We start from the raw sequence: 72,089 nt of genomic DNA, 5'->3' as shown, positions 1-72,089 counted from the left end.
TATTAATTAAATGACGATTTTATATAAAAAGAAAAGAAAAGAACCTAAAAAAACCCTTGAAAGTATCGAATACACTGCCTAATATATATATATATATATATATATATATATATATATATATATATAGGGAGAGGTTCAAATAAGAACCACTAATAAAATAAGAACAGAGAACCATTTTAAGCCATTCGATCATCAAGATCTACGGTGGATGCATCATCTTGGTGGATGGATGCAGGTGCTGAGTTCGAATCCTGAAGGGAGCAAAAAAATTATTTTTTTCGGATGCATTAAATTTAATAACGGATGCATTAATTTGTATAACAGATGCAGTAATTTTATTGGTTCTTATGTTCTCACGATAATTGTGGTTCTCACTATAACCGCACCCTATATATATATATATATATATATATGAAGTATCGAATACGTGGCAGATTAATTGGTTTGACCAATGATCTTATATTAATGGGCTTTAGGGTTAAATAGGCCCAAGGGTTTAGGTTTAATCTTAAACTTATAAATAAGACCTTTGGTTATGAGTTAAGGGAGGCTTTTTTCACATTTTTTTCACCATGTAAAATGTAAGCTATCAAAATATAATGAAAAAATACTGATAACCTCCCGTGGACGTAGATCTTCATGATCGAACCACGTAAATTCTGCATCTTTCATTGTTTTACGTGTCTTTTATCATTTTATCTTAACTATGCTATTGAGATTAAAACCCAACTCAACATCTTGATTTTGCAATTAATTATAATGTTTGACGAAGTTGTAATAAAAACCAATGATATCACATTTCAATGTACATAAAAACAAGGATAGAAAGTGGCAAACTTGATGAACCATCAAGCATTTGCAATATGTCACAGCCCGCCCTAACTAAGGATAGTTAAGCCGAGTGATCTACGACTAGGGATGGGGTTAAAGAAGAAGGGGAAGAAAAGGGGCGTCATTTATAGCCGTAAAACTTACTCATCTTAATAAAACTCGTCATTTTTATTCATGAATACTCAATTGAAAATAGTCTATGAAAGACAGCATAAAACTTAATTAATATCATTAATCAAGTTATACATCATATGAAACCATTCTCTTAAGACTCAAAGTATGACATAACATACTATAACATCAACAACATCTTGCAGCGGAAAGTAGCTAGACATATGTATGAAGACATATTCTAGACAGGTTAACTATTTATTAACAACCCTGGAGACTCCGCTCATTGCAGCACCATCATCACATCAGCTCAACCTGCACATTTAGAAAACATATGCAGGGCTGAGTACAAAAGCACTCAGTGGGCACGTATGCCTAGGTATAAAAATACATGCTTCAAAACTGTAAATTGTCATGCCATCATAAACAGTACAGCAAGGGAGTTTTTCGCTAAAAAGACCCAAGCTTACTAAGTTCATTTGTGATTCTTAAAGTTCGTCTGCAGACTAAGTTCTCTTGTAATCTATCATATCTGGAACTGTGTGCCGGAGAGGTGGCCACCTCTCACGGTCACTTGACCGGCCAACCCGCTAGATGACTCACGGTCACTGGTGTACACTAGTCCTGGCAGGATAGCTATCAACTGCTCAGGACCCGAATTCGATTGCATCATTGGCAAAGCCAAAGCAGATAGATATCATACTAAAATTTAAACATTTATGGCAAGACAACAATTGAAATAATTTTCAGTTCAATGATTTTGTAATGAAATATCTTGTTTAAATGTAACATTAAATTCGTTTGATAGATATATAAAACTGAAATTAACAGTTAAATCATCTCATGCATTCATTCGTATAAGAGGCCTACGACACGCAGGGGATCTCTATATACGTATAGTAAAAGTAATGCCCACCTGATTGCAGTGTTTTGCTACTTAAGACAACGATTCTCTTTCCTTAGCGCGATAGGTTACTCAGACGCTTTTGTTTATTTGAACCTTTGATAACACGAAAACATGTGTTCGAGTGAATAATAGAAAAGATAACAACAAATGCAGTGAATCACTTATTCACTCATTTCTCTAACTACCCATATTTCCTTAAACGACTATATCTAACTCATATACAATCGTTCTTCCTTTATTAAAATACTTCATGTACCTTTGAGGATGTAGGAAATTCCATTTTATTCATTTATTTATCTATTATAAATAAAGAATAATTCTATAAACATAAAACGTTTTCCTTTTCCCCATTTAATAATGCCAATCTCCAATATATATACATACACATCAATAGCTCATTTATAAACTAAAAGTGATATTTTATCAACAATAAAACTTTAAAATCCTTAATAGGAATTATTTTGAATCATTTCCATCTCAACAAAACTGTATAGATTCAACTTCAACTAATAAACTGCTTTTACTCCGAACTCGTATGGAGTCGAATTTTATTTCAATAGAAACCTCTTTGAGTCTAGTTTAATTGAAAAAAAAGTGTGTTGAAAAACTCCAAGTAGTTTAAGAGATATAGCGATTTTCCCATCGCCTACCAGATTCGGCAGTTTCTGCCAACTGAAAGTCCAGATCTTTGAAAAATAGCAAACGTTTCCGGAATGACCCCAAATTTTATATGCAGATAGATAACGCATATAAATTTATACCATAAAAATTTGAGAGCTAAATATCAACATATGGTTACTGAAATAGTTAACTTAATCATCTGCCTCACGACAGTTTCAACAGATACGGGCAGTAGACTTCTCAAATTTTAAAAGGGTAGTAAACGAAGTTCAAATAACATGAAACTTTGTACAAATATTCACCACACTCCCATCTATACCCCAGAAATTTCACATAATATAATAGAAACGGGAATACCTTGAATAGGTGTATGGTATTAGTCTCTGCAGATTTTATATATGGCATAGATTAGAAGCCAATTGTGAAGAAGAATTGAATGAGATGAATAATCTTCACTCTATTACTTTATAAAACTTGCTGCAGAGGTGGGAATGGGTGAGTTGAGATAGTGGAATAGGTTTTAAAGAAGCAAAATTCTATTTGGAGATTGACTTCAGAGGTGAAGAAAATTATGAAGTAGTAGGTGAAGAAAATTGTGAACGTATTGGTGAAGAAAATTGTGAACGTATTGGTGAAGAAAATTGTGAAGTAGTAGGTGAAGAAAATTGTGAACGTATTGGTGATTGGTTTAATAGAAGAATGAGAGGGATGTGGATGAATGAGAACCATATGTGCTTAATCTCATATAAACACATTAAGATATATAAGTCTAATTCTCATTGAAGCATAAAATTCACTTGAGCTTGCCTCTAACATAAATTAAATTACTCATGGGCTTAAGTAAACAATCGATAAAAGATTCATATTTAACACTTCAGTGTTAAATTCTCCACAATAAATTAATGGACTCAAAATATATTTTGAGTGCATCATCTATTGAAAATAAAAAAAATAAATCATCACATATATAAATTATCAAATTCATATAAGTTCGTATTTTATTAATGGATGCTGATCCCTAATTACCATAATCAATCCTTAAATCAGTAATTTAAAAGTATATAATCCTTAATAAAAAGTCGGGTCATTACATACTATCCCCCTTAAAAGAAATTTCGTCCCGAAATTTGTACCGCAGAAAACAACTCTGAGTACTTCACTTTCTTGTTAGACCGTAGTCTATTCTTGATCATGTTATATTCATAGGTCCCTTACTATCGGTATCGACTTAGTCCTTAGTACCTGAACTTCCCGATCTAAGATAGATTTGGATCTTCCTTCGTGACTCAAATATTGACTAATAACAATGTTGTTCTTATGGATCATATGTTTTGAATCGTAAACATTTTTCTCTAATTGCGACACATGGGATACATTACGCACATTCTCAAAGCTTAGCGCTAACGCCAAACAGTAAGTTATTGGGCCTATCCTTTCTACAATCTCGTATGAGCCTATAAAACGGGGTTTAGGTTTACCCTTCACATTGAGTCCAATGATTTCTCTTGATGGAGAAACTTTTATGGAAATTATCTCTCCACTTTCACATCATAGGTCAATTTGTCATTTGTCAACATATGACTCTGTCAATCATGGCCCCTATTTTATTCACTATCAAATTTTGACGGATGATTTCAATCATCTAGTCATTTCATCCCAACAAAGTGGTGATCTATATTTTCTCACGTGTAACGCCTCATTTGCCAACCTATCGATAGTCGATTGATAACTGGTATTATATCTCTCACAATGAGTGGCAAAAACATGTTCTCAGCTTTCACCCCGGTTTAGCTCAGTCGTCCTTAACATACCTTATTAGTAATTTCTATGTCATTTAAGCGGAACTATAACGACTAATATCTCTAAAGTATTCCTAAAGAAACTTAAACAGTTTGTAAGGAGACCCACCATTTCGAGCATGTAAGCAGTTAGCTTAAAATGCCGTTATAAACTTTTATTCATTCATTGAAGGAATCTCGAGTCATGTGGGCATTGACTACCCCCTTTCGTGACAACCTTTGCTTAAGTCTTAAGGATTCGAAAAATCAATCTCGACAAATCCATTAGTTCGTTAAGGGTTCGGTTTGTCCCAAACACGATTTTAAGCTAGACTTTATGAGCTCAAATACTCAAAGTAACAATATGATATGTTATAAAACCTTCACTTGCTAGCACGCAAGACATATTTCAACAAATGAGGTTACATCTCGTTTCATTCCTCCTAACTAAATTTTTTTTCTAGATCTTAATACATCTTAGTACTTCCTGGTGATAGTATAAGGGTGTCGTGGCTTTATCTTATTCTTAAGTTCATTGTCATGGAGATGCATATCTTCCCTTCAAAGAAGATAGCATTATTTGATTCCTCGTGGTAATTCTTGAAACTTCTTATCCTTATTCTTACTCTTAACTTCTCATCCTTCCTTCGTGCTCCTACCACAATTTTCCTCAAGCTGGGTGGTTTAATCACTTCTATCATCATCTTATCACATCTTAGACGAGGCCTTCCGGCTCACTGTATCATCTACTACATTGGTCTTGTCCATGTGATGGTTAATACCAAAATCATAATCTTTTTCGGGTTCAACCCATCCTCTTTGTCTCATCAGCTACTACAAATTCCTTATCAGGTTTTAGAATTTCTAGCACTACAATTCAAAATCATCAAAACTCTTTATCAGTAAACTATCATTTATACTCGACACCAATTGTTCGAGTGTCAGATACCAACATTTATGTGCGTTATTCATAACTCTCACACTCACTCCATTTAGACACATAATCGATATCAAACTCAAATAATAATTTATATCTTAACAATTTATCATGCTCATAGTTCTCGATTAAATCTCGGACTTTGTAATTAAATACTAAATTCCAACTATAATTAATTAACATGCTTCTCTAATTTATTTACCTCATTTAAACTAATAAATCTAATCCATGCTAATTTCTCATACTTAGCCATTTTATATGCATTTCTCATGTAATTCAAAAAGCTCAATAACTTACTAATCATGCTCATCTCATAAATACTCAAATAATTCATATAGTCTTACTAACATAGCATTAACTCATATGCACTGCTAGTTCACTTACATGACTTCACATACTCCACATATCTCAACTTAATAAATCATCGAATAGTTAGAAAATTTGTATTTAATGGAAATAAATTCCAAAAATTTAAATACAAATATTTTTAACTAAACACATTGGCATGCTCAAAATAACTCAATTAAAATCGAGCATCGCTCGTCTCTGGCCTTATGACTCACGGCCTTCATCAAATCTGAACCTTGGTGTTTAAATTAATCTAAGTAAATTATACGTGCAATATTTAATAAATATAAACACATATATAAACTCAAATCATTCAATATGTTCCAGAAAATGCCACTTTCTTGAGCAAAACTCACACCTACTGATTTGGCATAAATTCGTTCACCCAATAGTACTTTTGTACATGGTCCCTAAATGTTCCTTATGTTCATCTTCATTCTTGGAGTCACTAAGACGAACTTATCCAGGTGAAGGTAGAATACTCTATCAATGATGCCCATGAATATATCTGGGCATTTGTTAGCCTGAATGGCACAACTACAAACTTGTAGTGGTCATAACCCGTTCTAAAAGTTGTCTTGGGTGATGACATCCGATCCTCAATCGATCTTGGAAAACACATTTGCACCTTTGAGTTGGTCAAACAATTCATCTACCCTCACTAAAGGATATTTATTCTTGAGTATTAATTTGTTCCACGCTATATTGTCTGTGCGCCTTTTTAAAGTACCATACTTCTTCATAACATACAAAATATGCGCTCCTGATGGGAATGCACTAGACATGATTAAACTTAGGTCTAGTCGTTTTCTGCAATTGGATCTCTAGGTTCTCCAACTCCCTTGGAGTAATCTTGTTCGATGCTTTTGATACACGTGTCGATCCTGGTACTAGGTCGATGGTAAATTCTACTTATCTATTGGGTGGCAGTCTTGGTAAGTTCTCCGGATAATCATAATGAAATTCACGTATAACTTCTACGTCCTCAACTGTCCTTTCTGTGCTAGCTCATCCGTTTAGGTATACAAGGAAAACTTGGTAATGTTTCTTATTTATCACCTTCATGGCTTGTATGTATGAAATAACTGATATTCTCTCCTTATACTTATCTCTTGAAAACTTAATGCGTCTATTCTTGAAGGTTTGAAGGAGATTTCTCATTTAATGCATAAATCGTAGCATATAATTCTCAGCTAACCAGTCCATTCCTAGGGTTACATCTACGTTCCATATTGGTATAACATCAAGTTATTCGCTACCATCTTAAGTGATCTTACATTCAATTACAGGTTCATATAACTACGCGTTACTACCGTTATCCCTTCTACGGGTGAAAAGTTTTTTTTTTTTTTTTTTTTTTTTTTTTTTTTCATGTCTTGACCACTTTGTTCAGTTTGAATTTGTGTCGGTTGATCCCCGAGCATAACTACCTTGGCGTCTAGAGTTTTGTTGAGTAATTCAAAGTACGTAAACTCACCGTGGTTGGCGAATGCCATTCTTATCTCATACTTTAGGCCAGGTCGAAACTTCTTCAGCATCTATTCATCGATGTCCACCTATTGTGGGGCATAACGGATATGTCGCAGCAAATCTGGTCGTACTTGGTCATAGACATCTTGTTTTGCTTGAGGTTGAACATTTTCGTTTCTTTCCACTTATCGCAGATATAAAAAAAAATATGTAATATGTGTCCGTCTTATAGTCTTACTAAGACAAGTTTGCTAACATTCTTGAGTCATTGCTTTTCTTTTGGCCTCCCACCAAAATCTGTAGATCTAGTCAACTGGAATGCAACATATGAAGTCGTTCTGGTGCGGTACAAAGAAAATCAAAGATTCTCTTCATCGTCTTAATCTAGAGTTTACCCTCAACTGGATTCTTAGTTTCATTGATAAAACAATCTTTACTCGAGAAAAAGTTCATCCATCTTTCGTGATGGTTCATTTCTGTCCCCACCTCGTTTCTAGCTTCTCATCTACCAGACATTCTATTTTTAACAAAAAAAAACGATCATCAATACATTCCTTTTCTCATATCACATGTGTAACACTTTTTCCATGATTCCATCGTGAAATCAGCATAGACAAAATAACTCAAGTCCTTATTCTCAACCTTACGGTTTGTACTATAAATTGTTAACAAAAGGAGTGGTCGATAATAATCAGAGGAGAAATACTAATCTCAACTAATTTAGACACAACTGAAAGTCAATTAACCATGCTATAGTTTGGGTGACTTACTAAGTCAATATACTAACACTTCTTAGTCGTATACCTCAAAAGAATCTACTAGAACAACTCAAAAGTTGCAAAGGCTCAAATCTCGAATGATATAAAGTGCTGCAGAAAATTTGTTCAAGAGACTCAAATAAATAACCAGAGGGTAGAAAGGAGTAACTACCAAGTCGAACAAAATGACCTAGAGTGAGAACCCATCTGATTTTTTTTTTTTTTTTTTTTTTTTTTTAAACTGAAGTTGAAATACAGGGGTTTATAAACCCAAAAGACGTCTACTGAGATTTGGATCATGTGGACTGGCCAGGTCCAACATAATCACTTCCCAGTTACACGGGAAACATCATCCCGAACTTGGTAATTCTGGGTCTTCTAAATTCTCATCATACTATACATAACAAAACTTAAGTTCACACCAGCAAGCTAAAAACTTAAACTCAGGGTCCTATGTTCTAGACTCTTGTTTCGAAAGTTCAATATTTTTCGACTCTCCTCTCATGTTGCGGTGGTGGTGGCGGAGAATTATCCCGCCTATCTTTCACATCACACTCTTGATGACATCTTTGAGGCATTTTTGAAATCACAAAAGGAAAACTCAACTCGACCAACGCTCTAAGCATCCTCAAAACTCAAGTTCAATTTACTAACTCAACTTTAAGGAAACCCTCACGGTCACCTTAACATTCATCTGTAAGGCAATAAGCACTCACGAAATGCTAACAAAAAGACCACTCTGGTCAACCTAATATATCCATCAGTAGAATGCCTCTTTTTAGAGGACTTACATAAAGGGGTTATATAAACCCTACAAAACCATAGTATCTATCGTAATGTCCCTTCTAAACCGACACCATTAATAGTACTATGTCTCGGTCTGGACCTCTTACAGTAATTGCTACCAGTTAACTCATCTAGTTGCTACTTTAGCACACTAGGAACATCCATCTATTTAACATCAGTAGGGTACTATATTCGCATGCTTATCTATCATCATGTCAAAATCTCAAGTACCAGTATCTCCTAAGTAAGTTATATACATCGCAATGTAATTGCAACTAATCAAAAACGAGGGTGTACCGCGCATACTCTCAAGATCATCCTTAGCTCTAGCCTACATCGACTTCTCTTCTCATCCTCATCAACTCTAGCCCTCCTCGGCTACTTCTCATCCTCATTATCGTTTATCATTTTATCATCTTTGGTAACTGATACTCAAGGATCGACTCGATATCTACTACACTCTTCTAGAGTCCCTGGTAGAAAACAAGCATCCGGTCAGTAGATCCGCATAGAAAATCTGGGTATCTGTAACAAATCCCATCTCCTGTGGGTCCAATGCTCAAGACGACATGTCCCATCATATTGAGTGGCTTTCTTCCTTGCTCAATCCTACCACTCGATTGGTAGCACGGGGACTAGGTGCACGATGCCATCCAGTCTAGTAACAACCATAAGGCTTTCATCCTTTCATAGTCTATGAACATGTGTTTGAAAATCTGCTAGGGTATCTCTGTACCACATACTGTACGCCTCGTCCTCGTATCCGATCTTTCCTGAGTTCGATCTCACAACAGTCCACTTTCGTGCAGTGCCAACAGTCCTGGCCAACCTATAAGGAGAACTTAAAGGTGACTCTAGGAACTAACTCTACTTGGCTCCAGCAACAAAAATAAACAAAACATAACTTAGCAAAACTCCTATTAAGTAGTACTGTTATCTTAAAACTCAAGCTCAAAACATCTAAATTCTCATCTCGTCCCGTCTTTACTTAGTAGGGAATCTCTCTAAACAATGATATTAGATCCCTTAATCTAAATCATCGTGACTCAGTAAGACAACTCAACAATTCTCTCTCAAAGCCATCTCCAAAGACTATGGCTCATGATACCTCCTCAAGTACCATTAAGGTTGCGTGAGCAAAACTCGCGTCACAAAATAACTCAACATATCGTACAATATCTCATTGCAGCATGCTAATAACTCATCATTAATCATGCTATTATACTCAAGCTCATAACTCAAACTCATAACTCAAACCAACAAGTACTTAAAGCAATTGCTAATTCTCTCAAACTTTAGCTCTAAGTTCTCATTTCATCCTTCTACTTAGTAAAAAAAAAATCTCTCTTAACAATGACATTAGATTCCTTCATCTAAATCATCGTGACTTATCACAACTGCTCAAACAATTCTCATCACAAAACATCTCAAATACATCACATCATAACTCATAATTATGCATCCTCAATCATATAACATCATATGATATAAACGCTCTCATGATTCATCATGTAACATCAACATATGCTCTTACAACATAATAACTCATTATTAATCATGTTGTCATCCTCAAACTCAAACTATGCACCTTTAAAGTGTAACATCATAACTCATCATATAACCTTAACATCATGCTCTTCAAAATTTAACGTCAAATAAACTTTGAAATTTTACATACCTCGTTGAGCCTGGTGTGATGGTGCGCTGAGCTCACGGTTGTTAATAACTATTAGTCTAGCGACTCATTCTAGACTAAACTCAAGACTTCTAATTCAGAGCTTTCCTTCGCTCTGATACCACTTTGTCACAGCCCGCCCTAACTAAGGATAGTTAAGCCGAGTGATCTACGACTAGGGATGGGGTTAAAGAAGAAGGGGAAGAAAAGGGGCGTCATTTATAGCCGTAAAACTTACTCATCTTAATAAAACTCGTCATTTTTATTCATGAATACTCAATTGAAAATAGTCTATGAAAGACAGCATAAAACTTAATTAATATCATTAATCAAGTTATACATCATATGAAACCATTCTCTTAAGACTCAAAGTATGACATAACATACTATAACATCAACAACATCTTGCAGCGGAAAGTAGCTAGACATATGTATGAAGACATATTCTAGACAGGTTAACTATTTATTAACAACCCTGGAGACTCCGCTCATTGCAGCACCATCATCACATCAGCTCAACCTGCACATTTAGAAAACATATGCAGGGCTGAGTACAAAAGCACTCAGTGGGCACGTATGCCTAGGTATAAAAATACATGCTTCAAAACTGTAAATTGTCATGCCATCATAAACAGTACAGCAAGGGAGTTTTTCGCTAAAAAGGCCCAAGCTTACTAAGTTCATTTGTGATTCTTAAAGTTCGTCTGCAGACTAAGTTCTCTTGTAATCTATCATATCTGGAACTGTGTGCCGGAGAGGTGGCCACCTCTCACGGTCACTTGACCGGCCAACCCGCTAGATGACTCACGGTCACTGGTGTACACTAGTCCTGGCAGGATAGCTATCAACTGCTCAGGACCCGAATTCGATTGCATCATTGGCAAAGCCAAAGCAGATAGATATCATACTAAAATTTAAACATTTATGGCAAGACAACAATTGAAATAATTTTCAGTTCAATGATTTTGTAATGAAATATCTTGTTTAAATGTAGCATTAAATTCGTTTGATAGATATATAAAACTGAAATTAACAGTTAAATCATCTCATGCATTCATTCGTATAAGAGGCCTACGACACGCAGGGGATCTCTATATACGTATAGTAAAAGTAATGCCCACTTGATTGCAGTGTTTTGCTACTTAAGACAACGATTCTCTTTCCTTAGCGCGATAGGTTACTCAGACGCTTTTGTTTATTTGAACCTTTGATAACACGAAAACATGTGTTCGAGTGAATAATAGAAAAGATAACAACAAATGCAGTGAATCACTTATTCACTCATTTCTCTAACTACCCATATTTCCTTAAACGACTATATCTAACTCATATACAATCGTTCTTCCTTTATTAAAATACTTCATGTACCTTTGAGGATGTAGGAAATTCCATTTTATTCATTTATTTATCTATTATAAATAAAGAATAATTCTATAAACATAAAACGTTTTCCTTTTCCCCATTTAATAATGCCAATCTCCAATATATATACATACACATCAATAGCTCATTTATAAACTAAAAGTGATATTTTATCAACAATAAAACTTTAAAATCCTTAATAGGAATTATTTTGAATCATTTCCATCTCAACAAAACTGTATAGATTCAACTTCAACTAATAAACTGCTTTTACTCCGAACTCGTATGGAGTCGAATTTTATTTCAATAGAAACCTCTTTGAGTCTAGTTTAATTGAAAAAAAAGTGTGTTGAAAAACTCCAAGTAGTTTAAGAGATATAGCGATTTTCCCATCGCCTACCAGATTCGGCAGTTTCTGCCAACTGAAAGTCCAGATCTTTGAAAAATAGCAAACGTTTCCGGAATGACCCCAAATTTTATATGCAGATAGATAACGCATATAAATTTATACCATAAAAATTTGAGAGCTAAATATCAACATATGGTTACTGAAATAGTTAACTTAATCATCTGCCTCACGACAGTTTCAACAGATACGGGCAGTAGACTTCTCAAATTTTAAAAGGGTAGTAAACGAAGTTCAAATAACATGAAACTTTGTACAAATATTCACCACACTCCCATCTATACCCCAGAAATTTCACATAATATAATAGAAACGGGAATACCTTGAATAGGTGTATGGTATTAGTCTCTGCAGATTTTATATATGGCATAGATTAGAAGCCAATTGTGAAGAAGAATTGAATGAGATGAATAATCTTCACTCTATTACTTTATAAAACTTGCTGCAGAGGTGGGAATGGGTGAGTTGAGATAGTGGAATAGGTTTTAAAGAAGCAAAATTCTATTTGGAGATTGACTTCAGAGGTGAAGAAAATTGTGAAGTAGTAGGTGAAGAAAATTGTGAACGTATTGGTGAAGAAAATTGTGAACGTATTGGTGAAGAAAATTGTGAAGTAGTAGGTGAAGAAAATTGTGAACGTATTGGTGATTGGTTTAATAGAAGAATGAGAGGGATGTGGATGAATGAGAACCATATGTGCTTAATCTCATATAAACACATTAAGATATATAAGTCTAATTCTCATTGAAGCATAAAATTCACTTGAGCTTGCCTCTAACATAAATTAAATTACTCATGGGCTTAAGTAAACAATCGATAAAAGATTCATATTTAACACTTCAGTGTTAAATTCTCCACAATAAATTAATGGACTCAAAATATATTTTGAGTGTATCATCTATTGAAAATAAAAAAAAATAAATCATCACATATATAAATTATCAAATTCATATAAGTTCGTATTTTATTAATGGATGCTGATCCCTAATTACCATAATCAATCCTTAAATCAGTAATTTAAAAGTATATAATCCTTAATAAAAAGTCGGGTCATTACACAATATCTATAAGATATTAAAGCATAGTTTTCGCCTGCCAAATTTTTTCGCTAAGTCACATATGTTTTTTTTTTTATGAATAATGTCTTTACAAATAATACAAACCACACACACACCCCACCTATGGTGGTTATTGTGGCCGAGAGTACTCGAACCTGTGACCTCTTGGACAACAGATAACCACCCCATCCACTAGGCTATTCCAAGGGGACAAGTCACACATGTTTTTATCTATTGAGTATGTGGTCGAAGAGTTGTCAATTGAGTAATGTTTTAGTATAATTATTCATTTCTGTATACAACTGGAACACCTGGACATATTAATTGGCTCTAAAGAATTGGGCCCAAACTAATATTTCGAATTTCAAATCTGCAAATTTTGGAACCAATTTTCTAGCTTCAAAAATATCATTTAAGACAACATTTTCACAATTCAGAGTTTCTCTCTTCATTATTGTTCTAATTCTTTTTTATGTTGATTTATTTTTATGGTTTTCACATATATATAATGATTAGTTTCTGGATATTTTCTCAATTACAACTCAAATACTAAGCAATTATTACAACACTTATTTTTATTTTTTACATGTCTAGATCTGCGATATTAATAGCTAATATTTTCGAATTTTCTCCAAAAACGAAGACTCTTGCTTTAAATGGAGCATTGAAGTGTTGCCCCTTGGATCTGCGGAAGCAAAAAAAAAATGGTGATAGTGTAATTTTGATATTAGCTAAACTGTTTTCTACCATATCCAATATATGAATTCAGATGAGATGATATTTGCAAAAGGAGAAGAGATTTCGTATTGTGTAGATTTTATATCATGTTATAGAATTTCTCAATCTCTATGGTTTGTATGATCGAAACACACCACAATTGAAAATTTATGATTGAAATAAGAAGTCAAAATATCCTCTTACTCTTTTGCCATAAATGAATAATAAATACAATATATTATTGCTCATAATGATTCTTTTATTTGATGTAGGTAGCACAAAAATAACCATTGATTTTTTTTCCTTTTTTTATGTTTATCAAAAAAAATAAAGCTACCTAGCTGTGAAAATAGTGGCAGTTATTAAAGAGACACAATACACTTTGTAATACCCCGTTTCTCCGAGTTAAATTTAGAATTTATTTTCGAATTTAGAAGTAAGATGATTCACGCCGGATATAAAGAAAATGAATTTATTTTTAATTCCAACAAAAATGATTTACAAAAATATTTGTAAATTTAGTTATTGAATTTATATGCATTTGCATATTTATTTAATTTAGTATTTAAGTATTTTCACGAGCTATTTATTTAACGAACACTGAAGTATTATTACAGTCCCGGTATTTTATGTTCCTAATAGCCACCCTTTATCATGATTATTTTTTTTATTTTTTTCATACATGTCACAATCAAATCATATCTTATCAAATTTTTTTCACTTTCTTTCCTCCCACCATACCCCCTTCTCCTACTAATCCGACAGCAAATAATCTCCAAAATCTTTCACAATCTCTCTTTCCACCCACACTAAAGCTTGTCTGCCATATCTTATGCTCAAATTAATTTATTCCTACATTATTTCACAAAATCTTTCACAATCTCTCTCTCGCAAGTAGCAGAATTCAGGAGCAAAAGATAATTTCATAGGTGAGCTTTAAACGTGAGTTTCTTCCATTTTTGCTTGGTTCATCTTACAAATTGATGGAAACAATATCTGTAAATTCTATCTTTTCCTATAGCTCCATTTAAGGAATATCAGCAGCTCGATTCCAGCAACCAAGCAAATCCAGAATCAAACAACACCCATTTCACATCCTAAGTTCCTAAAGGTTCTCTCTTGAACCCCTTCGTCTCATTAGCTTTTACAGTTTAAATCAAGCAATTCATTTGTGCCATTTCAGTAAACCAATATACACAGCAACACATTCAAGCATTTCAATAGTATGACTTTCATTATTACATATACATACATGAAAGCATGATTTATTGAAAAGAAAATAAAGACAAAGATTTTATTTTCAAGCTTTAACCGTGTGTGTGTGTTGGGTTGAGTTGAGCGGTGCCGGGATGGCGGCGTGCTCGCTGCCGGTCCTCCGGCCGTGTAAGAGGAAGAGGACGCTGGTGAGAACAGAGGGAGGCCGCAGCACGGCGGTTTTGCCCGCTGCTGTCGGGCCGGAGATCGAGAGAGAGTTGGGGGTTAGGACGCTGGAGCGTGAAGCCGCTGCCGTCGTCCGCTGGATTTTCAGAAGGAGGCGACGGCGGATCTGCTGCGAGGACGCCGGAGGCGGCGGAGCTCCGCGGCGGTTGCGCCTGCTGCGTGAAGGAGAGAGGGCTGGGTGCGTGAGTTTGTGTTGGTGCGATGAGGGAGATGAGAGAAGGGAGAGCCGAGAGTATTCGCCGTTGCTCTGGCGAGCTTCCGAGGCGGCGGAGTTTCTGGCGGAACCGAGGGAGAGAGGGCTGAGCGGGGCTGTTGGCGACGTTGGGTGCGTGCGTCTGTGTGTGAGAGACGAGAGATGGGGGAGAGGGGAGTCAAGGGACGGCGGAGGCGGCGTTGCTACCGCCGCCGGAAAAGATCGAGAGGAGGGAAGAGGGTGCTGTTACATGTGTGTGTGAGTGTGACCGAGAGAGAGAGAGAGTGAGATTAGTTGTTTGTGTGTGTGTATTATGCGGCTGGGGGGGGGGGGGAGAAGAAGGGGGGAGGGAGTGTGGGCTAGGGCTTGGTGAGGGTTGGGCTTTGGGGTTGGGTTTGAGTGATGGGCTTGGTAGTGGGCCGATTTTAATTAGAGTGGGCTCGAGTTGTGGGCCGATTTTAATTAGAGTGGGCTCGAGTTGTGGGCCGATTTTAATTAGAGTGGGCTCGAGTCATGGGCCGATTTTTATGAGTATTTGGGCCGAGATTTTATTTATTTTTGTTTCAGTTGGGCTATTAATTAATAAATTTGTTGGGCCTTATTTTATTTAAGGATTTTGAATTGCCTTCAATTAATTAAATTGGGCTTTCTTATTTTTAATTAATTGAACTATTATTAGTTTGATTAATTTATTTAAAGGATAATTTTCATAATAATATTAAATTATTATTATGTGCATATTTTAAGTAAATTACTTATTATATGCTAAGCATGACATGATTTGCATTATATTTTGCAATAAAAATATTTATGATTTAATTGATTTTATTTATAATTCCAATTATTAATTAAAGATGAGTAAGAATATTGTTGGTGTTCTTAACTCAAGAGAAATGTTTTCAATTATTTATTTATTTAAATTTTGAAAACCCGGCTAAGTGAATCATAGAATATTAAGCACTACACCATGACTTAAGATTAGAATTCAAGGAGACCTATTAAGAATAGATTTCTTGTAGGCTTTGAGCATCAGGAGGATTAGCACTGCTATTCCGATTCAGAGATAAGGTTAAACGACAGGCTTTGCCTAGACAGGTGGGCTTATTTTTCAAATGTATGATTTAGCTATTGAGCTTAAATATTCGTGTAATATAAACTGTTTATCCAATAAAATATTTTTGTGCACTCTACCATGTTTAATGCTCGTACAGTTAATCAATTGAGGTTCTCTTATGACCTAACACGTTGTTTGAGAATTGTGTACACTTGTTAGATGACTCGGTGGGTTGATCTCCATCGGGCACTAACCAGAGGCGTTATAAGGGTGCTCGACTGGATGTGTTCCGGAGCATAGTTATGATAGGTCTGTCTGGATTAATTTCCGAGGTTTATTTTACTTGACTGGGTTACGCCCTCAGTTCAAGTCAGCGGGAGACAGAGATCCGTCGGTGGCTAGAGGTCCGGGATCACAGCGAGTAACAGAATGGAGTGTGCAAACGCGCGCAAAATAATTAAGTATATATATATATGAAAATGTTTTAACATGCATAGAAGTTATTTCTCTTTAAAACCTTCTATGTCATGTCAGTAAGATTGGATAAACTGTTCTTCAGATTATGAAATGCTTTAAAAGTTGCAGCCCACTAAGTACATTAGTACTTAGCCCAAAATTACTTTCAAATGTTTTCAGGTTAATGGCTGGTGATGACGGGGCAGAGCTGAGGCTAGAGTTCAACTCCTTATTTTAATTTCCGCTGCAGAACTAGCCAGTATCTGTCTTTTGTTCCTTAACTTAAGACCTATTATGTTGTGAATTCTAAAAACAATATCTTTTGTTGAACCTAGACTATTAACTCTCAAATATTTTGATTAGTGATTGTTGGTTATCTGAAGCATGACACTAAACTTGTGATCCTGAAGTTGTTATGTTTGTTGATTGATTCGTATCACTTGAATACCTGTCTTTCTTCATCCAAAGGGGCTAAGCCCGATTGTTATCCCTTTTATTCGGATTTCACAAGGATTTTCCCTTGTTCATTTAGATGATTAGTCGTACCCCAATTATAGTTATTGTTTCAAGAATTGGGGTGTGACAGAATGGTATCAGAGCATGAGTTTTCTTTCATGTTTCTGATAACCATAAATTTTTAAATGTCGAGTCTAGAATAGTACCTCTAGACTTCTAAGAAAGTTGTTGAACCTCAGCTCGCCGTCACACTGCCGCAGGAAAAAGGTACGATTTAAAAGTTTCAAAGTTATTAAATGTTTTAGAGTTTTCAAGAAGTGCGCGCTTCAGTAAATGATGCTATGTGAATTGCTTAACGCTTTCCATATGCTATAAGTTATGAATTGCTAATTGCTTTCATATTGTTATTTTGAGTCTCCGACTCATATAACCAGCTAAGTATCGTGTTTGGGACAACCCGAGCCCTTAACGATAAGATAAGTAAAGTCGTGTTTAGGACTATCGAGCCTTTCACGAATACCAGATGTATAGTTGAGTTAGATTCTTTGAATCTTTCCGGCAATAGAAAAGTTTCATGTGACATTTAATATCCACATGTTTCAGGTTTCAAAGAGAATGAACAAATGAGAAAGTTATGTTATCGTTTTAGGTTCACTGCCTATACGATCAGAATAATAAGAACTCTTACAACTGTTTGAGTACCACCCAAGAATGCCTTGGGAATGTTAATCGTGATAGCTCCGCTTGATCGATTTAAGTAAGGACTGGTAAGATAGAAACGTTTAACATAGATATGTTATAACATAGCAGAAATGAGATAAGATTAAGGATTCACTTGAGTATTCCACCAAGATAGATCAGTTTTCACATAGAGTTGGCCTTTCATAGGGTTACACTATAGAAACAATATACTTTAAGTATATCTATGTATGTATATATATGTATGCATGCATACAGAATAAGTCTCACTTTTGTGTTATTTTCGTTCGTAAATCAGAATGGAAGACGCACCAAGAAGACGCGGTAGGGGACGAGGACGTGGTCGTGGTCGTGGACGCGGCAGGGGATTCATCCCTGAAGAGCCAATCCAACAAGTAGCACCAAATCGTACTGCTGAAGAGAAGTTTCGCAAGGAAAAACCTCCAACATTTGACGGGCTGGGCGATCCAACAGACGCCGAAAAGTGGGTTAGGGCCATAGAGCGTATCTTTAACTACATCCGTTGCGATGACGAAGACAAAGTAACTTGTGCAACCTACCAACTGGTGGACGAAGCCGACTTCTGGTGGGAATCGGTGAGGCGCACAATGACTGAGGAACAGTGGGAAAATTTCACTTGGGAAGATTTCAAGACTGAATTATACGAGAAATACATACCGGGATGCTATAGACAGAAGAAGCAGAATGAGTTCTGGAATCTGAAGCAGAGGGCTGGGACAGTTACTGAGTACGATAGAGCCTTCAATCAGCTATCAAGATATGCTCCGACGCTGGTGGACACTGATGAGAAGCGTGCAGAAAAATTTAGGAATGGACTACGCCATGAGATATCAATCTCCCTAGCAAGTCAGGGAGGTCTCACCTACGCACAAACTTTGAGCAGGGCTCTTACCATTGAGTCATTGCTACCGAAGGAAAAAGGGAAAGCTCCGGGACAGTCTGGATTCGTACCACCTCAAGATGGTGGTAAAGGAAAAAGAAAGTGGAACGAGGGAACTGGAGGAAACCCTAGAAATGGAAATGGGAAGAAACCATGGGTTGCTAACCAAAATCAGAATCAACGTCAGAACCAACAGCCGCAAGCAATGGGACGACCACTCTGCCCAAAGTGTCAACGACCTCATTCGGGGGAATGTCTGAAAGGAATGAATATCTGCTATAGATGTGGGGAAACTGGGCACTATGCTTCAGTATGTCCAAAGAAGAACGGAGGAGCACCTCAACCGCAAAAACCCGGGAATCAGCAGCGACAAAATCAGGGTCCTGGAGGACAACGGGGACAGCCACAGAATGCTAGGGCCTATGCCCTTAACCAAAATCAAGCAGCGGGAAACCAAGGAAACTTGGCAGGTATGATTAATGTTTTCGACTTGCCGATTGTAGCTTTGTTTGATACTGGAGCGTCCCACTCTTTCATTTCACATGCTGCTTGTAAGAGATTAGAACTGGCTCCACAATTGGCTGAGATAACTTTAGAAGTTAGCACCCCTGGTAATGGAAGATTGACTGCTAAGGACATTATCTCGAACTTAGAGCTGAACATAGGTGCTGAAACATTTAAGGCAGATTTGTATGTCATCACTATGATAGAGTTTGACATAATCCTAGGGATGGACTGGCTTACTCAAGTCGGTGCCACGATACTGTGTAGCGAGAGAAAGATCTCTTTCCAATCCGCTGGAAAGGAGAAGGCAAGTTTTCATGGCATAAGAATGGGAGGAAGAGTACCAGTGATTTCGGCGATGAAGGCCACAAAGATAATGAGAACGGGAGAATGTCAGGCTTTTCTGGTCAGTTTGACAGGAGAACATGAAGTAAAGAAAACGATCGAAGAAGTTCCAGTGGTGCGAGAATTCAAAGATGTTTTTCCCGAAGAATTGCCCGGTATGCCACCGAACAGACAACTAGAATTCACGATTGATCTAGAACCCGGGGCAGCACCAGTGTCAAATGCACCATACAGAATGGCCCCGCCAGAGTTACAAGAATTGAAAGTGCAACTACAAGAACTGTTGGATCTAGGTTTCATACAGCCTAGCGTGTCACCGTGGGGAGCACCAGTCTTATTCGTCAAGAAGAAAGATGGTTCACTAAGGATGTGTATCGATTATAGAGAATTAAACAAGCTCACGATAAAGAATAGATATCCTCTTCCAAGGATAGACGACTTGTTTGATCAGTTGAAAGGAGCCGGTGTGTTTTCCAAGATTGATCTAAGATCTGGTTACCATCAACTCAAGATGAAAAGAGAAGACATTCCAAAGACAGCATTTCGAACGCGTTACGGACATTACGAGTTCACAGTGATGCCCTTTGGATTAACGAATGCCCCAGCCGTTTTCATGGATTTGATGAACCGAGTGTTCCATCAATATCTCGATAGTTTTGTCTTAGTGTTTATTGACGACATTCTCATCTACTCTAAGACTGAAGAACAACACGAGGAGCACTTGCGCATCGTACTCGAAACCCTGCGTAATGAGAAATTGTTTGCTAAATTCAGCAAATGCGAGTTTTGGTTGAGAGAAGTAATGTTTCTCGGTCACATCGTGTCGACTGAAGGAATTAAAGTAGACCCCGCCAAGGTCGAAGCAGTCAAGGAATGGAAGGCACCATCAAATGTCAATGAGATCAGGAGTTTCCTCGGTCTAGCAGGTTACTACAGAAGATTCATCGAAGGATTCTCGAAATTGGCTAGGCCAATGACTCAGCTTTTGAAAAAGGGGACTAAATACGTTTGGTCTGAAGCGTGCGAACAAAGTTTTAAGGAGCTGAAGACTAGGCTGAGTACTGCACCAGTGTTAGCAATACCAGAAGAGAATGAAGAATTCGTGGTGTATACTGATGCCTCGAAACTAGGATTGGGTTGCGTGTTGATGCAAAATCAGAAAGTGATAGCATACGCGTCTCGTCAATTGAAGCCCCATGAGCTGAAGTACCCGACTCATGATTTAGAACTAGCAGCCGTCGTGCACGCGCTGAAGATTTGGAGACACTACCTCTATGGAGTTAAGTGTGAGATCTTTACAGATCATAAGAGTTTGAAATACTTCTTCGAGCAAAAGGATTTGAACATGAGACAACGAAGATGGCTCGAATTAGTAAAGGATTACGATTGCACCATCAGTTATCATCCAGGAAAAGCGAATGTAGTAGCTGACGCACTGAGTCGAAAGAAGAAGGCTAAGCTAGGGTATTTCATCACCCAGCAGAAGGAACTGATCCGTGACTTCGCCTCACTCAGTTTGGAAATTGTTCATCCTCCAGACACAGTATCGGGTTGTGTTGCTGCATTGATAGCTAAACCTGATTTGAGGAAAAGAATTGTGCAAGCACAAAGAGAAGATTGGTTCTTGGAAAAGATGCGTCTAGCTGCAAGAACGAATGAAACGAAAGGATTCACTGAAGAAAAGGATAATGCACTTATGGTTGGTGAAAGATTGTGTGTGCCACACAAAGAAGAATTAAAGAATGAGATTATGAGCGAGGCTCATGATACTCCTTACACTGCACATCCAGGCAGCACAAAGATGTATCAGGATTTGAAGAAAATTTTCTGGTGGAAAGGAATGAAAAGAGATGTAGCGTTGTTTGTAGAGCGATGTCTCGCTTGTCAACAAGTGAAGGCCGTGCATCAGAGGCCGTATGGAATGCTGCAACCACTACCTATCCCTGAGTGGAAGTGGGAGCACATTAACATGGACTTCGTAGTGAGCCTACCGAGGTCGGCACGTGGAAACACTGCTATTTGGGTCATAGTGGACCGATTATCAAAGTCAGCGCACTTTCTGCCAATTCAAATGACTTTTGGATTGGAGAAACTTGCAAAGTTATATGTCAAAGAGATAGTACGCCTCCACGGTGTACCTGTATCTATCACATCAGATCGTGACACCAGATTCACATCGCGTTTCTGGAAAAGTTTACAAGAAGCAATGGGCACTCAGCTGAATTTCAGCACAGCATACCACCCTCAGACTGACGGGCAGTCAGAAAGAACGATTCAGATTCTAGAAGATATGCTGCGAACGATTGTCGCAGACAAAGGTGGAAGTTGGGAGGATTTGTTACCTCTTGTAGAATTTGCTTATAACAACAGTTATCAAGCAACAATTGGAATGGCTCCATATGAGGCTTTGTATGGCCGAAAATGTCGATCGCCACTTTACTGGGATGAAGTGGGCGAGAGAAAGTTGTTAGGTCCTGAACTGGTCCAACAGATGGTTGAGAAGGTCGACCACATCAAGCAAAGAATCAAAGAAGCTCAAGATAGACAAAAGTCTTACGCCGATAAACGCCGATCGGAGTTAGAATTCAATGTTGGGGATCGAGTTTTCCTCAAAGTTTCTCCCTCAAAGGGAGTTATACGTTTCGGAAAGAGGGGCAAGTTACGACCCCTTTTTATAGGACCTTTTGAGATCCTAGATAAGATAGGCCCTGTAGCCTATAGGTTGGCATTGCCACCCAGTATTGGAGACGTGCACAATGTGTTTCATGTCTCTCAGTTAAGAAAGTATGTGTTTGATCCAAAACACGTGATTAAGCATGATGAAGTAGTCCTAGCTCATGACTTAAGTTATGAAGAGAAACCAGTCCAGATACTTGATCGCAAGGTTCAAGTTTTACGTAACAAGAACATCGTTCTTGTTAAAGTGAAGTGGAACCATCACGGGATGGAAGAGGCCACATGGGAACTTGAAGATTCAATGAAAGTCAAGTATCCCCAGTTAGATTATCAAGGTATGTAATTTCGGGGACGAAATTTTTTTTAAGGAGGGAGGGATGTAATACCCCGTTTCTCCGAGTTAAATTTAGAATTTATTTTCGAATTTAGAAGTAAGATGATTCACGCCGGATATAAAGAAAATGAATTTATTTTTAATTCCAACAAAAATGATTTACAAAAATATTTGTAAATTTAGTTATTGAATTTATATGCATTTGCATATTTATTTAATTTAGTATTTAAGTATTTTCACGAGCTATTTATTTAACGAACACTGAAGTATTATTACAGTCCCGGTATTTTATGTTCCTAATAGCCACCCTTTATCATGATTATTTTTTTTATTTTTTTCATACATGTCACAATCAAATCATATCTTATCAAATTTTTTTCACTTTCTTTCCTCCCACCATACCCCCTTCTCCTACTAATCCGACAGCAAATAATCTCCAAAATCTTTCACAATCTCTCTTTCCACCCACACTAAAGCTTGTCTGCCATATCTTATGCTCAAATTAATTTATTCCTACATTATTTCACAAAATCTTTCACAATCTCTCTCTCGCAAGTAGCAGAATTCAGGAGCAAAAGATAATTTCATAGGTGAGCTTTAAACGTGAGTTTCTTCCATTTTTGCTTGGTTCATCTTACAAATTGATGGAAACAATATCTGCAAATTCTATCTTTTCCTATAGCTCCATTTAAGGAATATCAGCAGCTCGATTCCAGCAACCAAGCAAATCCAGAATCAAACAACACCCATTTCACATCCTAAGTTCCTAAAGGTTCTCTCTTGAACCCCTTCGTCTCATTAGCTTTTACAGTTTAAATCAAGCAATTCATTTGTGCCATTTCAGTAAACCAATATACACAGCAACACATTCAAGCATTTCAATAGTATGACTTTCATTATTACATATACATACATGAAAGCATGATTTATTGAAAAGAAAATAAAGACAAAGATTTTATTTTCAAGCTTTAACCGTGTGTGTGTGTTGGGTTGAGTTGAGCGGTGCCGGGATGGCGGCGTGCTCGCTGCCGGTCCTCCGGCCGTGTAAGAGGAAGAGGACGCTGGTGAGAACAGAGGGAGGCCGCAGCACGGCGGTTTTGCCCGCTGCTGTCGGGCCGGAGATCGAGAGAGAGTTGGGGGTTAGGACGCTGGAGCGTGAAGCCGCTGCCGTCGTCCGCTGGATTTTCAGAAGGAGGCGACGGCGGATCTGCTGCGAGGACGCCGGAGGCGGCGGAGCTCCGCGGCGGTTGCGCCTGCTGCGTGAAGGAGAGAGGGCTGGGTGCGTGAGTTTGTGTTGGTGCGATGATGGAGATGAGAGAAGGGAGAGCCGAGAGTATTCGCCGTTGCTCTGGCGAGCTTCCGAGGCGGCGGAGTTTCTGGCGGAACCGAGGGAGAGAGGGCTGAGCGGGGCTGTTGGCGACGTTGGGTGCGTGCGTCTGTGTGTGAGAGACGAGAGATGGGGGAGAGGGGAGTCAAGGGACGGCGGAGGCGGCGTTGCTACCGCCGCCGGAAAAGATCGAGAGGAGGGGAGAGGGTGCTGTTACATGTGTGTGTGAGTGTGACCGAGAGAGAGAGAGAGTGAGATTAGTTGTTTGTGTGTGTGTATTATGCGGCTGGGGGGGGGGGGGGAGAAGAAGGGGGGGGGGAGTGTGGGCTAGGGCTTGGTGAGGGTTGGGCTTTGGGGTTGGGTTTGAGTGATGGGCTTGGTAGTGGGCCGATTTTAATTAGAGTGGGCTCGAGTTGTGGGCCGATTTTAATTAGAGTGGGCTCGAGTTGTGGGCCGATTTTAATTAGAGTGGGCTCGAGTCATGGGCCGATTTTTATGAGTATTTGGGCCGAGATTTTATTTATTTTTGTTTCAGTTGGGCTATTAATTAATAAATTTGTTGGGCCTTATTTTATTTAAGGATTTTGAATTGCCTTCAATTAATTAAATTGGGCTTTCTTATTTTTAATTAATTGAACTATTATTAGTTTGATTAATTTATTTAAAGGATAATTTTCATAATAATATTAAATTATTATTATGTGCATATTTTAAGTAAATTACTTATTATATGCTAAGCATGACATGATTTGCATTATATTTTGCAATAAAAATATTTATGATTTAATTGATTTTATTTATAATTCCAATTATTAATTAAAGATGAGTAAGAATATTGTTGGTGTTCTTAACTCAAGAGAAATGTTTTCAATTATTTATTTATTTAAATTTTGAAAACCCGGCTAAGTGAATCATAGAATATTAAGCACTACACCATGACTTAAGATTAGAATTCAAGGAGACCTATTAAGAATAGATTTCTTGTAGGCTTTGAGCATCAGGAGGATTAGCACTGCTATTCCGATTCAGAGATAAGGTTAAACGACAGGCTTTGCCTAGACAGGTGGGCTTATTTTTCAAATGTATGATTTAGCTATTGAGCTTAAATATTCGTGTAATATAAACTGTTTATCCAATAAAATATTTTTGTGCACTCTACCATGTTTAATGCTCGTACAGTTAATCAATTGAGGTTCTCTTATGACCTAACACGTTGTTTGAGAATTGTGTACACTTGTTAGATGACTCGGTGGGTTGATCTCCATCGGGCACTAACCAGAGGCGTTATAAGGGTGCTCGACTGGATGTGTTCCGGAGCATAGTTATGATAGGTCTGTCTGGATTAATTTCCGAGGTTTATTTTACTTGACTGGGTTACGCCCTCAGTTCAAGTCAGCGGGAGACAGAGATCCGTCGGTGGTTAGAGGTCCGGGATCACAGCGAGTAACAGAATGGAGTGTGCAAACGCGCGCAAAATAATTAAGTATATATATATATATGAAAATGTTTTAACATGCATAGAAGTTATTTCTCTTTAAAACCTTCTATGTCATGTCAGTAAGATTGGATAAACTGTTCTTCAGATTATGAAATGCTTTAAAAGTTGCAGCCCACTAAGTACATTAGTACTTAGCCCAAAATTACTTTCAAATGTTTTCAGGTTAATGGCTGGTGATGACGGGGCAGAGCTGAGGCTAGAGTTCAACTCCTTATTTTAATTTCCGCTGCAGAACTAGCCAGTATCTGTCTTTTGTTCCTTAACTTAAGACCTATTATGTTGTGAATTCTAAAAACAATATCTTTTGTTGAACCTAGACTATTAACTCTCAAATATTTTGATTAGTGATTGTTGGTTATCTGAAGCATGACACTAAACTTGTGATCCTGAAGTTGTTATGTTTGTTGATTGATTCGTATCACTTGAATACCTGTCTTTCTTCATCCAAAGGGGCTAAGCCCGATTGTTATCCCTTTTATTCGGATTTCACAAGGATTTTCCCTTGTTCATTTAGATGATTAGTCGTACCCCAATTATAGTTATTGTTTCAAGAATTGGGGTGTGACACACTTGATTACAGAACTGACAACTATTAAATTTATTGAAAAAAATGACAAAATAACTACTATTAATTAGAACTAATTAGAACAAAAATACTAATTATAGGCACACACTTTTTTTCTCTTACTTTTCTCCCAAAAGCAACAAAAGAATATGAAAAAAAATCAGAATAATTTGAAGAAAACAGAGCCGCACATATGAGAAAGTTCAAATAAAAACAATACTTATGTTGTTCGATTTTAATTAAAGGCCTATCTGATTAGCCAAGTATAACGTCCTAATTGGTAAATTAAATTCCCTAATCTAGCAAAGTAATATAGAACGACAAAGACCAAAGGTCATATTCCGGCAGTGAGAGCAGAGAGGGATTTCAACATAGAAGAGCACGGCGATTGGAGAGCACGACTGAGAAACTTAAGTTGCAGAGCACGACTAAATTAAGCGTAGAGACATGGGTGATAGGTAGGTTATTTCAATCGGTGGTATTTGAATAACAATTTTGTTCGTGTGATTGCGTTCTTCTTTCAATAATCGATTGGGTTTTTGAAATTGTATTTATTTTATTTTTATTTATTTATTTATTTATTTTGCAGTTGCAATTTCACCCTCTTTATACATCACGATGGAACATTTAAGGAAGCACAAGGCTTTGATGATATGGGTAAAAATGTAGGATTTTTTGACCTTGGTATAGACAAGTTTGGGTTTTTGGGTTTGAAGGAGTTAGTCAAGGGTTTAGGTTACTCAGGATGGGGTAAGTTACTATATGTGGAGCCTAAGTCATATGTCTTTAAGGTGATCAAAATCGATAAAGAGGTGATGGAGGTGTTGGGCTTCATATGTTGTTCTAACAAATCTTTAAACGTTTTTGTGGAGGGTGGGATTAGGTTAGATGTTGGGGAAAATGATGGGGAGGGTTATTGGGCAGATGATGGGTTAGAGTCTGGGGCAGGTGATGGGGAATATCAGCCTTCTCTTAAAGAGGTACTCTCAAACTTATGTACTATAGATTCAAGTGGAGGGGATTGCGTGCTTCAAATGTATGATGGAGGAGTAACCAGTGACTCCAAGAGTGAATATATGCCCTCTAACGAGGAATAAACTGATGAGGATGATGATCCTAATAGGGAACGTGTATAGATGATGAAGAATATTTGGATGTTAGGTAAAAAAAGAAGGATAAAGGTCCTGCTACTTGGGTTGGGGAGTTAATAGAGAAGTGTCAGTATGAAAAAGATGAAGAAAATGTATCAAAGTATGAGAAATCTAATGAAGATGTTAATAGCAGTGAGAATGACAGGGTGAAGGGAAGATGGTAAGACCTAAGAAGAAAAAGAGTAGGTGTGATCCAAATTTTGATAAGAAACAACTTGATATCACGCTAGAGCTCAGATTTGCTGATGGGCATGAGTGTAAGGTAGCTTTAACAAGTTGGGTAATTGCAAATGGGAAGTTTATTCAATTTAGGAAAGTATCACAAGATCAATGTGAGGCTATTTGTAAGCCTACATGTCCATGGGGGGGCTTTATGCCTATGTTTTTAAAAAGGGGTTCATTAGGTATTTGAATGAGGAACCATCAATCTATGTCTGTGAATACTACACAGTTAGTAGGTACTTGCAGGCATGCAAATATGCTTTGGAATGATGAGCCGTTGTGGCCACAATGTGATAATGTGATGGTGACAACTTAACATCAACCGAATGATTTATTCAACTTAACATCAACTGATATAGTCCTAATGTGATATTCCTAATTCTACATTCAATCCCTTACAACTTAACATCAAATGGACTTGACAAATCTTCATTCTTCACCATGGAAGCTTCAATTCCATGACCTTCATAGCCTTCAAATCCATTATGATTGTTCAATGCAACATCCTTTTTCATTTCTCACTTTGTTAAAATCAATTGATACATTTAGGATAATATGTATTGATTTGTTGTTAGGTGATGTATATAAATGAGAAGACACTATTTTTTGTGGACGTACCAAAACGATAAATGTAGACCATTTTTATGGGACATATGAAATATATTTTTTTTTTCTTAGAAAATATAATCATTTGCAATGATTTATGCCCTTTTTAATATATATATATATATATATATATATATATACTATTTTATATTATGTAATATAAATTTCCATTTTCATTGACTTACTTTGTATTTTATTTTATATCACTTAATATATATTTAAAATTATATACTACTCCTATTATGTATGATAAATACGTATGAATAATCGGTCCGTGCACTGTACACTCGAATGCACTATACATCCAAGTGCACAGTCACATCAATTTATATATTACACGTATTATGTATCATAAATACGTAGAAATAATTGGACCGTGCGTAGCACGGGTATAATCAAGATAACAAATTGTTCGGTGGGATGATGTATATAAAATAATTATTTTATATTTTATGACATACATAAAAAATCTAAACTTTTCTTTTTTATTATTTAAATAAATAATAAAAAAATTGATATGTAGAATCTAAAACTTTTTTTTTCATAAGCCCGATACTTATTTAATGCTTTTAGTCCGATTAATTACTTGATCTTGGGCCTTCATATTTTGTGTGGGCCAAATTAAAATAATAAAAAAAAACTATGAAATTTGGTCCATATGTAGAATTACTTTATATGCACACAGATTTTTTATGTTTTTTTAAATATTTTTAATACATAAGTTACCCATTTAATTATTTAATGCTTTAAGTTTATAAAAGAAAATATAATTCTAAATATATATTCGATACAATATCAAAGTTCTTCCGTATATCATTTTGTAGAGTCAAAGTGCTTACATATATCATTTTATGTAGTAATATAAGTAGCGAAATATAATTCTAAATATATATTTGTGTCGTACTATCATTATATTTGTGTTGTACTATCTTTTAATATGAACTGTATGATATAAAAGTTATTTGTTATTTTTATTCCTATTTTTTGTATTATGTAATGTACATGATTAGTTTTGTTTAACCATTTTCTATTATGTTTTGTATCACTTTTGTTTTTCTTTTTACAATTCTATAGTAGCGCTACAATACTTCACAAATACGTATCAATATTCATGTCGTGCGAAGTGCGGGTATGTTTTGTATCACTTTTTTTTTTTTGCTTTTTACAATTCTATATGTTACTGTTATTATATATGATAAATACGTATAAATAATTGGACCGTGCGGAGCACGGGTATAATACTAGTCATACTTTATCTCATTCATACACAATATTTACAAAAAAACATATCTTACAAATCATTTACTCCCTCCGCCCCTGAAATAACTTCCTCTTTTTTCTTTTTTGGGACGTCCCTCAAAGAACTTCATCTTTCTTTCTTTCCATTTTTGAACAACTACCCCACCACTAATAATACTTTATTTATTCTTACTTTTCATTTTGCACCACTCTCAATACTAATTATAACACATTTTCAAAACTTCCAATAATAATTATAATATTTGTTTCCCACTATCAAATACACTTTACAACGTTTCCTTAAAATCTGTGTCGTCCCCAAAGATGAAACTATTTCAGGGACGGACGGGGTATTTATTACCTAACAAATTAATTCAGTGAGAAATTTATTCACTTTATATTCATCTCTCAGTATTTCTGAAAACCTGTGTCGAATTAATTCGATGGGAAAGCATGCTCACACACAAGAGATAAAAAAACGCCATAAGATATTAAAGTTGAAATGGAGATAGTTAAAGCTTATCAGTTTTATTAGGAAATGAGCTAGAATAGGAAATAGGCAATAGCATTGTAGCTGCAAACATTTTTGTATTCACTTCAAACTTGAACTTTACAATGCAAGACTCAGTTTCATTTTATAGCAATTTATCGACTGTTCTAGATCATCTAATGAAATCCTATACAACTAGCTAAAGTGTACAAACTGAGGAACATAAATGCAATGCTAACGTGCTATCATATACAATCAAAATATCATAACAAACATGTACTCTCACGAGTGAACTAGAGTGGGCATATTCAGAGTTCAGATTCCTTGCTTCAAGTAATCTTCAGTCTCTCTTGGCATACACCGTGGATTATAATGCTGAGGTGGAATGTCTTCATGGAGGACAACATGGACTTCATGCATGGGAGTGGTGACTTGTTTAGTCTCTCTAACATCCGCCCTCAATTCAATCGCGCTTAAAGAACTAACACCCAATAAGTTCTTCGAGCGAGAAAAGAATTGCAAACTGAGAGGCTTAGTGCCGAAGCTGAACTTGGGGTTTTAATCGAAGTTGTCGTTTCAGATAATATACAAATTAATTTATAATACATTGCCCAAGACAGGCGTAGTGCCAGTGATAAGCTAGGGTCGATTCCACAGGGAGTTGGTGTAGTTGCGTCTCGTGTCACGGTCACAAAAAAGAGAGGGGGAAAGGTGTACGTATCGTCCTGGTCATGAGATACTTAATCGGAGTCTCAAGGGACAGTATCACGGGCAAGAGGGAAAAGAAAATAAAAACTGAAACACTAAAATAAATAATTAAAATAAAAGGAGAACCACGGCAAGGTAATGAATCAACAAATATAAACTTGATCGGTTATCAGCTAAGATATTCACTACTACGTATATCTACTAGTTATAACTTATCAATGGCCTATGTATATCTACTAGTTATAACTTTATCATATGGATATTTCGTTATACACAAAAAAATTATATAAAATATTCATATTGTGTAACACATTGGCACAAATTTATATTTTTAGCATTGAAGTTGTATTATTAAATGACAATTTTATATAAAAAAAGAAAAGAAAAAACCTAAAAAAAAACCCTTGAAAGCACAGAAAGAGCAGACTAAGGGCCGAGTCTCATTAAAACCTTTTCACGGAAAACCCAGTGGTAAAAACCGTGAATAGGAAAAAGAGTACTCGTCTAGACACAAGACGAAAGTAGGGAATAGCTAAAGGAGATACAACTCCGAGATTCAGAAAACAACGAAAAAACAACCACCCATCAGTCCCAACTACCGTTTCTTACGCAGATGGCTATGCGAAGCCATGTCAAGGCGAACCGCAGCCCTAATCTCCTCAATCTCGTGCGGCCACCACCCTTCTGAACGTTGTTGGTTAGCCATAATATCTGCCGCCTTGTTTCCTTCTCTAAAGATGTGAGAAACCTGCAGCGAGAAAGCATCTAACATCTTTAAAATCCTATTCCACGCCGCCTTAAAACGCCAAGGCACATTCAAAGAACGAGTATTAAGAATTGATATCACGTAGGTGGAATCGGCTTCAATCCAAAGCTTGTGCCAACCACGATTGTGAGCAATTTGAATCGCCGAGATAACAGCCAGGAGTTCCGCTTCAAAGGCAAAACCCGAGCCACCTTTGAAGTGAAAACAACCACGCACAACATTCCAGTTATCTCTAAACACCCCACCTGCAGCAATAGTGCCCGGAGCTCCCGTCGCTGAGCCATCCGTATTTACTTTGATCCACGGCGCCACCGGTGGCCACCAATGCACCTCAACAAACTCCGGAGGAGGAGCACTCCTGGTAGTAACACCCACTGCCCGGAGAATCAGATAATCTGACCAAGAATTCGACATGTAACCTAATTTAGGAAAGTTATCATCAATCTCTTTGAAAGCAACTTTCACAGTGTGGATGACACGACTTGCTTCGAACTTTTGATTATCAAAGATACAATTGTTTCTCTGCATCCAGATGGCCCAGATGACCGTGATGATACCAGCTTTCCAGACATTACCGGTGAGTGGACTAAGTTTATACTGCCAAGCTGCCACCAAAAAACTATGAATATCATTCTCTTGCAACCCTTGCGTGAAATTGAACCACCCAAGAAACGTAGCCCAAATATTCTGCACACGCTCACAATTCCAGAAAAGGTGATCCTGAGACTCACTTTCTTTTAAGCAAAGCAAACAGACGTTTGGCGTGATCATACCGTAGCGGATAAGGCGATCATAAGTCGGAACTCTATTATGAAGAAGACGCCAACAGATCAAAGAACGTCGAATCGGAATAAAAGATTCCCAAAGCCAAGAGCCCCAAGACGCCTTCGGAAAATGATGACAATGCTTGTTGAATGCCAGCGCAGTAGTGACATTCCCGTGCAACGAGGGTTTCCAGAAACGCACATCTCCCTCAGTACCAAGAGGAGTGAGTAAAATATCACACACTATCTCAGGAAAAGCATTAACAAAGGCTTGCGTGAAATGCCAGAGCCCATCGTAGAAATAATCAGCCACCGATTGAGTAAGAAACGGAAGCATGAAATGCGGAATACCGCATTTATTCATAAGATTATACCCAAGCCAGTCGTCATACCAGAATGAAGTAGAAGCGCCGTCATAAATATACGAGTACGAATCCGCCACCAAACCATCAATTTCCTCACGTAAGCTCATCCAGACAGAAGAAGCAGCCACCAGAGATTTACAACGCCCAAAGCGATCGAGATATCTATCTCTAATCAAATCATATCCGAACTCACGCCCACCAACCACCTTCCACGCCATTTTCATAAGATAGCTCTTATTCATGAGCTCGAACGACCTAACCCCGAGACCTCCCTCCTCCTTAATCGAGCAGACCCTCTTCCAACTCACGGAACAAGATGGCGTCTGCTTGATGTTGCCAGTCCAAAGGAAATTACGGCAGCACGCATCGAGCTCCTTAATAAGAGCAGTCGGCCATCTATAAACCATCATGGAGTGCGTCAGGGAGCTTTGGATAACCGACCTGATCAGGCAAATCCTCCCAGCCATCGACAAGTGTAATCCCTTCCATCTCGCGAACTTGTTGATCACACGATCATGTATCGGTCGAAGATAGGAGGCATGCACACGACCCTTAAAGATAGGAACCCCAAGGTAAGTAATCGGAAAGTTGCCCTGAGAAAATCTCAATATGCTCCGAATAGCCCTGCAGGTCTGAGAAGGAACTTTGCTAGTAAAAAATATTTGCGACTTATCCGGGCTCACAATTTGATCAGAGATTTGACCATAATATTCCATAATTTTCTGAATGGTATTAGCGTTCGTGACCGTGGCATGACAGAAAACCAGAATATCATCCGCATATAAAAGATGAGTTGGAAAATTAATTCCCTGTCTCATTTGCATCGGTGTAAGTGTGCCCGCGCTAACACAATTTGCAAAGAGCCTACCAAGAACATCCTCGGCGATTCCAAAAAGAATCGGAGAAAGAGGATCGCCCTGACGAACACCCCTTGAACACGCAAAATAACCTTTAAGCTGACCATTGTACAGAATAGAGATCCTAGCCGAGTGAAGCAGAATCTCAATCCAACTAATGAACTTTGAATCATAGCCAGCAACACGAAGAACGTTAAGCAGGAAATCCCAGCTAAGAGTATCAAAAGCTTTTTTGATGTCAATCTTGCAAGCCATGTTTTGACCACGGCTCGTACGATGCATACAGTTCACGCCTTCGGACCCAATCAGAATACAATCGTGAATGGAACGACCGCTAATAAAACCAAACTGATGACGGGAAACATAAACAGCAGCAACCTGGCTCAGTCTAGACGCCAACACCTTAGTAATAATCTTGTAAAGAAAGTTGGACAAAACAATCGGTCTCAGATCCGAGACCGAATTGACGACATCTTTCTTAGGTATCAACACCAAGGTATTAGAATTGCAGCCTTGAGGAAGATAAGAATTCCGGAAAAAAGCTTGAACAGCACACCAAATATCCACTTTAATAATCGACCAACAATGCTGAAAGAACTTACCCGAGAAACCATCAGGCCCAGGCGAGCTGTTCGGCTCCATCTGAAAAAACCGCAGCAGAAATTTCCTCTTCATCCGGCAAACGAATGAGCAAATTATTATAACGATCTTCGACCATCTCCTCAATAACCGCCTCAACCGCCGTAATATCAGTATTAGTATGACTGCTAGTCGAAAACAAAGAAGAGAAGAAATCCACGATATGATCCCCAATAACCTTCTGGTCGTAATTCATATCTCCATTGATCTCCATGTGAGAAACGATGTGAGGTTTACGACGAAACCTAAGCATGGCATGAAAGAACTTCGTGTTCCTGTCTCCATCTTGAAGCCAAGACACCCGGCTTTTTTGCTGTAAAAGCGAGCTCTGCCTGGAAAGCGCAACGTTGATCTTTGCTTGGGCTTCCACTTCTTTATCAAAGAGATCCTCCGTGTAACCATCCCTGGCAATCTGATCTTGAATCTCCAAAAGCTCTTGTTGAGTATTCATGATACAAGAATCAACATTTCCAAAAACATTCCGATTCCACGCGCGAAGAACCTGCCGAAGACGCTTTAATTTATGCATAACTTTAAAAATCGGGCAGCCAATCTCGGTATCCATCTGCCAGGACCCTTCCACCGTATGGAGAAAATCCGGATGTAAGATCCACATGTTAAGGAACTTAAAGAAATGATGGCGAGGAGGAGCATCCACCATGCAATGAAGAACAAGCGGGGAATGATCCGAGGTAATACGTGGAAGAGCTTGGACAAAAACCGAACTCCAGAGATTTGCAAAAGAATCAGCAAAAATCGCTCTATCCAGACGAGACTCCACATGGGTAGGCATAAATCTACGACCAGACCACGTGTAATGCAGACCAACCGTAGGTGCCTCAATGAAACCGGTGGCTTCAATGAATTCACAGAACTCCGCACAAGCAGTAGAGTTAGGCATACAGTCACTACTTCTTTCATGGGCGCCTTTTACCGCATTAAAATCGCCAATAAAGACAACATTACCATCAATATGATCCAGAAGATCCAACCACAAACGCCGTCTGCCAGCATACGTGTTAACGCCATGCACCACCGCGATTTTGAAATTCCACGTTGACCATCTGCAGTTCATGATAACCACCTGCTCCGAGGAGAAAATCACATCATGAGTAACAGAAGGATGAGAAAAAACCCAAATATTCGAACTCATGTTGTCTCTTGAATTTTGAAAACAAGGAATAAGATTCAGAGAACGCCAAAATCTAGAAAAAGTCTTCTTGAGATTCGTCTTAGGCTCAATAATCCCAACAATAACAGGGGAGAAGGAGTCGCAGTGCTCCTTTAAAACTCGTTTGGACTCGTCCGTAAGGCCCCGGACATTCCATACGAGGACATTCATCATAAAGACTGAGAATTCGTGTTCGGGTTTTCACCCGATTCCACTTCAGCTGCCCAACTCTTGGCCGCCACATTATTCAGGGCTCTATCATTCTTCGAGCTCCCAGATGTAATAATGAAATCTCTAGGTTTATCTCCTGCTTCCCAAGCTTTGTAAAGTTTATTTTTGATGAAATCTTCAGCCTGTTGATTGGGTTGTTGGTTAGGATGCTGCTCCACTGACTTCCGTAGACGACTCTTGATACTATCTTCCTCGAGAATCCTCGGTTTCTTTATTGCCAAATCTTTCGGCGGTCTCCCCCTTTTTTTCACCTGCGCCTCCGCCTCACAATTCCTGAAAGTTTCCACTATCCGCTGAGCTTTGATAGCGCTTTCCATCATCTTTTCTTGTTTCTCACAATTTTTATCCCGATTGACCGAACTTTCAAAAATGACGATCTGTTGTGAATCTTCTTCAGCCACTGTCTTGCCACCATCCGACTGCCCATCAGATTCCTCTCCTGAATCTATCTCTTCCGTAATCGGCACAGTGATCGCCTGTAAGATATCCGGACCTGACATCAATCTATCTCCATTGGCATCCTCAAAATCAACATTCCGATCAGTTAAAGCCAACGACTGATTGTGGTTCTTTGTTCCCCGCGGTGTCAGAATCTGCTCTTCTTCAACAACAACCTGTTCCAAAACCCCCAACTGATTTTGAATCTGCTCTTCTTCGACAGCCACCTGTTGAAAAACCCCAAACTGATTTTCAGTGATAATCTGCTGTCTGTGAGCTTGGTCAGTCCTATTCTGGTCCCAAGATTTTGGTTTCCAGTTAGGTGCCCTAACCTCCTTGACAGCTCCCTTATTAATTATTTCCTTGTCTTTCACCAGCGACATATCTTTGGCCTTCCCATTCCTGCTGTCCTCCTTGGATTTGTTCCTCATTTTATTGCAGTTATCAATAGAATGTCCAGTGATCTTACACTTAGAGCAGAAGGCCGGTAGTTGTTCGAATTCAAATTCGACGTGAAAGGAACGTTCTTCCCCGTCAACCAGCAAAGCCTCCGGAAGAGGACGCGAGAGATCAATTTCCAACAAAATTCGAGCATAATGTCCAGCAGCACCACGTGCAGAAGCCCCATCAACTTTAATAGGCGATCCCATCGCCCTTCCAATACCCGTAATGACATCCAGAGTCCAAAATTCTAAGGGCAAATAATAAATGCGCATCCAAACTTCACAAAGTGATGAAATTTCTTTATAGGGGTCGAAGAATCTCACCCATTCGCGTAACCGCATGGTTCCGAAAGGTAACTCCCAAGAAGTGCTTTTCTGAACTAGCGTCTTGTCTTCAGCGGTATTAAATTTAATAGTGTAGAAGCTCTTTCCCATGGGGATGATTTGCCAATCATTGTCAATATTCCAAGCCACCTGAAGATCACGTTTAAGATCCGTGAGAAGACGCGGCTTCTCTCCTTTCCTAATAAGAAGACGACCAATTAAAGCATGCTCAAATTGATTTATTTTGGGCAGCAGATGCTCTTTTGGCACCCTAAGCGTGGGTATTTCACCAGAGAAGTCCGGTTGCAGCGAAGTGAATCGATGAACAAGCACATCCGGCGTACGTTCAATTTGTCGGGGTCTCCTCAGAAGCGAAGCAAAAGAAGTGGTGTTCGGCCGGTGAAGCTCTGTCGCCGAGGCCTTCTTAGAATTGTCTCCCTTGATCAAATCCTGAACCTTAGTATTGGATGTAGTGAATTTATGAACTTGTGAATGTCCAGAAGGTCTACCAGCAAAGGACGTTGTCGTAGATTCCTCAGCCAAACCCTTTGAATATTCAGCAGCAGATTTCTCTTTGTCGTGACATTCTCCATGGCTATGACGTTGAGTAGAAAAATTATTGGAAACTTGAGGCAGATTCAGCCCTGCCTTATCAACCATAATCGGCAACTGTTGTTGGTTGATTTGCATCGTAGGCGTCGGTGGCTTGCTCGGCGACATTGGCGGCATCGGTTGTGGCGTGCCGGCGATCTCAGCAAAGGGCTGCATGGGCGGCGACTGGGCCGGTGAGCAGATCTCTTCTTCAGCGGCAGAGAGGTTCGGCAGCAGCTGCGGAGCTTCATCAGCGGCTGCGGCGGGAGCGGACCTTCGCCAGTTGCTGCGTGGAGACGTCGGAGGCGGAAGGGCGGAACGCTGGGTGGCTATGGGAACAGCCCGGTCGCCGGTGATTGGGAGATCCATTTCTCTCTCAGATCGCCTTAGGGACAGCGGTGCCGGGTCTGGAGATGCGAATGAAGACTTGAGCGGAGATGGGACGCGGTCTGCCGGAGCTGTTTGCTGCAGACGAGCGGCGTTCGTCTCCGCCTTGTGGGGTGGCGGGCCGCCTAACGGCGTTACTCTCCGCTGACCTGAGCCAGATTCTAGCGGGCAGCCAGCGGTGGCGATCGGCCTGGTCGTGCTCCGCTCGTACTTCTACACAGCGGGGCCGGATCTGGAGTGCGACGGGTGCGATTGCTGCGGATCGTCTCCGCTGACTGCGGAAAGGCGCGAGCGGCGTTCGTCTCCGCCTTGTCGGGTGTCGGGCCGCCTAGCGGCGTTCCTCTACGCTGACCGGAGCCAGATTCCAGCGGGCAGCCGGCGGCGGCGATCGGCCTGGTGCGGCGCAAGCTTTGGTCAAACACGCGTGCCTTCTTCTTTTTCTCTCCAGCTCATATCACGCGTGCCTCGTTTTTCCTCGGTCTACTATGCATAGCATTGAAGTTGTATAAGTTTAGTTACTATAGAATATAATTATAATCATATTTATTTATCCTCTTTTTTTCTACTTTGTTATATTAATAAAGTATATTTATTATGTTTAGTATAATCATTATCACCGGCTTTATAAAAGTAAATTGATGGTTATTTTATAAAATTGTATATAAGAATAAAATAGTTATTGTTAATAGGGGTGAGCAGCGGGTTGGACACAAATCGATACGGACCGACTCATCAAGTTTGATGGACCAAAAATTTTGAAAATTTGGACCAACTCAGACCGAATTTTAAGAGAGGACCGATCCAGGACCGGACCGTACCCAAACATCGGGTTTGGTTCGGTCCGGGTCTGACCCGCCGAACCGTAAAATTTATTTTTGTCCTATTTTACACTCAAATTTTAGATTTAAAACTTAAGAATTTATATACGAACACATATCGTAGTCTCAAATCTTTATATATATAAAGAGCAAAGTAAATGTAATTTCATTCAATTTGAAGGACATAATTGGAATTGGAAAAAAAAGCACTATCTACACTAATAACTAATACCTAACTGCCGAATATTTCAATTGGAAAAAGAAAAAAAAAAAACTGCCCATTATTTAATGATACAATTATTGTTCTTCCTTTTCTATTTTCATTATATTATATTTTAGATAAAATATGAATTATACATCTTGATGGAAGGTCATGAAATTACCTTTAATTTGATATATAATATGTAAAAAAAAAATTTAATATCAACAAGTTATAATAATTTAAAACTTTAATATATTAAATAATTTATATTTAGAATAGTAATATTTTCCCTAAAATTTGGAATTGCGTTTTAGCTTGCTCTATCATAAGAAAATTTTAAGAATTTATATACAAACACATATCGTAGTCTCAAATATTCTCAATCCACAAATACCACAACCACAAGAAAAAAATATCACTGGTAATTGGTGATAGTGTTGTTTTAAATCATTGGTGATCTAAAGGATTGTCATAGTGTTGTTTTAAATCATTGATGATCTAAAAAGTGGTCGTAGTGTTGTTAAAATACCAAGTGATATTTTGCTCGATTGTTTTTGTATAAGATATAATAAAACAGTAATCGTATTACAAATTTGAATTATTAAAACTTAAATTAATACAAATATGAAATATTAAAAATCTGAAATATAAGATATAATAAAACGGTATATCACATATGTTAATATCATTACAAACCTAGAGTTTTAGTACTAATATTTAATACAAAAAAACTTACTTAATGCTAGAAAGTTGTTTGTTATATTTTTCAAAATATGGATGATGTAGCAAAATATCTATTAATATATTATTTACAAAATAATATTGCCAATTATTATGTAATAAGGGCGGGTGTGTTTTTAAAAATGATGAGGAGTAGAGCACAACTAAGATGGGTGACCGACTGGGAAGTTCGTCTAACTTATGCAATACGGTATAAATAAATAAATAAATTTCAAAAAAAATACCGGCGGTCACAGTCTCCGACGGAAAAAACCGCCGCCGTTCGGTGAAGATTACCAGTGGCAAACACGCCGCCGGTAATCCTCTAGCAGTTCTCTGCCGTTCACCGTCGAATTCTAACGGCGGTAGCGCCGCCAGTAATTACCGCCAGCGTGTTTTGCCGTCGGTAATCGTGTTACCGACGAGAAATCTACCGGCGGCGTCACGCCGCCAGTAATGTTGCCGGTAGTTCATTTTCTGGCGGCCGCTTCGAAATTACCGACGGCAGACGCCGCCGGTAATCAATTGTTTTTTTGTAGTGTTTGTATTATGTCACACCCCAATTCTTGAAACAACAACTATAATTGGGGTACGACTCATCATTTAAAAGGAACAAGGGAAAAACCTTGTGAAACCCGAGTGAAAGGGATAACAATCGGGCTTAGCCCCTTTTTAAGAAGAAAGACAGGTATTCAAGTGATACGAATCAATCAACAAACATAACAACTTCAGGATCACAAGTTTAGTGTCATGCTTCAGATAACCAACATTTGGAATGAAATACTTGTGAATTGAAAGTCTCAGCTCAACAAAATATATATTGTTTAGAGTCACAACATAACGGTCTTAAGTTAAGGAAACAAAGGCATATATTAACTAGTTCTACAGCATAAGTCAAAACACGGAGTTGAACCCTAGCCTCAGCTCGCCCCGTCAGCACCAGCCGTTAACCTGAAAAACATTTGAAGACATTTGGGCTAAGTACTAATGTACTTAGTGGGCTAGCAACTTTTGAAACATTTCATAATCTGAAGGGCAGTTTATCCAATCATACTTGACATGACTTAGAAGGTTTTTAAAGTGAAAGAACTTCTAAGCATGTTAAAACATTTCATTTTATATATATATATATATATATACTTAATTTGCGCGCAGTTGTCACACTCATTTCTGTTACTCGCTATGATCCCGGACCTTTTAGCCACCGACGGATCCGTTTCTCCCATTTACTTGAACTGAGGGCGTAACCCAGACAAGTTTACTTTTGACCTCGGGACGCTACCCAGGCAGGCCCTTTCATTACATGCTTTGGAACACATCCAGTAAGCACCCTTATAACGCCTCTTAGTTAGTGCCCGAATGGAGATCAACCCACCGAGTCAACTAACAGTGTACACAATTCTCAAATAACGTGTTAGGCCATAAGAGAACCTTAATTGATTCGTTGTGGCGAGCCTTAAACAGAGCAGAGTGCACAAAAAATATTTTATTGGATAAACAGTTTATATTTCACGAACATTTAAGCTCAATAGCTAAATCATACATTTGGAAAAATAAGCCCACCTGTTTAGGCAAAGCCTGTCGTTTAACCTTATCTCTGAATCGGAATAGCAGTGCTAATCCTCCTGACGTTCAAAGCCTACAAGAAATCTATTCTTAATAGGTCTCTTTAATCTAAACTCAAGTCACGGTGAAGTGCTTAACATTCTATGATTTACTTACCCGGGTTTTCAAAATTTAATGAATAAATAATTGAAAACATTTCTCTTGAGTTAAGAACACCAACAATATTCTTACTCATCGTTCTTTAATAATTGGAATTATAAATAAAACCAATTACATCATAAATACTTTTATTGCAAAGTAAATGCAATTTTATGTCATGCTTAGCATATAATAAGTAATTACTTAAAATATGTACATAATATCATATCATTATGCAAATTATTCTTTAAATAAATTAATCAAATTAAGTAAGTTTAATTAATTAAAATAGGGCAGCCCAAATACATAAGAAGAATCGGGCCTGATCATTTAAAATAACCCAGCCCAACAAATTAAAAACTTCAGCCCACTTCACTAAATAAATAAAATGGACCCAGCTAATTAAATGAAATAAAATCAGCCCATCTGAAGAAAAAAAAAAAAAAAAAAAAAGGCCCAAAGAATTGGCCCAAACCTTAACCCTCCTCCCTTATTCAAACACACGACACACACACACGCAATTGAAATCTGCACTCTCTCTCTCTCTCTCTCTCTTCGACACCAGAAAATTCGCCCCCTTCTCTCTCGGAAATTCCGCCGCCGCGGAGACTCGCCGGGGAAGCAGCGGCGACAAGCCGCGCCACCCTCGGCTCTCCCTTCACTCTCTCGAATTCCGCCCCCATCACTCGCCCTCTATCTCACCGAACCCAGAACTCCCTCCGACGACTGCACCAGACCAGCCGCCGCTGAACTCCCACCCTCCTCACTCGAATCGGCCGACAGCAGCAAAAGAAACGGACTGCCGCCGCGCCCTCCATCTCCCTCGTCTCTCTCTCAACCCTCCCCTGTTCACAGATCCGGCGGTCGCAGCAGCGGGAGCTAACCACCGCCGCCCTTCTCACCCTCTCTCTCTCTGCGCACTCCGGTCAACAGTGGCGCGGAACCACCGCCGACCGTCGCCTGCCCTCCCCCTTGATTTCGACTCACACACAGCAAGCACACATACTCAACATCATAAGCTTCTTCTCCCTTCTATTTTCGATTCAACAGAAAAGGCATTTTGTAATTGCTTTTACACACATATGTATTGTAGATATACAAAGATATATGCATATATATATAAAGTTTGCATCTTTACAGCTTTTGAAGTTCAAAACTCATACAATTGTTGGTTTGCTATGGATTGAAAGTATGAATGCAATTTCCAGCATTTTAACATTTGTGAAAGAGATAAGTAGCTACTGATTCTTGAAACAACAAGACAGAGTCTCAGTGAGTAAGGTGATTGAAGGTATAACCTCGAAGTATGGATTGTTTGTATGGTTTCGATTGAAGCTTGTTGATGAGAAAAACTTGTTGATGAGAAGAGCTTGCTGTTTAGAGTTGTGGATGAGAAGAGCTCGACAAGAGCTTGCTGTTTTGAAGGTGAAAAACAAGTGGGGGTGGGTTTCTTTTCAAGCAAGAAAGAAACAGTGCAAGCTACGTGGCTTAGCCCTCTCCACAATCCCCTAATCACCATTAATAAAATATCTAGAGGATTAAGGAATAGATTGGGCTAAATGGGCTTGGAGGTGTGGATTGGATCTATAAATGAATGGGCTCTCATTTGGTTAATCAAGTACTTTTAACTCAAGGGTCCAATATAAAAATAAAGCCCAACCATAAAATAATTAAAGTCCAACATAGACTTTAATTTAAATTTTGTAAAAATAAATATTAATTATATGTAAAATATTTCACATATACACATGCTCATATTTAAATTAATATGCAATGCACAAAAATTTAAATAACTTAAAAATTTACAAATGCTTTCGTAAATCATTTTTGTTGGAATTAAATAAATTTCTTTTTCTCAATCCGGCGTGAATCATCTTAAATCTAAGTTCAAAATTATTCTAAACTTAGCTCGAGGAAACGGGGTATTACATATTATGTTCCACTACTATACTTCACAAATACGTATGAATATTCATGTCGTGCGAAGCGCGGGTATGTTACTCTTATTATATATGTCGTGCGAAGCACGGGTATGTTTTATATCACTTTTTTTTTTCTTTTTACAATTCTATATACTCCTTGGATCGTGCGGAGCACGGGTATAATACTAGTTTATTCATGGCCACAAACTCAAAGTTATGCCTTAAAGGACCATCACAACACAACTAGGTACTACAAGGACAGAAAAAACCATAGACGGCCATGCGTGCTTGTATTGCTTGCAAAAGAAAATCGAATCAAAATTACTATGGAAGCAACATACAACAACAAATCCACACAAATACAAAACAATCGCTACAGGAAAAAAACAAATACTATGTACCTTTGTTATCAGAGAACAAGAGAAGAAAACTGAGGGAGCGGTCAGTTCGTCTGCAGATTTTCGTCTTTCTCTGTGAGGGAGGCAATACATCAAAATCATGTGGGAAGAGTGGAGATTTCTGCAGGGATTTTTTATTTATACTAGGGCATTTAAAATCCTAAGAAGTCTATCAATAATTAGAATCCTTAGAAGTCAATGAAATTTTCAATACCATTAGATTTGGATGGAATCTTAAAAGTCCTAATTGAATACCACAAGATTTTTAAGGATTTATAAGAATCTGAATTGAATACCTTTAGATTTCTAAAATCCAAAAAAATCCTGTAGAATCCTAATTGAATACACCCCCCTTAGCATAAACTCTACAATTTGGGGGCTATGCATATAATTTATTATTAGAAAATTATTTTGAGAGCTATAGGGGTAAATATGTATATTTATAATTATTTTAATTAAATTTTTAAATAAGAGGCTATAAAGAGTAAAATGGGAGCTGTGTTTAAAATTACCCGAAATTAAATGATTGAGGCCTAACTGAAAATAATTAAAGGAAACCAGCTGGCCCACTTCTCCTTCTTCCTCAAAAAACGGCTGAACACAATAAGCCCCCCCCTCTCTCTCTCTCTCTCATCGTTTCTGGCATCACACTCCAGAAACTCGCCGCCTCTCACCGAGACTTCTGAAAATCCGACGAGGTCGGCTCTTGCTCATCTCTGGCAAGGTAGTTGGCTACCATCCGGCGCCGTCCCTTTCCCCGCCTTCAATCGAGGGAAAGGCTGAGCCCTAGTTCTATTGGCTCGGCGAAATTGCTGCCGCCGCCTGGTCTCGCTCACCCCGCCGTTGCGCCATCTCATCTCTCCCGACGAAGACGAAGCCACCACTTCTCTGGATCGACGCCGCTGCGTCATTCTTGGCAGGGGATCGCCGCACCGCCGCTGCTATTCCAGAAATCTTTGAGAGTCGCCGCTGAGGTCGGGAGTCGTCCTCCTTTCGCCACTCAACGTCGTCGACCCCGGCTCCACGAGCCACTGCTGATCTGTCCTATTAAAGCCGCCGCCGCGACCCTTCTCCGACGCGACGGATCGCCGTTGGGCTTCGTCTACCGCTGCTCTGCGAATCGGCTGCCACTGTGTTAATTTCTACTGACACGGTGTCATTTGCGGTGCCGGCGTAAGAAAAAATCGATCACCAAAACTAATTTGAAATAAAAATAAAACGTTATGGAAGTCGATTTTTTATATCTGGAGCAAAAATCAATTACCCCATAATATAAAAATATAATTCAATCATTTATGACATGTGACATCCGGTTCATGTCACGACTTTGAATTGTAGAACCAATTTGGCGCCGGCAATCAGCTGCTCCGACCGCAAAAATCTCCATTTTCTAGTATTCATGGCGGCATCTCAGGCAAGAAACGCTAGGCTGCCGATAATCAATCTTCTCCGGTTGAAAGGAGTGTCCATTTTGCAGCAATTGCATTTGGAAGAGAGGCTGCTGCGGACTTCGTCTGAAAACTGGTGCATCATCAACGACGGAACAACCCGCCCCACCATCGTCATGGGTGTTTCAGGGTCAGTAATCAGAAAATCTTGTCCTTTAATATAGTTCCCTTTACTTAATGTTCAATGTGCTTGCTGTTTTAATAAGCAGTTAATTCAATTCGATTTTGCTTTGTAGATTGGGTTAAAGCACAATAAATTGTTGTTATTTTTAGGTTTGAGATCAATCAGATTAGTCATTCAATCTTCACAAGCATCTAGTTCTTTCTATTTCCCAACTAATTCCGTCTCGATTTCATCTAATTGCAATTACCTTTTGCGATAGTTCTTAGGGCTTAATTTTATTTGGGGGAGGCTTTAAAAAATTATGATGGGGTTTTCCCAGAATGGCTAACTTGGTGATTAAACTAGTTCTGATAATTGCCTTCATTATTGAGCTGCTGGGTGGATTTGGTGGTTACTGGTTTGATATTGTCTTGTTGAAGTTTTAAGTTTGATGAAATGATCACGAGCTAGAATGCAAACAAATTGATGTGCGCGGAAAAAATATTCTGATAGGAAACCTAAGGAACTTCTTGAAACTGATGTTGTTCTAAGAGAGGCATAAATCATCAAAATCATGAAGAGATCTACACAGACTACAGAGATTTGAAGAATCCAAGAATGGCTTAAATGAAACAGCTTTGTTAGGGGATGAATGGAAAATGTTTTAAAGTATAACCCCACCTGTCGATATTCAGGAACTCGTGTTGGCATTTTCAGATAACCCATGTTACCGACCTCATAATCCCATAAAAAGGAAGTATGGTAAACCCACCTATTTTTGGTAATAGACTGAGCATTTCCACCAAACTTGCGGTTGCCAAGCACGTAATCTGTTAAAAATGAGCAATGCAAGGAGCATATCAAATTCATATCCAACTTAATGCTGCTGAGAGATATATACCAACTGAGCATATTCATATTTTCTTCATTTTATAGAATTTGATACATTGATGTACCTGGAACTGAATCAATCTATCTAGTGCCTTCTCACTCAAGACAATTACCATCTAGTTATAGGACTTTAGGAGCATCATATGATAGAGGCCGGGTACTATATATATACATACCATTCTCTCGAAGGCCAAACTCCCCGATTCCTTGAAACATGTTCTTATATATTAGGCTGCTCCATGACATGATAGGTCGAGGATACGATTGTAAACCTGGAATAGCATCCTTGTTGCATATAAACGATACGAAAATAGTGCCCTGCTCAACAATAACAGTACCACCTCCTGTAAACCTTCGGATGACTAGGCTACAGAGATTTGAAGAATCCAAGAATGGCTTAAATGAAACAACTTTGTTAGGGGATGAATGGAAAATGTTTTAAAGTATAACCCCACCTGTCGATATTCAGGAACTCGTGTTGGCATTTTCAGATAACCCATGTTACCGACCTCATAATCCCATAAAAAGGAAGTATGGTGAACCCACCTATTTTTGGTAATAGACTGAGCATTTCCACCAAACTTGCGGTTGCCAAGCACGTAATCTGTTAAAAATGAGCAGTGCAAGGAGCATATCAAATTCATATCCAACTTAATGCTGCTGAGAGATATATACCAACTGAGCATATTCATATTTTCTTCATTTTATAGAATTTGATATATTGATGTACCTAGAACTGAATCAATCTATCTAGTGCCTTCTCACTCAAGACAATTACCATCTAGTTATAGGACTTTAGGAGCATCATATGATAGAGGCCGGGTACTATATATATATACATACCATTCTCTCGAAGGCCAAACTCCCCGATTCCTTGAAACATGTTCTTATATATTAGGCTACTCCATGACATTATAGGTCGAGGATACGATTGTAAACCTGGAATAACATCCTTGTTGCATATAAACGATACGAAAATAGTGCCCTGATCAACAATAACAGTACCACCTCCTGTAAACCTTCGGATGACTGGAATTTCATCTCTTAGAACAGCATCAGTTTCAAGAAGTTCCTTAGGTTTCCTATCAGAATATTTTTTCCGCGCACATCAATTTGTTTGCATTCTAGCTCGTGATCATTTCATCAAACTTAAAACTTCAACAAGACAATATCAAACCAGTAACCACCAAATCCACCCAGCAGCTCAATAATGAAGGCAATTATCAGAACTAGTTCAATCACCAAGTTAGCCATTCTGGGAAAACCCCATCATAATTTTTTAAAGCCTCCCCCAAATAAAATTAAGCCCTAAGAACTATCGCAAAAGGCAATTGCAATTAGATGAAATCGAGACGGAATTAGTTGGGAAATAGAAAGAACTAGATGCTTGTGAAGATTGAATGACTAATCTGATTGATCTCAAACCTAAAAATAACAACAATTTATTGTGCTTTAACCCAATCTACAAAGCAAAATCCAATTGAATTAACTGCTTATTAAAACAGCAAGCACATTGAACATTAAGTAAAGGGAACTATATTAAAGGACAAGATTTTCTGATTACTGACTGAAACACCCATGACGATGGTGGGGCGGGTTGTTCCGTCGTTGATGATGCACCAGTTTTCAGACGAAGTCCGCAGCAGCCTCTCCTCCAAATGCAATTACTGCAAAATGGACACTCCTTTCAACCGGAGAAGATTGATTATCGGCAGCCTAGCGTTTCTTGCCTGAGATGCCGCCATGAATACTAGAAAACGGAGGTTTTTGCGGTCGGAACAGCCGATTGCCGGCGCCAAATTGGTTCTGCAATTCAAAGTCGTGACATGAACCGGATGTCACATGTCATAAATGATTGAATTATATTTTTATATTATGGGGTAATTGATTTTTGCTCCAGATCTAAAAAATCGACTTCCATAACGTTTTATTTTTGTTTCAAATTAGTTTCGGTGACCGATTTTTTCTTACGCCGGCACCGCAAATGACACTGTGTCAGTAGAAATTAACACAATGGCAACCGATTCGCCGATTCGCAGAGCAGCGGTAGACGAAGCCCAACGGCGATCCGTCGCGTCGGAGAAGGGTCGCGGCGGCGGCTTTAATAGGACAGATCAGCAGTGGCTCGTGGAGCCGGGGTCGACGACGTTGAGTGGCGAAAGGATGACGACTCCCGACCTCAGCGGCGACCCTCAAAGATTTTTGGAATAGCAGCAGCGGTGCAGCAATCCCCTGCCAAGAAGGACGCAGCGGCGTCGATCCAGAGAAGTGGTGGCTTCGTCTTCGTCGGGAGAGATGAGATGGCGCAACGGCGGGGTGAGCGAGACCAGGCGGCGGCAGCAATTTCGCCGAGCCAATAGAACTAGGGCTCAGCCTTTCCCTTGATTGAAGGCGGGGAAAAGGACGGCGCCGGATGGTAGCCAACTACCTTGCCAGAGATGAGCAAGAGCCAACCTCGTCGGATTTTCAGAAGCCGCGGTGAGAGGCGGCGGGTTTCTGGAGTGTGATGCCGGAAACGATGAGAGAGATAGAGGGGGGCTTATTGTGTTCAGCCGTTTTTGAGGAAGAAGGAGAAGTGGGCCAGCTGGTTTCCTTTAATTATTTTCAGTTAGGCCTCAATCATTTAATTTCGGGTAATTTTAAACACAGCCCCCATTTTACTCTTTATAGCCTCTTATTTAAAAATTTAATTAAAATAATTATAAATATACATATTTACCCCTATAGCTCTCAAAATAATTTTCTAATAATAAATTATATGCATAGCCCCCAAATTGTAGAGTTTATGCTAAGGGGGTGTATTCAATTAGGATTTTTTTGGCTTTTAGAAATCTAAAGGTATTCAATTCAGATTCTTATAAATCCTTAAAAATCTTGTGGTATTCAATTAGGACTTTTAAGATTCCATCCAAATCTAATGGTATTGAAAATTTCATTGACTTCTAAGGATTCTAATTATTGATAGACTTCTTAGGATTTTAAATGCCCTAGTATAAATAAAAAATCCCTGCAGAAATCTCTACTCTTCCCACAAGATTTTGACGTATTGCCTCCCTCACAGAGAAAGACGAAAATCTGCAGACGAACTGACCGCTCCCTCATTTTTCTTCTCTTGTTCTCTGATAACAAAGGTACATAGTATTTGTTTTTTTCCTGTAGCGATTGTTTTGTATTTGTGTGGATTTGTTGTTGTACGTTGCTTCCATAGTAATTTTGATTCGATTTTCTTTTGCAAGCAATACAAGCACGCATGGCCGTCGAAGCGGCCGCTAGAAAATGAACTACCGGCAACATTACTGGCGGCGTGACGCCGCCGGTAGATTTCTCGTCGGTAACACGATTACCGACGGCAAAACACGCTGGCGGTAATTACTGGCGGCGCTACCGCCGTTAGAATTCGACGGTGAACGGCAGAGAACTGCTAGAGGATTACCGGCGGCGTGTTTGCCACTGGTAATCTTCACCGGACGGCGGCGGTTTTTTTCGCCGGAGACTGTGACCGCCGGTATTTTTTTTGAAATTTATTTATTTATTTATACCGTATTGCATAAGTTAGACGAACTTCCCAGTCGGTCACCCATCTTAGTTGTGCTCTACTCCTCATCATTTTTAAAAACACACCCGCCCTTATTACATAATAATTGGCAATATTATTTTGTAAATAATATATTAATAGATATTTTGCTACATCATCCATATTTTGAAAAATATAACAAACAACTTTCTAACATTAAGTAAGTTTTTTGTATTAAATATTAGTACTAAAACTCTAGGTTTGTAATGATAGTTAATATGTGATATACCGTTTTATTATATCTTATATTTTAGATTTTTAATATTTCATATTTGTATTAATTTAAGTTTTAATAATTCAGATTTGTAATACGATTACTGTTTTATTATATCTTATACAAAAACAATCGAGCAAAATATCACTTGGTATTTTAACAACACTACGACCACTTTTTAGATCATCAATGATTTAAAACAACACTATGACAATCCTTTAGATCACCAATGATTTAAAACAACACTATCACCAATTACCAGTGATATTTTTTTCTTGTGGTTGTGGTATTTGTGGATTGAGAATATTTGAGACTATGATATGTGTTCGTATATAAATTCTTAAGTTTTAAATCTAAAATTTGAGTGTAAAATAGGAAAAAAATAAATTTTACGGTTCGGCGGGTCAGAACCGAACCGAACCAAACCCGATGTTTGGGTTCGGTCCAATCCTGGATCGGTCCTCTCTTAAAATTCAGTCTGAGTTGGTCCAAATTTTCAAAATTTTTGGTCCATCAAACTTGATGAGTCGGTCCGTATCGATTTGTGTCCAACCCGCTGCTCACCCCTATTAACAATAACTATTTTATTCTTATATACAATTTTATAAAATAACCATCAATTTACTTTTATAAAGCCGGTGATAATGATTATACTAAACATAATAAATATACTTTATTAATATAACAAAGTAGAAAAAAAGAGGATAAATAAATATGATTATAATTATATTCTATAGTAACTAAACTTATACAACTTCAATGCTAAAAATATAAATTTGTGCCAATGTGTTACACAATATGAATATTTTATATAATTTTTTTGTTTATAATCTACATTGGAAATTTTGATGGAGGACAAAGAAATACAAGCATGTGGATATATTTCATTTTCATTAGTTTTTCATTTATTTATCTCAAGCACAGTATTAAATACAAAAAAAAAGTTCATTATATATATTTATGTGAATGCTTTCTTTCATTGTATTTACTGAAAATAATGTAAACAGCCAAGTTACAGAAACTATTTTTTCAACAGTGCATGTGGCGAGACTCCGAGTTGATGATAATACCTTATAGTGGTGGAGGTGGCGAAACTGAGAGTGCGTATGAAAGGTGAAGATTTAGGATTGACGTGAGATATGGTAACATAAAACTGTTAATCTGCAAACAGAAGCAGACAAAGATTGATGCACATATGAGAATACTTATCTGTAACTCTCTAAATCTGCACTAAAATGAGCAAAGTACATCATCCCAACTTGAAATAATATTTTACTTATTTAAAAAACCATAAAAAAAATTATTTATTTAAAAAAACCATAACAAAGACTCATCTTACAAAAACCAATTGTTTTGGCAGCAGGTATCCCTATCGATCTTCGCCAATTCTGAAGTAAAACCACAACGTTTTTGGGGTTGTTTCGGCAGCCGAGGTCCTGATGCCAACGGTGGCAGCAGCTCTGAGCAAGGCAGCGCTAGCGAGTTGTTAATGTCGGCGAGCCAACGGCGGCGTCGAACGTCACCGTCTGAGGTGATGACAGCAACGGCACTAGACGGCAGCAGAATATCTATGGTTTCAAGAAGGGTGTGCAACTGCGGTGACAAGGCGCCGTGGTTAGATGGCAGTGGGTTTGGCAGGGCGCTGTGCGGGGTGGGTTAGTGGATTCATCTTGGGCGACGGAGAAGTTTGAAATTGATGGTGGAGGAAGAAGATCTGAAGATTTAGGATTGGAGAGGTTGGGCGCCGCTGATGTGCTTGTGAGTAAAAACTCTAGAATGAGTGAGTTGGGGTATTTATAGTATGCATAATTGGGCTTTGTTAGTGTAAGAGAGTTCATGGGCTTGGGATGTGATTAATTTTTAAGATGTAATCTTTTTTTGCAAATGTGATTACCACTTTCAATTTGATTAAAATGTTCAAAACTCCCATGATTTCGACTGATGCTTCTTTGTGTTGCAAATTTTACATTAAAATGAAAAATAAGATTAATCATTGATTCTAAATAATTTACATAATAAACTATAACTAAGATTAAATTGTTAACATCATATAATACAACTTTAGGATTAAATTGTTGAATTATAAGATTATATTGCATAATAAGATTAAATTGTTAACATCATTTATAAATTATAAGATTAATTATTGATTCTCATATTATGAAGTGATCTATTATCTAGGATGAGGGTTACAACTTTAGCAAAAAGTTGTTTCAATTGGAGTTTCAGTGACAAGAAACTATTAACTTTTTGTAAATTAGAAATATTGATCAACAAATATCTTCCAATCTCGAAAGAAAAGTTATATAAATTTAAATTTGAACCAACCTCAAGGTATTTGATTTTCTATTTAATAATAATCTTGTAGGAGTAGATACTAATTATGACTGAATATGTACCCATACTTCCTCTAATAGATTAAGCATTTTAGTGAAATTTAATAGGGAGATTCGTACCACCATGAACCTCCATAAATGTTAATATATCTAACAGTGTGTTGAGTGCGAGCACTACAACATTATTCGCAATCACCGACGGATTTTTCCGTCGGTAAAACCCAAATTTCCGTCGGTAAAGGTAGATTCCGACGGAGTGCCGACGTCGACAGCTCGACGTTAAAAGACGCGTCGGTAAACAGTACACCGACGGATAAAGTTGTCCGTCGGAAATTACCGACGGATCCACGACCGAAAGTCCGTCGCCCAATTCTCAGTAGACGACGACTTTATCATCCTGTCGCCGACGGAACACCGACGGACTAGTCCGTCGGTAATAGTCGCCGGAGCCGCCGTGCGATTGCCGGAAAATTACCGACGGTGTATCCGTCGGTATTCATTTAAAAAAAATTGAAATTATCCAGATTTTAGTTTCACCTGTTATCGACAATTTACACATATTTTCGAAATCAATCTATTTAACAACAATGATAATTTAAATCAAACTAAAGTCCAATGATAACACACATCCAAGTCAATCCTAATAAGTTTTCAAACATTCAAATGCAATCCTAATAAGTTTTCACATACTACAATCCCAATAAGTTTTCACACATCCAAGTCTAACATACTACATATTCAAAATAGTAATACACATCAAAGTCAAAGAATATAAAGTCATAATTTATATAATCTACTAGGGGTCGATAAAAAAAACATTCCTTATTTTTTATTTTCTACCAAGTTATCGAACAAATGCCTAAAGGACACAAATTCAAACAAATAACATATACGCGGCTCCAAGCCATCACCACAGCAACAAAATGAGATGGAACACAGTCATCTCCCAACCTAATCTCCATTTACTACCTAGATACATGCTTATCTAATCATGCTCTTCGCCTCTCCCCCACCGGCGATAATACAAACACATAATCATGCTTATACAAATTCAATCAACATATATAATCCTAAATTTTATCAAATAAATTTATAAATAAAATTGCGAAAGACTAACCTTTCAGCAAAATCAAGTGAATATGACAACAAAGTCTGACGGCTGCACAACTATAAGTTGATCTGTAATGAAAATACAAGTATCAATTTAAGGAAATCCTAGTAGTAGTACAAGTAAATATGCAAACTTAATTAATTCTTGAATTAGTTAGTTACTCGTGCAAACTTAATATGCAAAATAATAATATTAGTGTTAATGAAGCAAAATTAAGTCCAACTTAATATCACTATTCGATACAAACAGATCACTAAATATCAAATCTTGCATTTTTAATACTAAGGATAACAAGATCGAAGCAGGCAGCGGAAACATCTGAATAAGGATAACAAGATCACTAAATATCAAACTAGAATTTATTGGGAGACCAAACACGACTTATCAAACATGTCACGTGATAATGGGAGTAGGGAATAGGGATGGGCTGCTCAAACTGCGCCTGCTTATTGCCATTCAAAATATTCAATATTATCCTAAAATGGCATATTATACATCAATGTTTTATTCATCTATAAATGCCAAAGTAAAACTTAAGTCTACAGCACTAGTATTCGATTACTCCATATTTTAACTTAATAATAGCATTCCAATTTCGCTGGTGATTCTACACAATCTGATTCAAAGTTTCGAAATGTATATAGGTTTGTGAAACAATAGACAGTTTACTACAATAAGATTAATTATTATTATTATTATAAAAAGACTGAACTAGCAAAATACCCATTAATAAAAGATACTAACCACCAACATAAAAAGGAATACAAAAAAGTATTAAGGAATCTGCATTTATCTCTATGGCTATTTAATCTTTATAATATGAAAATGACTATCTTGATATATTTAACTGATAACAAAAAAGTATTAAGGAATCTGCATCAATCACATACCTCAAGGAAATATAACAATTTCATTTCTCCAGTATAATAATAATAATAGAATCCAATACCAAGACAAATTCGACTACATGAGCTCGTATGACCTGCTGAAGCATTTTTCTGTTGGTTTTAAAAAAAATTGAGCTAAGAAAAACCAGTTTATCTGAAAAAACAATGGTGCAGGCTGCTGGATTATCCATTAAATTTTGGACATTTTCAGTATTTACAGCTTAACTTTTGACGTTCTTCTTCTTGAACTTACAAAGACAAATTGAAGATTAGGCAGCGGAAACACCTGAATAAGGATAACAAGATCGAAGCAGGCAGCAGGGAGCGAGAAATCAACGGGAAGAAATGGCGTCCTGCTTTTCAGTGAAAATCCCTACAGATCTAAAATTGCCTTACATTTATATCTCGAATTATGAGATTTAAATGCGGAAAAGAGTAAATTGTGAAACGGACCTGATTTCTATGACGGAGGAAGCAACCGGAGCCGGCGTAGGTGCAACCGGTGGGAGCGGGGAGAGCACAGGCGGAAGCGGAGAAGCTGGACGAGGTTCGGCCGGCGGAGGGGTTGCGGGTTGCAGTCGGCGGCGGAGAAGCTGGAGCAGGTTCGGCCGGCGGAGGGGTTGCAGGCGGCGGCGGAGAAGCTGCAGGAGGAACGGCCGGCCGAGGGGATGCAGGCGGCGTGCTCACCGGCAGACGAGCGGTGACGGGCGGCGTTGCTGTAGGAGGCGATTTGGGGATTTTGGAGGAATTTGCGAATTAGGGCTGAGATGAGAACAAGCAAAAGAGGCTACGCGACTGGTTATCTATCTATACATATATTAAAGCATAGAATCTTGGGGGAATGTGATTCCCCTTTTATCCAATATATAATTGTTCTGTCTGATGGCATTTGAGCATGTCCGTATCTTCTACTCCCTCCGTCCTAATAATGAAGTCCCCTTTCTTTTGGACACGGATATTTAGAAGAGTTAAAGTAGATGTAAAAACAGTAGGGACCACATAATTAGTGTTTTAATTAGTATTATTTTATTTCTTAATTAACACCCACACACATACACTCAATCGCTAAATCGCTAAGGAGAGAGCCGCCTCCTCCGGCAACTCCGCCGCCAGCCTCCCTCTGAAATCCGGCAGCCGCAGCGGTTAGCAAGGCCAACACAACAAGCTTCGATTTCCGGCAGCAGCAGCGGTTAGCAAAGCCGCCAATCGCCTCCCCCTTTCTCCTAACCTTCATCTCTCTAAATCACACTGAAACTCTAGATCTCTGAATCTGCCCCTCAAGCTTCGATTTCCGGCGTCCGCACTGACGCTCCTCAAGCTTCAATTCACCTCTCTCCCGAAGCTTCGATTCACGCTCCTCAAGCTTCGATTCACGCTCCTCCGCCCCTCAAGCTTCGATTCACCTCTCTCCCCCGATTGACGCTCACACATCAACACCAACTGCACAAGCCAACACAACAACACCTCTTTCCGCAAACCGCCGCTGCTGTGCTCGATTTCCAGCAAGGCAGCAGGAGCTTCACCTTCGTCACTCCACCTGGATTCGCAGCCGCCGTTGTTGAGGGGCCGGCGAGTCGCCGCCCTTATTCTTGCTGAGAGGCGGTGGAGGCAGTGGAGAGATTGGAGGCGGCGGCGCCTTGCCGTCGCCAGGAGAGGGCAGAGCCCTGCTCGCTGGAAAATGGGCGGCGAGGCAGGGGAAGAAGATGGCGGAGGGAAATCTAGGGTTTGCAATGGTGGCGTTGGAGGCGGTGCAAGAGGATGGCGACAGAGGCGCGAGGCGGTGGAAGGTGGAAGATGGTGGAGGCGGTGGAAGGTGGAGGTGGTGAAAGAAGAAGAGGAGAGAGGGGGGGAGATGATAGACGATTTGAGAGAGAAGAGAGAAGTGAGGAGAGAGAGAGAGAGGGGCAGGTGGGTTTGGTTTGTGAGAGGAGAGAGAGAGACATAATTAAATCTATTAATTGTATTCTAATTAATGCTAAAAAAGGAAAGGGGACTTGAATATTGGGACGGCCCAAAAAGGAATACGGGACTTGAATATTGGGACGGATGGAGTACTATTTAGTCCTTTTTTGTTTTACTTTTTGCATGTGAAATTGCAGTAAAAACTGTCATTATGTGTTGTATACAGCTGGAACAGCTACATCAATTCCTGCTACATCAATTAATGTTGATGCCAAAAAATAGCGCCTAAACTAACATATGAAATTCAAATAGTTCCTAAAATGAAAGTTCATTTCAGGAACTTTCATTCTTTCATTCTGTAATCTTTTATTCTAATTCTTTTGTAGGTTTTTTTTTTATGTTTTTGTGTTGTTCTTTCCTGCAAACTTTTCTCTCTTGGTTATTCTAATTCTTTTTTGTGTTTTTATGTGGTACTTTCCTTTTCCTGCAAACTTTCTCTATTTAATCTTAGTTATTCTAATTCTTTTGTATGTTTTTATGATTCTCGATTATTCTAATATTTATGAATTTTCTCGGCAGATCAACACTCAATCTTTCAAAGGAGCAAAGAACCTCAAATCTGCAAAAGCCACAAAAAAATTGTGCTAGTGTATATCCAAGATTTACAGAAAGTTGGCATCAAGAAGAAGATATTTCATATCACCCCTGGTTTCCTCATGTTAATTTTTCCAAAAGCAATACATTATAATCACATGCAAATACATATATACATTTCGATAGGTTTCAAATTCAAAAATATAGTGTATATTTGTAATCTACATCTTAATTTGTGGGAAATTTTGATAGAAGACTATGAAATCATTTTCATTAGTTTTTCATTTATTTGTCTCAAGAACATTATTGAACAAAAAAAATAGTTCATTATATATATTTATGTGGATGCTTTCTTTCATTTTCCAACCTATAGTGCTTTCAGCATGCGTTCCATAATTATGAAAAAATGTGTAAAATAGCCAAGTTAGAGAAACTATTTATGAATAGAATGGAAGAGAGACGGGAAGAAGAAACGTGTTGATGATGATACCTGATAAACAATGGCGAGACTGAGAATGCGTAGAAAAGGTGAAGGGAGAGGAGTGACGTGAGGGAGGGTAACATTAATCTGCAAGTTAACTCAAATTAGCTCCAAAACAACAGAAACCAAAATAAAAGACATATCACCTACATAAGAGCACCAAAGAAACAAACACCAGCCAGAAGAACAGCACCAAAGAAACACCAGCTAAGAGTACACATATTTAATTACATTGTAAGCCATTTGTGCAGATATCCATAGATCTAGCAAAATAATAACATAAACACAAAAAATAAATAAACAACTCAAAAACGAAAAAACTAATACATATGCTAAATTATACTCCCTCCGTCCCGGCCAAGATGCTACATATTCCTTTTTGGGCCGTCCCAACGAAGATGCAACATTTCCATAAATGGAAAAAATAAGGGATTTTAAGCATATAATTAGCACTAATTAAGTATTCCCTTATTACCTTCTCTCTCATACTTTATCACTTTATTACATTCTCTTTCTTACTTTATCACTTTATTACATTCTCTCTCCTACTTTATCACTTTATTATTACACACTTAAAACATTAATCTACAACTCCTTAAATCTCGTGTCGAAAAGCAAATGTAGCGTCTTGGCCGGGACGGAGGGAGTATCTTACATGGTATTAAAAAAAAGCTATCTGCAAAAAAAAAAAAAAAAAAAAAAAAAAACTTTTCTTTTCAAATGATATTCAGATCTACAAAAATGATGCTATAAAAACAAAACAAAAAATAAAAATAAAAAACGCAACACTAATAAACGAAAAAAAAATTAGATCTTATGCAGATGAGGGAGAAGGCCGAGATCTGAAGGGCGACGCCGTCGTTTGAAACCCGGACGGCGGCGGCTGGATACGGGCTGTGCAGAGGGAGGCGGCAGCGAATTTATTGTTGTTGAGGGAGGCGCTAACGAGGCAATGCCACCACATCTTCGTACGGTGGTGGAGGAGCCCGCCTCTAAGGTTATATCATATGAAACCGGACGGCGGCGGCTGCGGGCTGTGCAGAGGAAAACGGCGGCGCATTTATCGTCGTCGAGAAGGGAGGTGACGACGCGTGGAGCGGTTGCAGCTGCGTGGCTTGTGGAGAAGACTTGAATTGTAGAAGATGTATGGATGGTTGGATCTGCAAAGTGAGAACGGCGGATCTAATGAGAGAGAATTTTGAGAGAATTTTGGGAGAAGTGGAGAACACTCTAGAATTCAAAGGTAGCGGCTGAAAAAGTGAATGTCTCTCTGTATTTATATTATGTTGTGTTTATTGAATTAATAAATATTGTGGTTGGGGCTCTCAAAAATTTGTAGTAGCATTCAGGGACGGAGCCAGGAATTAATTTCGGGGGGCTGAAACTGTACGGGGGTTCCGCCCCCGAGAAATTTTTTTTGAGCATTCTGTATATTTAAGGTATTTTTTTTTTATTAAAATACGAGCATAATACTAATAATAACGAACAATATTTTCATAGATTATATAGTTTCAATATATCACAAAACTTTTTTTGGACTTCCGTATATTTAAGACATTTTTTATTAAAAGGCAAGCATAATAATAATACTAACAAACAACATGTTCATAGATTATATATTTTCTATATATTACAAATTAGTTTCAATACATTATAATTTTTTTTAGCATTTCATACATATTAGGCATTTTTTATTAAAAGACAAGTATAATAGTAATAATAACAAACAATATTTCATAGATTATATAGTTTTAAATAACAGAATTATCCTTAAATTAAGTATATATATGAGAGAATATAATAACCAAATACTCTTGTATAAAACAAAATTATTTTATAATAGGTATAAACATATATCTATATATATTTTAAAATTTAAAAAAAAAAAAAAAAAAAAACTCAAAATTTGGGAGGGGGCTCTAGCCCCCCTGGCTCCGTCCCTGGTAGCATTATATATGGAGATGGAGTACTATATATCTGCCATATATTAAATGTATTAAAATGTTAATAAATAGTAGCATAATATATTTTGTTGGGCTCGAAAATTAGTATAGTTGTTTGAGACCTTCTTTTAAGTGTGGCCCAAACAAAAATAAAATTACACTTATTTAGTGGATTTCGTGAGTTTGCTCTAATAAATTTATGGGTAATTTTAAACATAGTCCTTAATTTTTTCACTATAGTCCCTTATTTAAAAAATAATCAACATCTTATTAGTACTATAAAAAATGTGTACCTATTTTTGTAATATAATAGGGAACTCTACATGGTTTAAAATTTTACACTTAAGAGTTAAATTATGAACATGTATCCAATTGGATTTAAAAACATGGAGCTACACACTTGATTTAAAATATATATGTTTGCAATTTCACTTTAGTAAAGAATATTATATCATGTAGTAATAGATATCAATGTGCATTATATACTCCTGGATTTAAAATATATATGTTTGCAATTTCACTTTGGAGTAATACTATGTTAAATATAATTTAGAATGTTTTATTGGATGTGTATAACCAATTTCGAATAATTCATCTTAAATTATTTACAAATATTTACCAATTTCAACTTCTAGACTGTTTATTTGAGTTCATTTTTTATGAAGATCTAAATCTATAATTTGTAATATAGTTGTATATATATTATATTTCTTATATAAGTATGTATTAGTTATAGAATATTTAATTTTTGAATATGTTAATTATACAATATTTGCTAAGTAATGTTTCTTTTGTAGTTTTACATCATTTAAAAACAATGTTTCAGTAAAATTGACTTGTGACTAAGTGGGATGGGAAGTGAAGGAAATTTGTGGGCACGGCAGGGGCCTGGGGAGATGGGGAAACGTCAGGAAGATAAATTTGTGTGGTTCTTTTTTGTGGAGTGGTGGGGTAGGTTTGGGTTAATTTTTATTTTGTTGTTAGGTTTCTTATTTAAATTCTTTTCAATTATACCTTTTAAATTTTATTTATTTATTTATATTTTCATCAAAAGTAAAGAATATTTACGTAAAAAAAATATATTTAATATAATTTAATTTATGTAGCCAACATTAATCTTTTATTAAATAATATGATTATTTAGAGATATTGACATTATCATCAATATATAATACGATTAACGATTCCTGGCCTCTCCTTAATTCACTCTCCTACGTGGCATATCTAAGAATTCAAGAATCAAAATCGCTATAATTTTAGAGCCTCTAGCTCAATTTTCTATAGCTGACGTGGCAATATAATTCCACATCAATTATTATTATTATTTTATATATATTAATTAAGTTAAACATTGTAAAATCATATTGTCTTCTCTTCCTTTCTCTGCGTCGACCACCACCTTCATTTCCCTCTCCGCGACGATTCGACCCACCGGCCGATGCCACCTCCATTTTCCCCTCCCTCTGCCGGCGATTCGACTCACCGGCCGCAGCCGCGATCTGCCACCTTTCGCCGCCCGCTAGAGATCTGCTCTTCCACCTTCTCCGATGCCACCTCCTTTTTCCCCTCCCTCCCCGGGCGATTCGACTCATCGGCCGCATTCCACCGCGATTCGCAGCGATGAGATATGTCCCTTCCACAATTCCACCTTCTGATTCGAGGTCCGGCGAAGGGAGCCTCTTTGCGATTTCCGGCGCGAATCGCCGCGCCCCTAGATCCCCAAATCCTCACCGTCTCTTTGCGATTTTCGGCGACCACGGCAGCCATGGCCGCCGATCTGCCCCTCCCACCACCAGAAAACCAGAAATCGATCTGCCACCTCCCTTCCCCCTATGGTAAGTATTAAATGTTTGACTATTTTAAATATGGAATGATTATTATTTTAGATAGAACAAATTTTGGAAAGATGTTTAACAATGGAAACTTAAACCCTAGATTTTTATGTTAATTAATTTTCACTTGCTGCAAATTATGTAAATATAGAATGGTTATAAACTTTAGAAAAAAAAAATTTGGAAAGAAATTTATCAAAGGAACTTTAAACCCTAAATTTTCATCTATAAATTCATTAGTTTGAATAATTAACAATGCAGCAATCGCAAGGTAACCTTCTTCTTCTTTTGTTGTCTTTCTTTTCTTTTGCATTAACGCGGCAATACCATCTTATTTTCTTCTTTTTTCCAGATTTTTGGTTCTAGGTGCCTGGTCCAGAACCGCCGCTCGCCAGCCGCTGTGTTGCAGTCGCCTACTCCTATTCTCACTTCAACTGTAAGTTCTCCGAATTCTCACCCTCATTTTCAGTTATGTCAACAGATTGTTTTCTGGTGTTTCCACTTCATATTCCCTTTTCTTTATGTTACCGAGTTGGATGGGTTCAAATCCTTTATTGGCTCTACTGTTATAGCTACTGAATTTATCGATATTTCTGTTGGAGATTAACTAATTAGGTGCATCAGTAAATGGGCATCTGTATGGTGTAAGCTAAAAACTTTCGTTGCATTAATCACCACAATTTTAATCTAATCCCTTATTGTTGCATTTGTGTTTTGATCATAATTTATGAAATGACGGTGTAAGTTTGAATCTCTTGAGGATTACCAAGTGATGGAATGAATGTGTTTCATCCCCACCCTTTTTTTTTCTAATTAATCTTATCTTTTGGACTTTTGGTTGCTTACCTCAATTCAAGATGTGGGAATGTTTCATATTCATATGCTTTTATTTGCAATTCTGAGTTAATTTACAGCCAACTGAAAGAAGTGGACTTCATGGTCTATATTTGTGTTGTAGAAACTTTTATACCATAAATTAATGAGTCCGGTTACAGGCTTTTTGAAATGTTAGTATAATTTTTCTTTAAAGCAATTAGTGGTATGACTTATGGAGTTCGATTATGTTTGGATAGCTCTTAGGCCTTTTGACTGATTGTTCTGCTCTCTCAGCCATGGCTTCTGTTATCGACATTCTCTCGGTAATGACCTCTCCTTCCAGTTCGTAGAAGAAGCACATTTTACTTTGTTGCAGACTACAAATGTTTTCTTTTTTTGTTTTCCTTTTTATTTCTTCTATTTTTGGTGGTGCTACTGATCGATTTCAGATGATGTGGTTTGTACTACTCCTTCCTTACCAGAATAAACTAACATATAAACCCAGTTTTGGATTAATGGTGCATGACTTTCTTTTCTTTGTATGTGACCTTTTAATTGTGAATTTTAGTTATTTAACTTAACTAACCTATCTTTAATGTTTCTAAGTTTCTAATTTTTAATTATTTATAATTATGACTTTAAGCAGTAAGTTCACAATATTTAAAATTTTGTTAACTGTGTATATGGAGTTCTCATCATTTTTCGTATAAAAAATGTCTCGACCCATTCAAATGCACAACGAGAGGCATCTCTGCCAAATAAGATATAAGACCACTTCTTTTCATCTCAAATTATATCTTCAGTCCAACATTTCAGTTTTTTTTTTCTTCGATCTACAAACATAGAGTTTCACCATATATTGTGTTGAAAACCATACTCTTATCTTGCAAGTTTATGACACGGGTGTTTCAGTCATGGGTGGGTGTTTCAGATCATGTTTTAACTGACACGGGTAACGGGCTACACATTTTGCTATAAATATTGCTTCTTAGCCATTGTTTTATGATATAAATACTTGTCTAAATGGTTTACATGTCTTTTGCTTGGATAATTATTCATCTTATATTTGTTTTTGTTATTTTTAAGTTATTTAAAAAGATTTGTGGCTTAAAAAGTACTTTTTTATATTCATGTAGTTGGATTATTAGCTCAGTTTTTGCTATTGCTCAAATTTCTGCCCGTTGTGGAGATATGCTTGAATATTATTGATCTAATTAGTTGTTTTATTATTTGAAGCTGGATTGAGATGCTTCATTTTCATTTTTTTTTTTGGCTTGTGTGTGAGTTGATGATACTTGAAACTGAATGAGAGTGATATCCTTATCACCTGCTCGCTAAGCAACTATTGTGTATATCATTCTAAGCAAACCAAGTTGTGTACTTGTGTCAGTGCTTGACTTTTGAGTTTAAGATTTTTCAATGAATATTTTATTGCTTTTTTTTCTTACTTTTAGAGGAAACAAATTGAATATGCTGCTCAAAATCACTGCCATCTAAAACTGCAAACCTTAGTTATTTATATATGTATATTATATGTAGATTTGTTTGTGAGTATGTATATTTGCATGCTACACTGCACTCTGTTGACAATCAGGCATCAACCCCAACATGTTTACTATGCTTAAGATAGGACTGAAGCAAGAGAAATTCGAGCTCAGGCTTCTGAACACAGAGAAAACAACTCTTTTGAAGACTTTCCCAAAGATATTAAAAGGAAGATAATTGCTTCATACCGTGAGCTAGAGCCTAGAAGAAGCCGAGTTAAAGAGCTAGAGAAGATATACATGGATATGGCAATGCAGAAAGAACTACAAGAAAAGGGTTGAAAACGAAAGCTTCTTGAAGATGAAATTGTTTATCCAACGGCAGTACCTGTATTCAAATGGACAGGAAAGAAAACGCTGAGGGAGAGAGAGGGAGAGGGAGGGAGGTGTGCAGCTCAAATTAATGTGCTAATTCAAGAACATATTCTCTCCTTTATTAGCCAGATCTCTAAAATTTGGAGCGTGAATTCAGACATACATAAATTGATTTTTGTATCCGTGTGTTTTGTTATTCTTCTAATGCTTACACAAAAAAAAATTATTGAATTAAAAGTATTGAAGTCATGAAAAATGTACTTTTTTATTACTATAATATATAGTATGGCATATCATGTTAACACTTTTCTTTGATGAAAAATCTCCAAAAGTTATAAATATATTATGAAATAATTTCTACATCTTTTTTATACTTATAACATCAAATAATTCCCGTCGAATTTCGACGGGTTACACACTAGTTTAAAACAAATACCGACGGATAGTATCCGTCGGTATTCCGTCGTGTAAATTAAAATTAAATAATAATCTAAAAAATAAAACAATACCGATGGAATGGTCCGTCGGTAATATCTTCCGCCGGCATTCCGTCGGTATATCCGTCGGGAAAAAAGCACCGAAAAATACGCCGGATTTCGTCGGTGGTCCGTCGGTGAATACCGATGGAATAACAGCCCGTCGGCTTATCCGTCGGTGTTCGGCAGCTTTTTTTGTAGTGGAGCCAATGTTGAGAAAGCGCAGAGAGATAGAGAGGATCGGTGACCGCGTGGATGCGGGGAGAGACGAAAGGCGTCTAAGCAAAGATGAAAAAGAAAAGGAGGAACAATGAAGAGGCTGAAGGAAGACAAATTGCTTTTATTTTTTAGGTAGAAAAACATAACAATTTTTATTTTTATTTTGTTTGTTAACATCTTGAAGGAACGCATGCACTTTGACGGCAATTCCAATTACTTTGACTTTTAGTATGGTTTGAGTTGTTTTTTTAGTTCTATATATAATATAGTTTGGGCTCAATTCGGTTAGTTTGAATATTCTATATATAAACTTGATTAAGTTTTTTTTTTTTTTTATCACTTATGGATCAACGATTAATATATTACGTAATTTTTTTTGCCTAAAAAGTACTATTACTTAAATTTTTCTATGAAAAATAAATTATTTTATAAGATCCAATACATATTATATCTAAACTACCATTTGCACGCCATGCTATGCATGGGAATTTTTTTTTATATAGTTTTAGAAAATTGACACTAACTCAATTATCATATTTATAAGTGTACTGAAAAATTAAATTCAACTAAATATATTTGGGCTGAATATTAAAAAAATCAAAAATAATTAAGAATTCATAATAATAAAAATTGACATTATGAAAAGGCAAAAAAAATAAGTTAAAAAATTAAAAACAAAATTAAAAAATAGAATTATTCAAAAAAACAAAGGATGAGAGGAGGAGATAGATTTTTTTAAAAATATTTAAAATATAATTTTTACATTTTAAATCAAATATTTACATAAAATATATCAAATAAAAGCTTTTATCGTGATCATTAATTTGATATGGAAATTAAATATTTTTATAATTAGTAGAATTTTATAATTTTGGAAATAAATAAAACAAAAAATAAGAAGATAAAAAAAGAAAAATATAGTTTACAAACAAATCTTCAATTTCATTATAACTTCAAAATTCTCACCCAATCTTGAAATTAATTTCAAATTAAAAGTTGCTTTTTTAATATATTATAGATTATAGATATTTAATAGAACTACAACTTAATTTATATTAAAATAGTCAAATATATTTATATATAAATAAGCCTTTTAGCTCGATTGGAAGAGGGAAAAAGAGAGAGCAATAAAGAAGCCCAACACATATAAAGATTTATAGATTTTCATAATTGATTTAGTAGCATAGCATACCAATTACCAATCGTTTCCTTTATGCATTTAATAATCGCGTTTGGAAGAATCCAGATGATGATGATGATGATGATGATGATGATGATGATGATGATGATAATAATTTGAAGGGTCTGTTTCATGCTTATAAGGGTCTGTTTCATGCTTATAAATAAACATCAAATACAACTTCAGTTCAATTTTGCAAAATTCAACCAACTTACGAACAATAAAATCTCTTCTCAGGACTAAGAAAATCAACAAACATCACATATCCTGCAACCACCAAAAAAATCAAAAGTAATTAAACACGTACTTTGGTTAGTATATATTTATAATTTTTTTGATTTATCGATACATGTTTTGACTTCTGTTTACTACAAAGCAGGTTCCTCATCAAGAACAAAGGGCATATATATAAAATCCTGGCGAACAAAGGGTATATAGAAAATTTCGAAGAACAAAGGGCATTTATAGAAACAGAAGTCAATATTTGCACATATATATATATATAAAACCGAAGTGCGTATAAGTAAATTCAATTAGAATGGGTATAATTGAAATTTGAAAAAAAAAAAATACATAATCCATGCTAATGAAAACTATCTAAAATTTTTAGTTAAAAATTTACTATTGTTGTGAATTTAGTTAACATTTTTAATTCCTTCCTCTTTTTCCTTTATTTTAAAAAATGCTAACTCAATAGTCTTATTCAACTAATTGAAAATTACGTTATTTTTAAAATTATGAATAAATATGTACTCATGTAAATACTAATTATGAACAAATATGTACTCATACTTCTTGCTTCCTTAAATAGATTAAACATTTTAGTGAAATTTGACAGGGAGATTCGTACTACCATAAACCTGTATAAAGGTTAAACATTTTAGTAAATTTTTTGGTCAAACTTATATGTTTGAATAGGAGATTTCAAGTTATTTTGTTATTGTTTTTTATAGAAGCAAATTTCATTGATATTTTTTGTGGGTTGTATTATGATATTATTATATGATATGTGTATGAAATATATATGGAATTCACACTATAACTGTTGGAACCTTGTGGAATATCATAATCCTTAATCTGCAAATTAACTCAAATTAGATTCAAAATGCCATAAAACAAAGTAATCACCAAGAAAAAACTATTATGGAAAAAAAAAACTATTCTGTAACTTAACAATTTGTGTAGATATTCATCGATCTAACATAATAATACCATAAAAACAAAAATATAACTCTAAACGAAAAAACTAATATGGAAAAAAAATATAGATTTTATTCAGTATTAAAAAACAAAGCATCTTCCCAAAAAAACTTTTCAAACGATATTCCTAGATCTACAAAACTGATAATATAAAACTAAAAAAGAAAAATTTAAAAATTTAAAAAGGAAAACTAATAATCGAAAAAAAAAATAGATCTTAATCAGTATAAAAACGCTGGAATTGGAATTAAAGATGCAGTCGAGGGAGAAGGCCGAGATCTGGAGCGCTGGAACTGGAATTAAAGATGCAAATATGCAGTAGAGGGAGAAGGCCGAGATCTGGAGCATCTTGGGCTTGGGCGACGCCGTCGTTTGAAACACGAAGAAGGGCGGTGGGGGGCGGTCGTAAGGAGTCGCCGACATGAATTTCAGAGATAAGAGGGGAGATGGGGCGAAAGCTAGGGTTTTATTTTTGGGAGTGGCCAAAGAAAGCGATGCTCGATAATATGGCAGACGACGAGAGAGAAGGTGAATATGGAGAAAGATGGAATTGAAGGGGAGAAAGATGCAACGAGGGAGAAGAGGAAAAGGGTAGATCTGGAGATAGCGGCGCCGCTCAATTGTGTTAAACCCTAAAATGAGATAAGTGTTTATATTATTATTATTATGTAGTTGGGCTGCTGTACAAAATAATTACTAATAGTTGAGCTGTATCTATGGGTTTATTGTGGGCTAGCCATGTTACACCACCAACAACCAGATGTCGCCACCTCCATTCATCATACCCAATTTTTATTTATTTATTTTTTATTTTTGCCTCATCTCTGCTTTGAATTTTCTAATGTGAATATGGATATGGATCCAATACTTTTGCAATACATATTGGATCGCATATACACTCAATACTTATCAGATATCTGTGTATTGCAATACTTGCCAATGAGTGTATTGTTTATTACGAAAATGAATGTAAAAAGCTTAGTTCTAAATTCTTAGGTGATTTCTTTTTTTTTTTTTTGGTCAGAAAAGGGAAAGTTCCATTAAAATCAAAGAGAATGGTACCAGAGGTACCTATGAGAAAATACATGATTTAGTATATAATACTTTTTTATTTTTCCTATATACTCTAAATATAATAATGCATTTATTAAATTTATAACTATCATATTACAATTCAATTAATATCTATCATATCATATAAAGAATAATAAAAATATTTTCAATCATAAAAATCTCATAAACTATACACTGCCTAATATATATATATGAAGTATCGAATACGTGGCAGATTAATTGGTTTGACCAATGATCTTATATTAATGGGCTTTAGGGTTAAATAGGCCCAAGGGTTTAGGTTTAATCTTAAACTTATAAATAAGACCTTTGGTTATGAGTTAAGGGAGGCTTTTTTCACATTTTTTTCACCATGTAAAATGTAAGCTATCAAAATATAATGAAAAAATACTGATAACCTCCCGTGGACGTAGATCTTCATGATCGAACCACGTAAATTCCGCATCTTTCATTGTTTTACGTGTCTTTTATCATTTTATCTTAACTATGCTATTGAGATTAAAACCCAACTCAACATCTTGATTTTGCAATTAATTATAATGTTTGACGAAGTTGTAATAAAAACCAATGATATCACATTTCAATGTACATAAAAACAAGGATAGAAAGTGGCAAACTTGATGAACCATCAAGCATTTGCAATATCTATAAGATATTAAAGCATAGTTTTCGCCTGCCAAATTTTTTCGCTAAGTCACATATGTTTTTTTTTTATGAATAATGTCTTTACAAATAATACAAACCACACACACACCCCACCTATGGTGGTTATTGTGGCCGAGAGTACTCGAACCTGTGACCTCTTGGACAACAGATAACCACCCCATCCACTAGGCTATTCCAAGGGGACAAGTCACACATGTTTTTATCTATTGAGTATGTGGTCGAAGAGTTGTCAATTGAGTAATGTTTTAGTATAATTATTCATTTCTGTATACAACTGGAACACCTGGACATATTAATTGGCTCTAAAGAATTGGGCCCAAACTAATATTTCGAATTTCAAATCTGCAAATTTTGGAACCAATTTTCTAGCTTCAAAAATATCATTTAAGACAACATTTTCACAATTCAGAGTTTCTCTCTTCATTATTGTTCTAATTCTTTTTTATGTTGATTTATTTTTATGGTTTTCACATATATATAATGATTAGTTTCTGGATATTTTCTCAATTACAACTCAAATACTAAGCAATTATTACAACACTTATTTTTATTTTTTACATGTCTAGATCTGCGATATTAATAGCTAATATTTTCGAATTTTCTCCAAAAACGAAGACTCTTGCTTTAAATGGAGCATTGAAGTGTTGCCCCTTGGATCTGCGGAAGCAAAAAAAATGGTGATAGTGTAATTTTGATATTAGCCAAACTGTTTTCTACCATATCTAATATATGAATTCAGATGAGATGATATTTGCAAAAGGAGAAGAGATTTCGTATTGTGTAGATTTTATATCATGTTATAGAATTTCTCAATCTCTATGGTTTGTATGATCGAAACACACCACAATTGAAAATTTATGATTGAAATAAGAAGTCAAAATATCCTCTTACTCTTTTGCCATAAATGAATAATAAATACAATATATTATTGCTCATAATGATTCTTTTATTTGATGTAGGTAGCACAAAAATAACCATTGATTTTTTTTCCTTTTTTTATGTTTATCAAAAAAAATAAAGCTACCTAGCTGTGAAAATAGTGGCAGTTATTAAAGAGACACAATACACTTGATTACAGAACTGACAACTATTAAATTTATTGAAAAAAATGACAAAATAACTACTATTAATTAGAACTAATTAGAACAAAAATACTAATTATAGGCACACACTTTTTTTCTCTTACTTTTCTCCCAAAAGCAACAAAAGAATATGAAAAAAAACCAGAATAATTTGAAGAAAACAGAGCCGCACATATGAGAAAGTTCAAATAAAAACAATACTTATGTTGTTCGATTTTAATTAAAGGCCTATCTGATTAGCCAAGTATAATGTCCTAATTGGTAAATTAAATTCCCTAATCTAGCAAAGTAATATAGAACGACAAAGACCAAAGGTCATATTCCGGCAGTGAGAGCAGAGAGGGATTTCAACATAGAAGAGCACTGCGATTGGAGAGCACGACTGAGAAACTTAAGTTGCAGAGCACGACTAAATTAAGCGTAGAGACATGGGTGATAGGTAGGTTATTTCAATCGGTGGTATTTGAATAACAATTTTGTTCGTGTGATTGCGTTCTTCTTTCAATAATCGATTGGGTTTTTGAAATTGTATTTATTTTATTTTTATTTATTTATTTATTTATTTTGCAGTTGCAATTTCACCCTCTTTATACATCACGATGGAACATTTAAGGAAGCACAAGGCTTTGATGATATGGGTAAAAATGTAGGATTTTTTGACCTTGGTATAGACAAGTTTGGGTTTTTGGGTTTGAAGGAGTTAGTCAAGGGTTTAGGTTACTCAGGATGGGGTAAGTTACTATATGTGGAGCCTAAGTCATATGTCTTTAAGGTGATCAAAATCGATAAAGAGGTGATGGAGGTGTTGGGCTTCATATGTTGTTCTAACAAATCTTTAAACGTTTTTGTGGAGGGTGGGATTAGGTTAGATGTTGGGGAAAATGATGGGGAGGGTTATTGGGCAGATGATGGGTTAGAGTCTGGGGCAGGTGATGGGGAATATCAGCCTTCTCTTAAAGAGGTACTCTCAAACTTATGTACTATAGATTCAAGTGGAGGGGATTGCGTGCTTCAAATGTATGATGGAGGAGTAACCAGTGACTCCAAGAGTGAATATATGCCCTCTAACGAGGAATAAACTGATGAGGATGATGATCCTAATAGGGAACGTGTATAGATGATGAAGAATATTTGGATGTTAGGTAAAAAAAGAAGGATAAAGGTCCTGCTACTTGGGTTGGGGAGTTAATAGAGAAGTGTCAGTATGAAAAAGATGAAGAAAATGTATCAAAGTATGAGAAATCTAATGAAGATGTTAATAGCAGTGAGAATGACAGGGTGAAGGGAAGATGGTAAGACCTAAGAAGAAAAAGAGTAGGTGTGATCCAAATTTTGATAAGAAACAACTTGATATCACGCTAGAGCTCAGATTTGCTGATGGGCATGAGTGTAAGGTAGCTTTAACAAGTTGGGTAATTGCAAATGGGAAGTTTATTCAATTTAGGAAAGTATCACAAGATCAATGTGAGGCTATTTGTAAGCCTACATGTCCATGGGGGGGCTTTATGCCTATGTTTTTAAAAAGGGGTTCATTAGGTATTTGAATGAGGAACCATCAATCTATGTCTGTGAATACTACACAGTTAGTAGGTACTTGCAGGCATGCAAATATGCTTTGGAATGATGAGCCGTTGTGGCCACAATGTGATAATGTGATGGTGACAACTTAACATCAACCGAATGATTTATTCAACTTAACATCAACTGATATAGTCCTAATGTGATATTCCTAATTCTACATTCAATCCCTTACAACTTAACATCAAATGAACTTGACAAATCTTCATTCTTCACCATGGAAGCTTCAATTCCATGACCTTCATAGCCTTCAAATCCATTATAATTGTTCAATGCAACATCCTTTTTCATTTCTCATTTTGTTAAAATCAATTGATACATTTAGGATAATATGTATTGATTTGTTGTTAGGTGATGTATATAAATGAGAAGACACTATTTTTTGTGGACGTACCAAAACGATAAATGTAGACCATTTTTATGGGACATATGAAATATATTTTTTTTTCTTAGAAAATATAATCATTTGCAATGATTTATGCCCTTTTTAATATATATATATATATACTATTTTATATTATGTAATATAAATTTCCATTTTCATTGACTTACTTTGTATTTTATTTTATATCACTTAATATATATTTAAAATTATATACTACTCCTATTATGTATGATAAATACGTATGAATAATCGGTCCGTGCACTGTACACTCGAATGCACTATACATCCGAGTGCACAGTCACATCAATTTATATATTACACGTATTATGTATCATAAATACGTAGAAATAATTGGACCGTGCGTAGCACGGGTATAATCAAGATAACAAATTGTTCGGTGGGATGATGTATATAAAATAATTATTTTATATTTTATGGCATACATAAAAAATCTAAACTTTTCTTTTTTATTATTTAAATAAATAATAAAAAAATTGATATGTAGAATCTAAAACTTTTTTTTTCATAAGCCCAATACTTATTTAGGGTTAATTGCCGCTAAATTCAAAAGCTTTTAAAAAATTCGCGATATTCTCACCAACTTCAAAATCGGCATATAAATACATGAATTGAAAATCCGTTCTTAATGTTCCCAAAATTATTAACTCCGGCGAGATGAGGTGGCAATCACTGATTATGTGTCAAATACATGGCAATTAGGTATTACATGTCATTATTTTATTTTTTTAATATTCTTATTTTATTAAAATATAATACTTTATTAATAAATTAATTTACAAAAAAATAAAAAAATCCTACCCCCATCCCCAAACACCCCCAAACGGCCAAACCTACCCCCCCAACCCCCC

The 72,089-nt window shown here is 36.8% G+C and overlaps 1 protein-coding gene and 4 long non-coding RNA genes across 6 annotated transcripts; 2 read left to right on the top strand and 3 right to left on the bottom strand.

Moving 5' to 3' along the window:
* Positions 1-1,036: 1,036 nt before the first annotated feature.
* LOC130988350 (uncharacterized) lies at positions 1,037-3,016 on the bottom strand. The gene is made up of 3 exons (XR_009090062.1): positions 2,828-3,016; positions 1,859-1,942; positions 1,037-1,257 (listed from the first exon to the last, which is right to left on the bottom strand). It is a non-coding gene; the product is annotated as an uncharacterized LOC130988350 (long non-coding RNA).
* Positions 3,017-22,473: 19,457 nt separating this feature from the next.
* Positions 22,474-26,174, top strand: LOC130988349 (uncharacterized). Of its 2 annotated transcripts, XR_009090061.1 has the most exons (4): positions 22,474-23,413; positions 23,506-23,595; positions 25,138-25,213; positions 25,811-26,174. It is a non-coding gene; the product is annotated as an uncharacterized LOC130988349 (long non-coding RNA). The 2 variants fall into 2 exon arrangements; XR_009090060.1 differs by having other exon boundaries at positions 25,138-26,174.
* Positions 26,175-40,992: 14,818 nt separating this feature from the next.
* On the bottom strand, positions 40,993-52,897 carry LOC130990431 (uncharacterized). The gene is made up of 7 exons (XM_057914664.1): positions 52,829-52,897; positions 50,670-50,752; positions 46,655-46,893; positions 46,267-46,415; positions 45,988-46,129; positions 45,693-45,750; positions 40,993-43,442 (listed from the first exon to the last, which is right to left on the bottom strand). The coding sequence occupies exons 1-7, from the start codon at positions 52,895-52,897 to the stop codon at positions 43,193-43,195; spliced, it is 990 nt and encodes a 329-aa protein (XP_057770647.1). The 3' UTR covers positions 40,993-43,192.
* A 1,893-nt stretch (positions 52,898-54,790) lies between these two features.
* Positions 54,791-58,251, bottom strand: LOC130988348 (uncharacterized). The gene is made up of 3 exons (XR_009090059.1): positions 57,566-58,251; positions 56,920-57,256; positions 54,791-56,454 (listed from the first exon to the last, which is right to left on the bottom strand). It is a non-coding gene; the product is annotated as an uncharacterized LOC130988348 (long non-coding RNA).
* A 1,331-nt stretch (positions 58,252-59,582) lies between these two features.
* Positions 59,583-63,597, top strand: LOC130988347 (uncharacterized). The gene is made up of 2 exons (XR_009090058.1): positions 59,583-60,688; positions 61,038-63,597. It is a non-coding gene; the product is annotated as an uncharacterized LOC130988347 (long non-coding RNA).
* The last annotated feature ends 8,492 nt before the right edge of the window (positions 63,598-72,089 follow it).

The sequence above is a fragment of the Salvia miltiorrhiza genome, chromosome 6 (assembly GCF_028751815.1).
Source record: "Salvia miltiorrhiza cultivar Shanhuang (shh) chromosome 6, IMPLAD_Smil_shh, whole genome shotgun sequence".
Classification (NCBI taxonomy): domain Eukaryota; kingdom Viridiplantae; phylum Streptophyta; class Magnoliopsida; order Lamiales; family Lamiaceae; genus Salvia; species Salvia miltiorrhiza.
This window is presented reverse-complemented; position numbering and strand designations above follow the sequence as displayed.

Excerpts from the sequence above, each read along its gene's own strand:
- LOC130990431 (XM_057914664.1), bottom strand. The coding sequence starts at position 52,897 with ATGGAGATTAGGTTGGGAGATGACTGTGTTCCATCTCATTTTGTTGCT. Across the intron at positions 46,416-46,654 it reads GTTTGGCCTTCGAGAGAATG|ATTACGTGCTTGGCAACCGC; the intron begins GTATGTATATAT and ends CATTTTTAACAG. Across the intron at positions 45,751-45,987 it reads GTTTGGCCTTCGAGAGAATG|ATTACGTGCTTGGCAACCGC; the intron begins GTATGTATATAT and ends CATTTTTAACAG.